This window comes from Glycine soja, chromosome 15 (assembly GCF_004193775.1).
Source record: "Glycine soja cultivar W05 chromosome 15, ASM419377v2, whole genome shotgun sequence".
NCBI classification, from domain to species: Eukaryota; Viridiplantae; Streptophyta; class Magnoliopsida; order Fabales; family Fabaceae; genus Glycine; species Glycine soja.
In genome coordinates this window covers 13,170,238-13,241,641 of record NC_041016.1, presented here as the reverse complement: position 1 = coordinate 13,241,641, position 71,404 = coordinate 13,170,238, and the positions used below count along the sequence as shown (strand labels likewise).

Below are 71,404 nucleotides of genomic sequence, written 5' to 3'. Positions count from 1 at the left end.
TTTAGATCCCTAGTCCCTAACCCCACTAGCTAGTACTCTACCTCCTTAGGGAATAGTCACATAATAATAACATTATTTCTAGTAATTTTACATCGTAAAAAAATTATAATGCCTTAGAATCATCAAAAAATGTTTTGAAGCAACATATCACTTAATAATTATATTTGATGAGAAGGACTAAAATTTATCCAAAAAAATTGTCTAGGGACTAAGAAAGATAAAAAAAAAACATTTGAGAAACTGAGACTAGTAAAAAAATGTTAAGGAATTAAAAATAATTTTTGTAAAAAGTTGTAGGACTAAAAGTAATTTTTGTAAAAAGATAAATTACTAAAAATAAAATTTACCTTAGAATTTGACATGTGACTGTCACATCATCACTTAATAATGATACTTAATAGAAGAGATGAATAATATAAACAAAAACATAAAAATTAAGATCGGTCAATTTTTTGTTTGAAGACTTGTACCTTTTGGTCTTCATTGGATTGAGTCCAATGAAAGGACTTCATGTTTTAGACTCTTCGTATTAATGTATTCAAGCCTGAAGTTTGTTTATCTTCCGATCTCTATTGGGCTAAACCTAATGAAACTCAATGACAACCCCATCAGATAGGTCACAGGCCAATAAATGAACCCGACAAATATATCTATTGATCAACTCACAACTTTATATTTATAATATTAGAAAATCTAATTATATCTTATCACATCTTAAGTTATATCCTAATCATATCGTAATTGTATCTCGTGGTTTTTTCTGTAAATACATATTCTCTCTCTTACTTTTTTCCAATCTACACTACTTTGCAATCTAATTCCCAATATACACTACTTGTGACTTTATCTCTCATTTTTGTTTTTTTTTTAAATTTAAAATATTATAAAATATAAATATTATACTATATAATTTTTTTAATTGGTTTTAAAATTACTTATTTATTAAATTAAATTTTATAATTTTGTTTTATATTTTTTAAAAGAAAAAATATACAAATAAAAAAATGGGATAAAATTAGAGTATAATTTTTGGTTACTTTGTATGTACTTTTAGTAGTTATTTTTGACTTAAGTGATAAGAATTGATATTTTTATTATTTATGGCTTACAAATATGAAAAGAAAAGATTAAAGTATCCAAAGGATAGTGATAAATGCTAAATATGAGTTATTTTTTATAATAAAAATATACTAAAAATATCTTTAAAGATATTTAATTAGCAATTGTTTTTTGCTTGCCAACCGAATCAGTGACAAGAATATGAACGAGATCATTGGGGGTCATGATCCAAGGAGAAAGAGGACGAAAAATGTCACGTTTCAACTCGCATTCCCATCGAGATGGACGAAGAAAAAAATGAACGAAAAAATAGAAAAAAATATGAAATTTTCCGACAACATGATCATAACAGAAACAATTGTCCCAACATATCTCCATCTTAAATTTTTTCTTTGTCAAGTATAATTGTTTAAGTATTTTATTGATGATACAATATGATGTTCTTCTGTAAATAAGTTGTTAAACAAAAAGTCCTCTCATTTTTAATCAAATCTAATGACATAAACAAATTAATTATATTTAGTAATATAATTATATTGAAAATAATTATATTAGAAAATTCAGATTTTAAATAAAAATATTCATCTAAAAAATATGCTAAGTAAATTAAATAATAAAACAAAAATAATTATATTTAATAATATCATTTTCTTTAAAAAAATTAAATTTTTTTATAAAATTTAATCTAATAAATAAGTAATTTTAAAACCAATTAAAAAAATTATATATTATAATATTTTAAATTAAAATAAAACAAAAAAGAAAAAAAAAGCCCTAAGTAGTGTATATTGAGAATTAAATTGCAAAGTAGTATAAATTGAGAAAAAAGAGATGTATTTACTGAAAAAAACAGTATCTAGATGTAATCATATTTTACTTGATTATATCTCCATGAATCTTGGAGATAAAATATAATTATATCTTATCATAGTTAGAAAATATTATAATATGCTTTGGAGTATGAAATTTCTAACTGAAGAATCCTATTTCGAAATGACTAAAAATGAAAGTCACCTAAGAAAGAAAAAAATGTTTTAATAAATTTTAACTAAAATAGAAAACGTGTTAAAATGTATCACTATAATTTTTAACAAATTTTAACTAAAGTAGAAAAATGTGTGAGAGCTCTAGTGAAGTAGTAATTGATGCATATAATGTGGTAATTACCTTGAAGTGAATAGTAGAGGTTGAAAAAGGGGAGTTACGTGAGGAGAATTGCAGCTGCAAAACATGGAAATGGAAAAGCAAAAGCAATACTAAACACTTATAAGGGAGGGTGTGTGAGGGTCCCACCACAATGCAACATCACTCGTGCATGTCACGGGCTCGTTGGTGAGCCGCCACCACACTTCCACCACAAATTCATATTATTCCCTGTGCTTCATTCAGTCCCTTGAGATTGGGAAGCATTGGTGGCTAGCTAAGCGAAGCTAAAACCAAACTCTTCAGCAGTTTGTTTTTGCTTAGCTTCTTCTTCTGTTTTTGCTTTCTCCACCACCACAACCACCATGTATTCTGCCACTGCCTCCAACACTTTCTTCCTTCTCTCTTGTTTCCTTCTCTTCTGTCTCCTCTCAGCTCCTTCCTGTGTTTCCATGTTCTCTGGTAATTGTTTTTCTCTCTTCTTTTTTATTGCTTTTTTGGTTTTTCTTTTTTCTCTTTCATTGTTGTCTGTCTCAGAAACATAAAAGAAAAGCAAAGGTTTTTGAGTTTTTGGGTGGCGTGCAAAGACACCCTTTTAAAGATTCAGATTCCGTTTTCATGATGTTAGCACAAGATCTCCTTTTTTTCTTCTCTCTCTCAGATTTCGATGCAACAGCACCTCAACTGAACCCAGAAAAGGCACACTTAACCGAACAAAACGCCATCTCAGCGTGGTGACGGTTGAGATTCTCCCGTTTCTGGCGTCACCTTGAATCTCTCCGAGTCACCAAACGCAAAAAAAAAAAAAAGTTTTTTTTTTTTTTATAAAATATTCATGTGGGTCCTTGGATTGTGATTCTTCCTTTGACCCTCTCTCGGGGTGTGCCTTTCTGGGCTTGTGGATGAGTTGACACCTGATTCAAATGAGATTGTGTTTTGCGTGAGGACAGAGAAGAAAGAGAGATCAGAAAAAAATTGTGCTTTTGTGTGATTCTTATATATCTAGTGGTGCTAATGGGTCAATTCATGACACTTGTTAGTTCACTGGAGATGCTTGTTTGACAAGATGATTAATAATAATAATTTAATACTCTGACTGGGACATCTGAGTTTTTTGGAATGGGTAGGGTGGTGGTAGGAGGGTATATATGCTACTGCTTTATGAGGACCAGATTTTGAAATTAAATTAGTTAGCAAAAGGGAAAGAGGATGATGTAAGTAAGTATATTGTTTTTGATGGTGACAATTGTTTTTTTTTTCTTCTTCTAAATTGTGTGTATGGCTTGATTAAAGTTAGAAATAAAGGGGGGAAAGAAAACGGGAAGAACAAGTTAGCTTTGTTTGTTCTTGTTGATGGATGTGATTGATTGCGTGAATGTGCTAAGTACCTATTTGAAATGAAATGATTAGGTATTGAGACAGGAGATTTAGAAAAAAGAGATGATTTGTTTCCACAGATTCTAAGAGACGAGGCAGTTGCAAGGCTTTATGAGCTTGGGAAGGTACCAAATCTAAACTCAGCTTTACTTTGTCTGATAATTTTCATTTATATTTCTAATTTATAGTCAAAATAGTGCATATGAATTTCTGTTCTTGACCTCAATGATCCAGACCCTTACAGGAAAATGCTGATAACTTCAATGTCTGCCAGTTTTAAAGCATAACATTGAAAGAATATGCAACATTCTGTAATCTAAATTGTTTATTTTATTGCATACACTGTGCTGATTATTCTCATTCAGTGGCTGGTGGACCATGAATTGTTTATTCTTCTTGGAAGTTAATGTTGCTTTTTGGATATACAGGTGAGTGATGCTAGTGGTTATTTGGAGAGGACATTCTTGAGTCCTGCATCCATGAAGGCAATTGATCTTATTCGTAAATGGATGGAGGATGCTGGTTTGAGAACGTTAGCCTTCTAACTTGTTCAACTCTGAATAATTTTTCTGAAGAATTGACTGATGCTTTTGTTATTTCCAGTTGGGTGGACCAAATGGGAAATGTACATGGTCGAGTTGATGGTGCAAATGAAAATGCTGAAGCTTTATTGATTGGATCTCACATGGTGAGGCATTTATTCCTGCAATTTATTTTAAACAAAATTGATACTTTCCTTGACAGTAGTGATAATCCATTTTAATGATGGATACTAGGACACTGTTGTTGATGCTGGGATGTTTGATGGATCACTAGGAATTGTCTCTGCAATATCTGCCGTGAAGGCTATGCATGTCAATGGAAAGCTGCAAAAGCTAAAGCGCCCCGTTGAGGTTAGTCAAGTAACTGATACAAGTTTGCAATAAAAGTACTGGTTTGTGCTCATTGCTCATTGATTTATTGTATCCTTTTGTAATAATGTTGTGCATTGAGAGAAATATGTATATGGAAATGTTGAACCTATGCTACTGTTTTATTGATGACATTTTATCTTTCTAATGCTGCAGGTGATTGCATTTAGTGATGAAGAGGGTGTCAGATTTCAAACTACTTTCTTGGGAAGTGGTGCTATAGCTGGTATTTTACCTGGTACAACATTGGAGATATCTGATAAGAGGTTTCACCTAGGAACTTTCTGGTTACATTTATGGGAAAATTTTGTATGATCAATATATTTATTCATAGACCTCTTTCAGGGAGGTGATGATTAAAGATTTTCTCAAGGAGAACTCAATGGACATTACAGAAGAAAGTCTTTTAAAGCTCAAGTATGACCCAAAGTCTATTTGGGGTTATGTTGAGGTATAATAAAAATTTGCATTCTTCATCTAGTGCTGTTTTGCTCAACAATTTCACCAATAAGCTCATGAAAATTTGCTTGTGTGTTTATTACGTGCTGCAGGTTCACATTGAGCAGGGTCCTGTGCTAGAACAAGTTGGTTTCCCACTTGGTGTGGTTAAAGGCATAGCTGGGCAGACACGATTGAAGGTATACAAATAAGTTTTGCTAATATGATGTGTTCTAATGCTCACAGTTGCTCGGATCAGTTATGGTTGTTCCCTATGATGGAACAACAAGATATAACTGACTATTCAAATGGTCTTGCAACCAAACAAGGCTTTTTAATCTTTTCATGCATGACATATGATGTGAACTTGTCACCAAAGGATCTGACTCCTTTAAAGTAACTCACTTTAGAGGGTAAAGTAAGTTGTCTCAGTTGTAAATGAGAAAATCAATGGTCGATATTATATGCACATGCATAACAAATTACGAATGTGTTGGAATATCAACTATTGATTTTTTTGTCAACAACTAAGATTATTACTTTAATCCTTACTCATTTTTCAGGAGCCAAATCCGTCGTCACCAAACTACCTTTTGTTATTTGGTAAAATTTTCAACATCAATGTTTGTAAAAGACATTTGTAATAAAATAGATCTATCTACACACTGTTCTTGGTTGGTTTACTAGTATTTCTTGCTATATGTATATGTGCTCTTTGCATGTGTATGTGTTGGTTTGCAATTCACACATAAACAACCATGCAGGTTACAGTTAGAGGTTCACAAGGTCATGCTGGAACTGTTCCAATGTCCATGCGCCAGGATCCTATGGCTGCTGCTGCGGAACAAATTGTAGTCTTGGAAAGCCTCTGTAAACACCCTGAAGAATATCTTTCTTATGATGGTCATTGCAGTGATTCAACAGTGAAATCACTGTCAAGCTCACTTGTTTGTACTGTTGGGGAGATATCAACATGGCCAAGTGCCAGTAATGTCATTCCAGGCCAGGCAAGCAATGAATTTCTAAAATGCTACTGACCCTGCAATCTCAAAGTGGCCATGCTTCATCATTTCTTATTTTTGATAGTTTATGCCCATGATGACAGTGTGTGCCTTGACTTGTTGTAGGTTACATATACCGTGGATATACGAGCGATAGATGACCTTGGACGTGAAGCTGTTATCTATGATTTATCGAAACAAATTTACCAAATATGTGACAAGCGTTCAGTTTCCTGCATTATTGAGCACAAGGTATTATGGTTGGCCTTCTTTTAGTTTTTTCAGTTGTTTTCTGAATTGTACTTACAATCAATGACTTTGTTCTGTTCACCTCAGCATGATGCAGGTGCTGTGATTTGTGATTCGGATCTAAGTTCACAGCTCAAGTCAGCAGCTTATTCTGCACTCAAGAAGATGGAGGGTGACATTCAGGATGAAGTGCCAACATTAATGAGCGGAGCAGGGCATGATGCAATGGCAATATCTCACTTAACAAAGGTAACATATCTTTGTTTTCTGTTTGTAGTTTTTGAGATGTAATTTACTCTGCAGAATCTGACAATGAATGAGGATTTGAACAGGTGGGAATGCTGTTTGTGCGTTGTCGCGGAGGCATAAGTCACTCTCCACAAGAGCATGTGCTAGATAATGATGTCTGGGCAGCTGGTTTAGCAACCTTGTCATTTCTGGAAAACCTATCATAAGTGATACGGTAACTGTGTAAAGCAATAAATAGATATTATAGCTTGTAATTATAGGTTAATTTATTGAGTTAATTCATGAGTTAACTCTTTTCTTTTAGTTGCTTGTGTCTTATAGTTTTGTAATTGAATTTTTGGTTTTAGTTATCCTGTTATCAGGAAACGGCTCCAAGTTGTTATGCATGTTCTTTGCCACTGTCAGATTAAAACTTATGACTGATTTTATTTTTGAATTTAATAGGTATATACTATTTAGTGTAAATGTCATCAAGTCATTTTAGGACAGTAGAAATCAATCTTGGTATGACTTGTAAGGTAGTTAGTATAAAAGTAAATAAACTTGTTATGCATAACGGTTTATGATTAAATTACAATTTAAAATATGATGCATGCATGCAGTATTTATTCCCACCCAAATGCTTAGCTCTCTGTATTGGAAGTTAAAAAAAGTTACCTAATACATGTTGCTTTACGAATTCAAATTTGTTTGTCAAATCATTAAGAAAATCTCTTTTTGGACAATGTTTTCTTAATTGTTAATTCATTTTTGTGATTGATTCTTTAATTGGAATGACATGAAAAGTGACAAGAAGAAAGGACACCATATTGGATTCCATACTTACACGAACATTGAGTATTTTATAGGGAGAGTATTGGTACGTAGAGTTGCAATGCATGGGACGCGTAAACTTAATAATAATTAGAAAATGATTGTTCTTCCCACTTTGACTCTGGAATCCTAGCTCTAAAACTTAATAAAAAATTCTTGCCGAATAATTTTATTTGGTACAAAAATAATTTCCACCATTGTATTATGTCCAATCAGGTGTTAGATGATTGAACATAAAGAAAGAAAGGAATATGACTTGATATTGGTGGTCAAAGTATCAAATGCAACCGTCAAAATAAAGAAGGGAACATGAATGCAATCATATTCGGATTCACATTAGCCAAAGCCTAAAAGTAATTCGTATAAACTTTGGATATCCTCTCATGTTGTTTAGGAGCATGATATAATTATGTTCAAGAGAGAAAGAAATCTTTATTAAATAAGAAAGCACTATGGTTGATTGTAAGACTCATTAACTATTTGTCATCATGTTAGTTCAAATCCATTCGACTTTCAACATTATTGATTGTTGCCATGGAGAGATATTGTTAACTTGCAAACTGGAATAGGTGAGTGAGGCTGAGGTAGAAGACTGCATTCATGGACTGCACAAGTGTACGAGAAACGAAGCCAATTTTGTCTGGTCAATTCGATTTGAGAGGTGGATTAAATAGATGCATGAAAGACGAAGGAGTTGGTTGAGTGGAGGAAGACAAAATCTCTATCTAATTAGTCGTAGGTTTGAACTTACACTCTTCTCTTTGAAGTAAAATATATGTTAGTTCTTAAAATATACACTTTTTTTGAGTTTGAAGGTTTTTTCTGTCTTAAATAAAAAGATGATTGCATGAGTGAAGTAAGATAGAATCTACATCTTGTAGGTTCGAACCGACACTTGTTTCTTTGAAGTAAGATAAATGTTAATTCTTCTTAAAATGCTTTTTGGGTTTGAAGGATTTTCCATCTTAAACAAAGAGATGATTGAATGAAATGATTCATGGCAAGCATGGAGCATGGCACATTGGTCTTGTCAATGCTTTTATCAACCTTATTAAATTTAAGAAATTCAATAACAATATATTGGTTATAATATATATATATATTAACAGTATGTTAATAACAATCCTTTTACACTCAATGATAGTCAAAGTTAACAATATATGTCATCTCATATACCTTTAGTTTCTGCAGCACAAGAACTTTTTGATTTGGAGATGCTATATGACTTGACATCATCGGGTGAAAAGAGAAGCGTGGGTAAATTAAGAAAAAAAATCTGCTTATAATGTCCAAGAAAAGGATAACTGTAATCACAACATAATAAAGAAAAAGAATACCACTTCAATTGTTTATAGGATTCATATCCTAATTCATAAAGGATTCATTTCCTGATGCAAATAAAAGTCACTCATTTAATTCAAAATTCAATTAAAGAGATTGATAATTTAATTGAAGAATTTAAGTTCTTTTCATTCATGGGATTAAAGTTTGAATATTTTTATGATTTGATAATAATAATTGAATTTTGAATTAAATGAGTGACCTTTGTTTGTACAATGAGATGATTTAATGAAATCAATCTCAAAGAAACAATAAATTGTTGCACTTTCCACGACTGAAGCATGATATATATTGCAGCAACTAATTGTGTCACATAAAATTGAGAAGAATTTTAGAAGTGATATAAGTAGAATAATCCCACAAAAATATTTTGTGACAACAAGCCAGTCATTGCATTGAGTAAAAATTCAATTTTTCATGGGTGATTCAAGCATAATGATATTCAATTTTGCAAGATACGAGAGCTGATAACTAAGAAAGAAGTGGAAATTAATTATTGTCTGAGTAAAGAGCAAAGAGCAAGTAACAAATATTTTAATGAAATTATTAAAGATCAAGTTATTTTACAAGTTGAAAAAAATGCTGGAGATGATACAAACTTGATTTAAGGGAGACAATATTAGTTATAAAAAAAATTAAATCAAGTTTAAAAATTATCACTGCCTAACTGGAAGAGTTTAGAAGTTTTGAATTCTAAGATTGTAGCTCAAATAATTACTATTGCATGGCGACACCGTCTTTGTTTTGGCACAATCATTTGCTTAGACTTTAAGTAGTACAACTAGTGCCACCGTCATTAGTTAGTCTTAGGCATTAAGTTTATAATATTTTATTATAATTATTTGCCTATAAGAGGCACCTCCCTGTACCACATTAGTAATACAAATGAGATTAAAAGTGAATTAGAGTGAATGAACTTGTGAGAATTCTCTTCCTCTAGTACTAAGTGGGAGAGTGTGTTTGCCAAAATTCTTCTTTCTCTCTCGTTATTTCTTCCACTGCGCGTGTGTTTGTATGATTGTGGGTTTAATTTATCCCACTGTTAACATTCACGAGTAATTTAGTAGAAAAACCTTTTAATATAAACGTAATTGAAATACAGAAAAAAAAACAAATTATTTTAAAAAAATTGACGCTCATTTCTCTATTAATACATTTTTTATTTATTGAAAGGGGTGCAAAAACATTGCCATGGAGATGAAGATCCCACCTATGTTGAAACCTACAATTCTATTTTTTTTTTTTTACTGAACAACAACCCGTCATTGATATGCACCATACTTAAGTTTATTGCAATCCAAAAAAGAAAAAAAAAACCAAAAACATGGGGGACCAATTAAAATACCCATGGGAAAAAGATAATCTAAATCTATAGCTATTAATACATTAAATACGAGTTTTTTTCCCCATTGTAATGCAAGTAATAAGACAAATACATATCAACTATCTAACATTAAAATCACTCTCAAATCCCAATTTAGAAGAAAAAAAAGTGAAATTAACTTTTCTTTATATACAACTCACTAGAAAATGTAAGCCGTATGCTTTCTATGCTACATTGGTAGCTTCAAAACTAAAGGTGTTGAAGTGTGTCAAGATGAACACAAGTGACATGATGTATAGAGGGTGATTGTTATTGACACAACCCTTTTTTACAAAGTGCACACCCAACTTTAAAAAAAGTTTGGAACTACTCTTTTATCCCTCACCCCTCCTTATTTTGTCTTCATTTCCCTCACACACACACACACACCCATTTTCTTTCTCTTCCTTTCTAACTCCTCTTTCATTCCCTACTCCTTCCTCCTCTTCCTCTTCGGGCCACCAATCGCTATGCACGCCATCGTCTAGCCGACCACTATTGAGTAACCCACCTTTGCGGTATTTTATGGTAGCCAAATCATAGGTAAGTTTCTTTGACCTTTTTCGTCCATTTTCTTCACTATTAACTGTATGTTTGGTTTGCAGTTGAAAATACTGCGATGCACATTCCAATGGATAGAAGCAAAGTGAACACAAAAGCAAGGGTCTTGATTTGTCGAAAAAATTACTTTTGTCTCAAATGTAATTTTACAACATATTCCCAAACATGCTCTAAATGATGCAACAATAATGCATTTTTGTTTTGGCAGCCAAATCAGAGGTGAGTTCCTTTGACCCCCTTTGTCCTTTTTCTTCACTATTAATACATTTTCGTTTTGATTTTTGAAGAATTTCAAAATGAAAATGTATTTTGTTTTAAAAATTTACAAATTCCAAATTTATTTTTTTATAATTTTTTTTTCAATCAGTGCAGTTACTCTTTTTATTTTATATGGTGAGGAATGAGCCCCAATAAACAGGTATTAAAGCTATAATTGTAAACCACAATATAAAAGCATTGGTTTATAATTAATTATTTTATTTTCTAATAAGATTTATGTGTGTTAAGGGTTTTTTCGTTTGGTTAAGTGTACTCATGTTTTGAAGTAATAATTGGACTTGTGTTCAAGTCGTCTCTTAAAGGACTAATGTATATTAGGATAATTAAGAATTAAAAATCAAAGTTTGTAAGAAGTATTTATTAATTGGTTGTGTTGAATACCTACAATATAAAGACTTAAGATTAAGAACAAATAAAAGAAATAATTACAAAAATGTTGTAAAATTTAATGCTTTTAGACAAGGTTGAACTTGGTTTTTACCTTTATCAATGCAATGATTCTCAATATAAATTAGTTAGTCATACATTTTATCTTTTACAGTTGCATTCTAACCCTAATATTATAGGTGAAGAGTTTAGGTTATTTAGATTAATTCTTAATCTCTTGGTAAACCAATCAAAATAATCAGCCTTAACGTTTAAAAATTAAAAGCAATCTAATTAGTATTGACCTATGTTTAAAATTAATTCCAATAAGGTATTCTTCGTCAATTTTAGAATAAAAGAGGTGTTTATCGACTACGCTTGTGACAATAAAGATGTAGTATATTTTTTTTTTCTCTTCGCCCAATATGCTACCCTTGGGCATATTAAGTTATATGTTATGCTAGCAAGATATAACGATGAGATCTTAGTGTGCTTGCATGAATCAGATTCATCAACCAACTCTTCTAATGATGAGATTGTCATTGGTTTGCCTCAACCATAACAATTAACAAAAATTAAACACAAAAATATTACATGTGCTTTTATGAGTGCCACTATATTGGGCTTGTCTTATTGGTACTATATTTTCCTACCTATGTCCCTCTTATTCATCACACGAGGAAGAATTGAAAATATTATTGAATCTTTCTCTTATTGGTATATTGCAAGTGGCCGTTATCTTTTTGTTCCATGCATATTATTCACTTCGAGTAATTTCCCAGTCTATTTACACCCTTTTAATGAATTTAATTAAAATATGCTACTGTTTTTTTTTTTTTGCAATGTCATCTAATAATAGATTATCATATATAATAATCGATTTCATAATAAGTATTTTAAAAATTATACTTGTAACAATTTCTAATTAGTTAATGACAATTTTTTTTACATTGACAATCATTTTTAATTTATATTCAATGTAATGTTTTATATAAAAAATTGTCATTTAATTTCTTGATTAATATTATCTCTAGTCCTTTATATAAAAAATATTTTTTTATCCTAATTATAAGAAATATAAATATATTTTAAATGTACTAATTTCTAGTTTTTTTTTTTTTAAATTTTTAATCCATTATAAAGTCTATCTCGTTCATTAGTTATACAAGTGAATTCATTCATTCATTGACTTATTAATAATATAAATCATTGATTTTTTTTTAAATTTATGAATAGTATCAATTAATATAGCCACTTGAATCATTTAAGTTTATGAATATTTTTAAAATAAAATTTAAATTTATGATATTATTAATTAAAATTAACTAATTTAATTATTTTTATTAGGTTTGATGAATTATTTATTTCTTATATAAACAACTGTGTAACTGCTTATCATATTGGTTAACTACTCTTGTTTCGTTTTAATTGTTAAATTTCTAAAGAAAAAATTATTTCTATTTATTTGTTATATATAAGTTTCAAGTTCACATTAATTATTTTTTTCAACCATTATACTCTAGTTTGTGTCTCAATCTTTAATTAATTTACAATGCATCTATTTGGAATGAAAAGAAAAAAATAAAAATAAAATAGGAAACTATGTGACTATTTTATTAGGTTCAAGAAAATTGATTACATTTCTTAATTTATATTTAACAACCTTAAATGTCCGTTCAATAGAATAAAAAAATGAAAAAAAAAAGTTAAATTAAAATAGAGTATAAAAATATAAATTTTAGGTTATTTTATGATTTTTTTTCATCCTCTCAGAAGTATTTGGAAAGCAAATCCAAGAATCTAATGTGTTATGAAAATAGTTAAAATGGCATAGATTTGAGAGCAATCAAAACGTGATTTGGAGGGCAGTTCAAGTTCCAGGCCATGGTTTTGGGTCTTGGCAAACGGTATTTTTCATTGATTCTTGTTCAGCGAATACCGCAGAAAACGCGACCACAGTTTTGGAACATTTGCAAGCAAAGCATGATACCAACTCACTTGGCCTTGTATTAATCAATGTTGTGAATTGCTTTAACCTAAGGATGTGTAAAAAAGAAAAAAAACAAATTGACAAAAATCCAACAATTCTTTTAGAAAAATTGAACCAAAACTCTTTATGAATATGCAACTTTAACAGTAATGGTAATAAAGAAAATTTAACTATATTTTTATCCTGATATTTAATATTTCTTTTTATTTGATTATTATAAAAAATTATTTTAATATTTATCTTAATTTTAATTTGTCTTTATCCTTTTGTTCTTGTTAACTGATATATCTTAATTATTTTTTAATTTTTTCCATATACTTCACTATAATTTATAATATTACAAGCACAACCATTAATAAGCTGTAATAAATGAAAAATATATATCGAATTATATTTTTGTTCTTATATTTATTATTTATATTTTATTTCATTTTATTAAAAATTTAAGTTTATTTTAATATTATAATTATTTTAAATCATCCTTATCGTTTGTTGGTTTTAACTGAATATTTGAGTCAAAATATAATATATTTAGGAATTAAATTACTGATAATTATTATTTAGAAAATAAATTATTAAATTCGATATAGTATATGCACAACCAATAATAACTAATAAGAACGACGTTTGTTTTTTAGGGAATAATAAGAACGACGTTGAAAATGGTTTTAAATAGATAAATTAAATTAAAGCTTCATTTTATACAAATAATAAACTAAAAATGATTTTTTTTACCTTCTAAAAATGAATTTTAATATAAGGAAAAAAAAATAAGAAAATAATACGGGAATGAATAGGTTATTTCTTTTTAGAGAATAAATGGTAAAGTGAAAAGTTTAAACCAAAACTAATCAGAGCAATAACATCAATGCCTTTAAGAAAAATAAATTAAAATTTTGCTCAAAACATAAAATCTCATTAAATAAATTTCTTTATCGGTGTCTAATAAGAAAAGGGTCAGTGATGAAAATTGCAGCTAGTGCGAGGAGTAGAAACTAAATAGGTGGCAGCTGCAGACAAAATAACACGAAAAAACACACCACCGCGAATGGATTCTTACGTTAAAGTTTCATGTTGTCGTGTAAGAATTTTATATTTATTGTTTAACAAATATTTCATAGAAATAATTTAGACTAAATAAAAAATTATTTCTATGAAGGATTAAAAACATTAACATTGACATGTAATTCTAAATTTTAAATATATAGTGAGTTTATTAATTTTATCATAAATACTTTATAAATTGTATCATGAATGATTCTTGACTGATTGATGATAATATATAAATTTTTTTACAACAACAACTGTTAAATTCATTTAACAGCTATAGAAAATATCTAAATATTTTCTGGTAATTTTGACATGACAGTTTCTGTTAAATATTTATATGAAAAACTTCGTTACTCATAATATTTTATTCTAACAGAGTTACCTCATGTGAAAGAGAATTGTAAACAGGAAAAGTAGTCAAGTAAAGTATCAAAAAAGTCTGAGAAGAGGGAAAAAAAGAGAAAAGAGAAATTTTATTAAATATAACAAATCTGGGGTTTCGATGATTTCCATTTATACACACAAAACCATCCTTGGGTTGGAGAAGAAGGAAACAACATAACCGTCCAAAGCTTCTCTCTCTTCCATTTCCCACCTATAAAACTAGATGGAAAAAATACACACTGTGCTTCTCATGATGATAGTGTAGCTGACGCTCCTTCTGCAGCAGCATTTATGATTTGGACACAAAAAAGTTTCAAACTTTTCAGTTCTCTGAGTTTCTGGTAAGAACTGGATTCGTTTCCATGTGTGATCGTCAGAATTTGAATATACTATTTTGTGTATGATAATTATAAAATACAATGTTTTTGTTGATATGTTTTGTGGGTGTTGACCTAACCACACTCTAGTTGTGCTTGTGCATGTGTGTGTGTCTGTGCTTTCTGGGAATCTTATTTTAATGATGGATGTTGGTTGAATCGATCTTGCCTATGTTGTTGCTCTAGTGTTTTGTTTTCAATCCCATGTCTTATTGGGCATTTTCACAAATGACAAATCTAATAGTTGTGACTGGTGAGTACTCATTTCTTGTTCTGATTTCTGAGCTGGTTTAGCCACATTGTTCACCCCAAGTTCAATTTGACTCAATGTCAGTTATGATTTTACTTTTACTTTTGAAAAGCATGCCTGGAACTGGAATTAAGAATGTGGGTTTTATTGTATCCATGGGTTTAGATTCAAAAGTGAACATCTTTGTGGTGTGTGTGTTTTTTAATATGCTATGGTGGGTTGATTTCGGATTCAGGACTGTGGTCAGGATATTATAAAATATGCTGTGGAAATGGTTGCTCCTGCTTTTTCCTTTTTGTTAAGTAATTGGTAATTTGCTATGGCAATCTTGTATATGCATTGTTATGTTTTTCAATTCACCTTATCAATCTTCGGTAATTAGAGGGTCTGTTAGGGAGGAACTATTCCTGATCTGAATGAGATATCGTGTGCTTAGGCTAAATAATGATTTATTTTTTGACTTGGGATCGATGATTGTAAATTTTAACAGGAAAGTTTTAGCTGACAATGTGTTTTTGTGAATCTGTGAAACAATTATTTTCATCATGGGAGTTGTGTGTCAAAATGAGACTGCACTTAGATAGCCAACCAAACAAAAAGTTCATGTGAGATTTGTCAAATAATTTCTCAAAATGAACCAGTTAACTTCCTAAAAGCCGTGTTTGATTACCATTTTTCAGAACTTTAATGTATTGCTATCATTTGGCATAAAATTATTACCAAATGTAGGTCACTGCTAGGAATGTCTAATCTGAAGATCTTGTTTAGGTTGGTACTTGTGGTTGTTGCTTGACTATCGAACATCGAGGCTATATGATAATTTCACCATCTAAGTGTAAATTCAGTTCTTTGTTATGGTTTTACCGCATTAGCAGATTATTGTTTGTCCTAAATCTTTGTCGCCTACCAAAAGATTTCAATTCAAGATCTTTTTAATATCCCTGAATCTGTAAGTTCATTCTGAACTATGTTACAGTTCTGGTTTAGTGATTTCCTTACATTTTTGTCATGTATAATAGTCTTTGTAGCTGAGGTATGGAAATAATTTCATCTGGCTTCATAAACACAGCATCTTTCAAGGACAGTATGGTGTAAGTTTGAAACTTTCATGTTTATTAAAATGCTCACTGTAATTTAAATTGTTTTTTCCTTTCTGAGCAAGTGCATATCACTATGTGCACTTTTATAATCACTTGTAGCCTACTGAATAAATTACTTTATGTTTTCTGGTTGCAATGTATGTACCCATGACTACGATCATATTTAATATCAGACCCAGGTTTTATCTAGTAGATCACATGTTTAATAGTTATTTAAAATTTTCTATTTGTGCTATAATATCATTTACAGTACCAAATTTTCCTATTGCTCTTGCCCTCTCCCTTTTACAAACAGCCAAACAATTTACAAAGCCTTATCATCATGTAAGCTCTTTCATAAGTGAATTTTCTTTTGAATTTAACTAGCTAATTTTGGAATCACATATGCAGACTTATCAATTTTGAAGGAGTTCAATACTTTGCCCTATTAGTTGGTTCTGTGAAATTTGTATTGGCATTGCTACATCAGAAATTCTTCCGAACAATCCCATAATCAACCATGTCATTATTGGCTAAACTACGTTGTGTCACTATAGATGTCACTGGTACCCTAATGGCTTACAAAGGGGAGCTCGGTGACTATTATTGCATGGCAGCCAAAGCTGCAGGCAAACCATGCCCAGACTACCAACGTATGCACGAGGGCTTTAAGCTTGCATATAAGGAAATGGCAAAGAATTATCCATGTTTTGGGCATGCAGCCAAAATGCCAAACATTGTGTGGTGGAAAACCTGTGTGCGAGATTCTTTTGTCAGGGTAAGCTATATGTAAAGTCATTATTGTGGTTGTATAATGTATTATATGTCGTGATAGCCAAGTTTTTGTTTTACCTGGGCACACAAGGAAAGGTAGCATATTTAGTTTGGTTCTAAATTTGTCTTCAGCAACAATGAATGCACTGAACTAACAGGTTTAACTCCCTCCTTTATTGATGTGTTCAGCTGCATTATAAGCTACCAAAATCGAGCATTGAATTACAAGTTCATGATATTTGCAATCTCACCTGTTAAAATCATCGAGAAATTTTGTTCTTCTGGCAGGCTGGATATGAATATGATGAAGAGACATTTGAGAAAATCTTCAGACGTATATATGCATCCTTTGGTTCATCTGCTCCGTATACTGTATTTCCAGACTCCCAACCATTTCTTAGATGGCTTCGTGGAGAGGGTCTCAAAGTTGGTATTGTGAGCAATGCTGAGTATCGATATCAAGATGTAATTCTTCCAGCTTTGGGTTTAAACGAGGTAAATTTCATTTGTTTTTCTAATAGTTTACTATATTACATTGTTTCAAAGACTAATCAAATACTTAACCACGGGGTGGCATAGTATCTCATTCTTGAACATCTCAGTGCACCTGTTGGAAACGTTACTAGAGGTCCGCGCACTTCCATTTTGAAATGCAATGCAATCATTAAAGATTTAAAGTAAATTATATTGAACTGCAATCTATTCAGTACTAGAACTTACTAATCACTACAAGTGTTTTTGTTCTTCTTTACTGCACTTAACGATGTGATTATATTGAGTCATGACTCTACGCATACCCCAGAAACAAGAATGTCTAATTGTTATGTATGATGTTCGACGATGCAGGGATCTGAGTGGGATTTTGGCGTGTTTTCCGGCCTTGAAGGTGTCGAGAAACCAAACCCGAAAATTTACGAGATTGCACTTGAGAGGGCTGGAAACATTGCACCTGAAGAAGCTTTGCACATTGGGGACAGCATGCGCAAAGACTATGAGCCAGCTAAGAGCATAGGGATGCATGCACTATTGTTGGATAGGTTTAAGACCCCAGATGCTGTGGAATGGAGGAAATCTGGGGCAGTTGTTCTTCCTGATTTATTGGCAGCAAAAGAATGGCTGTCTTCAGATAAGTCAAATTGCTAGAGATCAGATAATGGCTCTATCTTTGCTCAAATGTATTTAAGTATCATCTTCACCCCTCAAATAGTATTACCGTGGCTTGTGATATTCTACCATTACATATGTGGCTGAATATTTCTCTCTAGAGCCATACTTGAGAATCAGATGGCTAAGAGTTAGATGTAGCTCAAATCCAACTTTGCAATACAAATATATTCGAAAGTTACTCTCTTTTCCATAGGGTTCTGTGATTTTGCCCGGTTACAAGCATATCAAATTTGGATACTTTTATAATGGGGTTGTAGATGTTGGGTTACTTGGTAGCACCTAGCTCAAAATTTGACTCAGTTCCTTTTATTTTCCATCATTTTAATATTTTTTTTTGCTAAAATTAATAATTTTGTTAAAAGAATTTTTCTTTTTTTTTTTTACTAGTGAATCAAATTGAACCATGAATCAAATTGAGCCAAGACTAAAAAAACTAAACCATTTTTAATAGTGCATCGAACCAGAGAAATGAACCGGTTCGGTTCTATTTTTAATTTTGTTTCAGTTTCGTTTTCTCGTCAAAGGTAAAGAGGTTTTCTTCTAATGTCCTTTAACGTAAAAAGCTTCCAAAATCAGAAAAGATGTGTAGCCCATACACTGCAGAGTGAAAAGTAGAAAGATGCTCTGAAAAATATTACCAAGTTAAATTTTTTAAAACAAAAATAAAATACTTTTTAATATATTATATTAAATCTTATAATAAATAAGATCAGTAGTATGACAGTTCGATACTAAGATTGATGATGTAACGGAGACAATTTTCATATTTTGCACTTATAGTTGTTGATTGATATATAATATAATTTTGTTTACTTATAAAAAATATATTATTTTATGTTGTAGAAATTAAATATTATGTTATATTTGATTTAGTTTAATGTGTAATTTTGTATATGATGTTAATCATAATATTTTCTTCAAGTAAAGTTATGAATATTACTATTTTTATAGAAAACTATGTAACTTATAGTATTTAAATTTAAAAAATATTATATAATTATTACTGATTTAATTATAATTGAACCATTAAACCCTGAATGAATAATGTTAAGGCCTCACTAATCAGATCAATTTGAAAAACATTACACATCTATATGAGTTGGATCACTAACCATCTGAATAAAAATTCTTGTTTTATTCGTTGAATTCATGATATTAGGTCATTTTTTAAGTTTATTTTTTCTTAAAACAATTTTTTTAATAAAATATTTTTTTTCTGCTTTTAAGGTGATTGTTTAAACTGTTTTTTCTTTTTAAAAAGTAAATTCTATATGTTTTTTAAACTGACTTTTTTCAAAAAAAAAATAATTTTTAAGAATTTAAACAAACTCATTATTTTTCGTATAACGCATTAATTACTATGTGTCTCCTTGTTCTTTATTATTAAGGCTGAATTCTCCCAACTGTGTTACTACTAATCGTATCTAAAATAATGTATAATATATAATATTTTTTCTTGCATCCTTTACTCCACAATTTTTTGACATGGCTATTAGTTAAATTTTCCAAGAAGTGCTAAAACATGCTTTTGAACATATTTCTTTTTATCTATGAGAATCAAAGATATATACTAAAAATTTATTAACAACTCATGTTTAACGAAATGAATTAAGTAACCTTGGTGCTCTTGAACACATCCATTCATTTATTGTAACATATTCTCTGTTAATGATTAAAATATATTGTAAGTAAAAAAATCATGAATGAGACTCTAAACTAAAAACTGAAACGTAAATAATTATAAATAAATTGAACCAATAATAATGTATGTATTTAAATAAGTACAACAGTGTGTGTTGTAAACTATAATCCAATATGATAAAGAATATATGACTATTTTCTCTCTCTCCCACTTTATTTAGCATTTTTACTCTATTATACTAATTATCGGTTATTTAGTAACTAATTAAGTAGCAATTGTGTGAAATTTCAGATATTTTGTGTAGAGGAACAAAGAGAAAGATAAATAAATAGAAGATAAAGTTTCCACAAAAAGAAAAAGAAGTTAATTTAAAGAGTTGGTCGAAAATGCATTCCTTTCTTAGCCTTACCCAACCGCCACTCCCTTATCCTTCTTCCCTCCAAACCCATCCCCTAACTCTCACTCTCCCCACTCCTCCTCCGACCACCGTAGAACGCCGTTCTCCGTCGCAATGGATCGACCTCCTCCGCTCCCAAACCCACTCCTCCTCCTTCCGCGACGCCATCTCCACCTACGCCGCCATGCTCGCCGCCCCCGCACCCCCCGACAACTTCGCCTTCCCCGCCGTCCTCAAGGCCGCCGCCGCCGTCCACGATCTCTGCTTGGGAAAACAAATCCACGCGCACGTCTTCAAGTTCGGCCACGCGCCACCCTCCTCCGTCGCCGTGGCCAACTCCCTCGTCAACATGTACGGCAAGTGCGGTGACCTAACCGCCGCGCGCCAAGTGTTCGACGAAATCCCGGACCGAGACCACGTGTCGTGGAACTCCATGATCGCGACGCTGTGTCGCTTCGAGGAGTGGGAACTGTCACTACATTTGTTCCGGTTAATGCTGTCGGAAAATGTGGACCCCACTTCGTTCACGCTGGTCAGCGTGGCACACGCGTGCTCGCACGTGCGTGGTGGGGTGCGGCTCGGGAAGCAAGTGCATGCTTATACTCTGAGGAATGGCGATTTGAGAACTTACACGAACAATGCGTTGGTAACGATGTATGCGAGATTGGGCAGAGTTAATGATGCTAAGGCATTGTTTGGTGTTTTTGATGGTAAAGACTTGGTGTCATGGAACACTGTTATTAGTTCGCTTTCTCAGAATGATAGGTTTGAGGAAGCGTTGATGTATGTGTACCTTATGATTGTTGATGGGGTTAGGCCGGATGGGGTTACATTGGCGAGTGTTTTGCCGGCTTGTTCGCAACTTGAGAGGTTGAGAATTGGGAGGGAAATTCATTGCTATGCGTTGAGGAATGGGGATTTGATTGAGAATTCATTTGTTGGGACTGCATTGGTTGACATGTATTGTAATTGCAAGCAGCCTAAGAAGGGTAGGTTGGTGTTTGACGGGGTGGTGAGGAGGACGGTGGCGGTTTGGAATGCTTTGCTTGCTGGTTATGCAAGGAATGAGTTTGATGATCAAGCATTAAGGTTGTTTGTTGAGATGATTTCTGAGTCTGAGTTTTGTCCCAATGCTACCACTTTTGCGAGTGTTTTGCCTGCTTGTGTGCGTTGCAAGGTGTTTTCGGACAAAGAAGGGATCCATGGTTACATAGTGAAGAGGGGATTTGGGAAGGATAAGTATGTGCAGAATGCACTGATGGATATGTATTCGAGGATGGGAAGGGTTGAAATTTCAAAGACGATATTTGGTAGGATGAATAAAAGAGATATAGTGTCTTGGAACACGATGATCACTGGCTGCATTGTTTGTGGGCGATATGATGATGCGCTTAATCTTCTGCATGAGATGCAGAGAAGGCAAGGAGAAGATGGGAGTGATACATTTGTTGATTATGAGGATGATGGGGGAGTTCCATTCAAGCCGAATTCAGTGACCCTAATGACGGTGCTTCCTGGTTGTGCTGCCTTGGCAGCATTGGGTAAGGGAAAGGAAATTCATGCTTATGCTGTTAAACAAAAGCTGGCAATGGATGTTGCCGTGGGAAGCGCATTAGTTGACATGTATGCAAAATGTGGTTGTTTAAACTTGGCTAGCAGAGTCTTTGATCAAATGCCTATAAGAAATGTTATAACTTGGAATGTTCTTATCATGGCTTACGGGATGCATGGGAAAGGGGAAGAAGCTTTGGAGCTTTTTAGAATAATGACAGCAGGAGGAGGCAGTAATAGGGAAGTAATAAGGCCCAATGAAGTGACTTATATTGCTATTTTTGCTGCTTGTAGTCACTCTGGGATGGTGGATGAAGGCCTGCATTTGTTCCATACAATGAAAGCTAGCCATGGGGTTGAACCTAGAGGTGACCATTATGCTTGTCTTGTGGACTTGCTTGGCAGATCTGGTCGAGTCAAAGAGGCCTATGAACTGATCAATACAATGCCATCCAATTTGAACAAAGTAGATGCATGGAGTAGCTTGCTTGGTGCCTGTAGGATTCACCAGAGTGTAGAATTTGGTGAAATTGCAGCAAAGCACCTGTTTGTCTTGGAGCCAAATGTAGCTAGCCATTATGTTCTAATGTCCAACATATACTCCTCAGCTGGACTATGGGACCAGGCATTGGGAGTACGTAAGAAAATGAAGGAAATGGGAGTAAGAAAAGAACCTGGTTGTAGTTGGATTGAGCATGGTGACGAGGTTCATAAGTTTTTGTCAGGGGATGCTTCACACCCACAAAGTAAAGAACTCCATGAATATCTTGAAACTCTGTCCCAAAGAATGAGAAAGGAGGGCTACGTGCCTGATATTTCATGTGTCCTTCACAATGTTGATGATGAAGAGAAAGAAACTATGCTCTGTGGGCACAGTGAGAGACTGGCAATAGCCTTTGGTCTTTTGAATACCCCTCCAGGAACTACCATCAGAGTTGCCAAAAACCTTCGGGTTTGCAATGACTGCCATGTTGCCACTAAAATCATATCTAAGATTGTGGACAGGGAAATCATTCTTAGAGATGTTAGAAGGTTCCATCATTTCGCAAATGGAACTTGCTCTTGTGGGGATTATTGGTAAAAGAAAGTGAATAGTAAAATATTTTTTTTTTCTAATTTATTCATCTCAACTTTTTCCTTCTTTCATGGGCAAGAAGTTCAGTTGAGATCATGTATTATTGCAAATGCATAGTTACATAATTTGGATAACTAAAATTCCTGTATATTCTGAATCCTTGACTGCAGAATCTCCCAGTTCTGTTACTCTACAATTTCTTACGAGGCTTATGCAGTACATTAACGCGTTAGGTATATACTTTTTTGAAAGCCGCTACTAATTTCTTGAGTTAGACATGACAGGTTGACAACCTGGCCACCAATAGAGATAATTCTTGAGCAATTAAGATTTCTGTAGCGTGTATCGATCTAATATATAATTTTAGAGTTCCTAATTTCATGCACGTTTGAATTTTATGTTTACATTTGGTGTTAGAGCTGTGTTTAGATGAAGAATTTCCAAATGACAAATTCAATTCCAATCAATTACAAAATAACTTGTTTGTATTATAAAATTTTGCAAATAATTAAATTTCAGAACAAATGTTTCTTGTGTTTGTTTGTTTCTCTCTCCTCGCATGCTTTGTCTCTCTAGCACACATTTCAACCATCAATTCCAGCATAGCAGCACAAATCTAACCACAGAAATCAAATCTTGAAAACTTCAACAGATTTCAAGTTATCTTATGTTAAGGAAGTGGATTCATTCGTAGTCACTTCTAGTCATCAATGGAGGTGTTGACATGGTCAAGGATCTTGCGAAATTTGATGGCATTGACGATGGTGACGATGCACTAAAAGTTCTTCACAATGTTTATGACTACGTGGTGAATGAGACATTTGTAGAGTGGAGGCACAACAACGGAACTCAAGCTTGAATGGCTCAGCCTTGTCAACCACCGTTGCACCAATCTTCCACTAAGTCACGGAGAGTGAAGAATTTTTTAAGTCCCACCTATAAGGGGAGAATTTCAAATTCCTTATCTTAACAAAGGATAAAAAATTTGTAGAATTCTTCAAATTGTCTCATTAAACATCCAAACGGAACAATTTAATTGACAACAATTAAAATACCCAAAAAAATACATTACTCTCTCTTTAAATGCTTCATCCAAACATAGGGTAAATGAATTAAGAACTTAACTGAATATATTTATGTTTGATAACGTTAATTCCTTTATGCTGTAAAAAAACCTTAATTCCTTTATTTAGCGTTGTTTTAACATAGTTCATTTTGATATTTGGACTCGAAATATGAAACTTTTTTCGGTTGGCGTGTTTTCCTTCGCATGATTCTAAATTTTATTTTTTATCACGTGTCTTTAAGAACTTGCCATTATTTTCGTATGAACTTTAGGGCTTCACAATTTACAATTTTGTTTTCATGGAAGGGAAACTGGTTTATGTTTGGTCTACGATGCATGGATACGATACTATATGTATCTGATATGACAATACAATTATTCTAAAAATATATAAGATACAATATGTGTAAGATAAATGTTTAAAAATATATAAAAATTCATAAAAAATGATAAATATATAATTGTAATTTTGCAAATCTAAATTAAAAACATACTTCTTGAATATTACTAAAAATAAAATTATAAATCATTGTCATCATAAATTACTTTATATTATATACATATAAGAACAATATATCAATTCTATTTCTACCTGAAAATCATTCATAAAGGGAATAATTTTCATTTTTGGTTCATTAAGGGAAAATGCTTCTATATTATATATGTTTACATGTTTCTTGTAGTTGTATTGAACTTTCATAAAATGCTTTAAAAGCTTGGACACTTCACCAAGTATCAATGAAATATCCAAAGAATACCAGTATTAGATACGCGAAACAAATTAAATTATTGGTGCTTCATGGATTTGGATACTTCATTGGTATGTATGGGTGAAGTATCCAAGAGTATTAGTATCGGATACAGATATGTGAAGCAAATTGAAATATCCGTGCTTCATAGTTTCAAGTAGAACTGTTTGACTCATGGTTAAACAAGTGAATTGATAACTCAGTCCACTGATTGATTTGATTTCCAGTCTGAATTACATAAATATAACTATGATTTTACACTATTTTTCTTTTTTAAATTTGCTTAGAACTTGATCAAGGAACGGCACAAAAAAAAGAAGGTAAGGCACAACAGAGTGAAGAACCTGCAATTAATGGATAAAGAGCATTGTTTTTAGTGACACAGAATTACAGGTATATACGACAGTGTTACAAAATTTTCCTGACTATTCTCATGTTAGTAGATTGGGATCAGAACAGTATTTGCTCTTGATACATCTCCAATGCTTGGAAAACTTTCTCCATGAACAATTTCCTGTGCAATCTATACCTGCATATGTGGCATCCACAGTGAAACTATAATTAGAGGGTTTAGGGCTTAAGATCTCAAGGAAAATAAAATTTAAAAAGCTAGTGAAACTGCTAGATGATGTAAGTATGGCATACTTTATTGCAGCTTCAAGTGTCCTCGTAGCATCTGCCATTGAATCTGCAATCATGATGTGTAAGCTAAGAATTAGCTTTTTGTCATGAATCTCAGCTAAAGTCGAAATAGTCACACAATCCTGAAGCTTTCGGTAAATTTTGATCTTATAATTTCACAAGGTTGAGTCAATCCTTGAGGATGGATCGCATGATTATTTTATAAACCTTAGGTGATAATTTTAAGAGCTTCACTACACAAGTGGTTGAGCTTTTTACCCAATTGGATTTGTGTAATTGACTAAAATCCTAGACAAAAGTACTACTTAGTGGATTGCAGGTGTCAATTGGAGCTCAAGGGATTCAGCTCTCCATAGAACTGATGAAGCTTATGCAGAAGATATAATTGTAATCATGTAGAGTTGTAGCCTCAACTCGATGTAACTTGTTTTGGCAATGTTGACAAGACTGACTCAAGGTCAACCAGAATATCCCCCAAACATTTTCTAGCCCATGTGTATTACTGATATAAAAGAAAAGTCAACAGGTTTATGTATACATATTCTCAGAAAGCAATCATATTGCATAATAAAATTATTATGACAATCAGTTCTGTGACTCTACTTTCTAGTGTAAGGATATGAATGCCAAATTTACCTAGCAATTTCTGGTCTTGCTTAGAGGTTGTAGCAAATTCTGCAAGCATCTTTTGACATTCATCTTGCAACTCCTTCGCAGCCTTTCTTTCCATGCTAGGGATTGGAGGCACATCCCCATCTGACCAAGTTGGCAATGTTCGTGCTGCAGCTATGACTGCTCCATCAACAAAACTATCTCCGGCTTTTGACAGACAATCTGCCATAAATTTCATATTGATATCCTAAATAATGCCAATTTGAATAGACAAAACTGTAACATAGAAGATTCCAGAAAGAAAATTCATATTGCCCATACTATTATGGTAATACTCTTCAGGAAGGCCAGATATATTGAAGATTGACAAGAAGGAATCCAAATGAATACGCGCATTGCCTGAGAATTTGATCTTGTCCCAAGGATTCTGCAATTGTAAGCAACTCTGAGAACTACATTTCAAAATTCAGTAGATCTTAAAACCAAACACGTATAAGTTTACATGAATTGTTCATTACAAAAGCAATCAAATAACAAAATCATGATATAATAATATAAATACTTCAATGCATATGGCATACTTTATAGTGACCATGGACAAGTCTTACAGCATAATGAACAGATTTTCTTATGTGAATTGGGTTGGATCTCTGGTGAATTTAGAAAAAGCACACAAAGTAGCATGTTGCAAATGGAAGTACATATCAAATGATTATAAATATCAAACTAAAATCGTTCAATAGGATTTTCCTAGAGTTATATGGAAAACTACTATCTCTGTCAACATTGAGAGTCTAAGGTTAAAGTTAGAGTGAAAGATGGAGTTAAGACTTAAGAGTATTGAATGAATGCTTAAAGTGCAGCAAATAACTATGGTGAGAGGAGTTAGAAATACAATGAAGGAGAAGCTACACATTGTTGATGTTGCTTAAAAGAGTTGAGAAAAGCTGACATGGTGGTTCCACAGCCAACACTTGAGAATGGTTGACAGTGGCACCTATAATGGGCTTTCAGTGTGTGAGTTTTCTTCACCCCGCCCCCCTTTAATTTAATGCGTATTTCCGTGGGTCTCAGCCCCCAAATATGCATGATAAAGAACAAAAAGATATAGAATATTCCATTCATCAAGATTTAAATGAAAAGAAAATTACCACGGGTGATGAAAATCCATATCTTTGCATGAACATGTCATTCTTCTGAGCACTCATGTAATTAACTGTCATCTGTTACAATTTTTGACAGCATAATCAGAATAGAATGTCCATGTCTCAGTGAATATTACTAGGGTAATTAACTGAACATGTTTTTCACAGAAAAATCAAATGGTTTACCTCATCTCCCTTCCTAATCTGCTGTCCAGCATTTATAAGAACCTCAAGCATCCTGTCCTTAAAACGCCAATGGAAAAAACAATTTGGCTCAAATGAATGGTTCAGCATATCTGAAAAGTAAGACCAAATTAGCAATGACCTTAGTTGAAAAGACATCTTAAGTAGGAAAAGTAAACACTGCCACCACATGTAATATATACAAATAAACTTTTACACATTTTTGCCCACTTCTTTTCCTCAACCATATTGTTTTTTTTTATTTGTTTCCTTCTAGTAATGTTTGTTTACTTGTTTTCTAATTTGTTGCATAAAAATGTGAAAACTGTTGAAATTCTAACAAAACAATAAACAAATTAAGCAATGACAATGAATGGATAAAGATTTCTTTTTTTCTTTTGAGAACTGGAAATCAAATCAAATTTAATACAAAAGAAAGTCAATGATGAAATTAAGAGTTAAGAGATTTGTTTGATTATAAGAGTACATAAAAAGTATCATATTTAGTCAGAGTAACTAAGGTGAACTGAGCTCACCAGCATAAGGAATCAGCATATTTGCTTCTTGATTTAGAGCACCAATTCTCGTTTGCATGTTAATACATCGTGACTGTGCAATACCTACTGCCCAAGCAAACCTTTGAGGATCACGCGCAAGACGCTTTATTTTAAGGGGTACATCACTGTGCTAAATGAGATTAACACAATTTGTTAATCCATTGTAAGTTTATGTACAATGGGAGACTAACAAATTTGAGAAAGAATTTGCTCCTTACCCAGTTATTCTCCCAGAATTCTAAGGATCGTTGTTGCTGTTTTCTAATAGTGGAAGCAAGATCAGGATCCTGCAGCTCCAAAAGTTCCTCCTGGTGATACAGATCAACATATGAGATGTCATAAAACTATTATTAAAACTGTATTGTACGTTTCAAAATATAGCAATTCTAAAATGCATGTGAGTGAATACAACAAAATCTTAAAATTGCAAAGGATTAATCCAGGCCAACTCAAGAAAGTTGATATGTATGTTGTGGCTGTCAACCAAAATTTATGAGTTATCTTTGACATTTCCATAAAAAATACAAAATATAAAAACCTACAATGACTTGAGTTACAACTTACATATTGGCAAAGGAAAGCTATTAAAATTAGTCAAGTGCAATCTGTAAAGTAAAATTAGTTGCTAAACTACTTTGCTCCAACCTGATTTTTGTGTAGGCCAATCAAATATCTTAAGATAAGAACCAGGTAAAGCGTCTCTCAAGTCTATGTAGAACACCAGAAAGAAAATAAGCAACTAGCTCATATATTATTAAGAATAATTACTTTTCCTAGTCTTAAAACATGATCCAACTTCAACACAGAAACTGCACATCAAAATGCTTTCAAGGAAAAAACCTTGAAACAGCACATTAAGTGGGAATTGAAACATCTACTATGTACATGATCTCCATTTGATATCAAGAATTGATCAGTAATAATTTCGAAAAAGGAATACCACAATCAAAACATGGTTTAATGATGCAAAACCAGTTTGTTTTATGCACACCTCTGAAGCAAGAAGTAAGCTAGTGCACTCATCTGCACTCGGTAAGAAGTCGCCATACAATTGCCAAAAGTTGCCTTCACAGTCAAATGCATATAAGAGAAGGCATGCTAACCTTAGGTCCCAATCTGTCTGCCACAAAGATTTGCACAATTACATTAAGCAGATAACCAGAACATTTTTTACTTTTGTAGCAGGTACAACACAGTTAAAACAAAGGGTGACACATTGGTAACGTATGTATTTATCATGAAAAGCGAAAACAACCAATTGGTTATATCTTATTATGAACAAATGAACTTAGAAGAGAATAGTAATTACCTCTGGATTTGTTGAGTTGATAATATCAAATATTGGATGATCCAAGGGAATTATATCAGGGAAAAACATCCACGGGAGCTTCTTGCTTATGGTTAACATCAATTCAAGAGGAATTTCCATTATAACCTGCCCAAGTACAACATTAGGGAAATCATCCATGGACAGCTATTAAGAATTAAGAATATAATAAAACATAGGCTTAATTATACTTTTTACCCCTTACATTTTGGCGAATTTTACCTCAACAAATTAATTTGGTGTATTTTACCCTCAACATTTTAAAAAACTTGCAAATTTTACCTTTCGTCACTGAATTGACGTGCCATGCTAAAATAATTGCACTTTTTACCCCAACTTTTTACTTTTTAGCAAATTATCCCCAACTTTTTCACTTTTAGGCAAATTTTATCCCTAACTTCATACTTTTCAGTGAATTTCACTTTTACGCTTATTTAGCATGTCACATCATCTCAACAACGGATGGTAAAATTTGTAAGTTTTTAAAATGTTGAGGGTAAAATGCGCCAAATTAATTTGTTTGGGGCAAAATTCGACAAAAAGTAAAAAGTTGGGGTAAAAAGTGAAATTAAGCCTTAAAACATATTATACAAATAACTAATTGTGCAAAAATTCTAGAAGTTGACTTTATGTGCAATCATTTTCACTTGTGCCACAACTAGCAGTTGGAAAGACTTATATCTCTGGTAGAAAGTAAGTAGAGTAACATCACTTATAGCAACTAACAATATTAAATGAAGCTACTTACCCTTGCTCGGCGAAGAGGCTCTACATCTTTGGAAGCATACACTCCAAAACCATCTGGCCCTTCTTTAAACTGAACTCCATAAGCTCGCATACTTCGGACATAACCAATCTTGTAGAAATCAGGATCAGCGGGCTCCAACTAGAGGAACAAATAAATTAACAAAATAGAAAATAAAGAAAAATCACAATAAACATCTCATTTAAACAGAAACCCCTTGAAGAATTCATCCAAATGTTGGTCGTTCAAGAAAGAATGTACTGAATCCAATATCTAGAATTATGAGCATAAAAGCAGATCAAATTAGAAACAACACTCATTCTACCACATTATGTGGTATAAACATAAAAACACGTCAAATTACAGAAACAGCATTCACTGTAACATATTAAGTGTTAATATCATGAACATAAAAGTACATCAAATCTATTTACTTGCTATATATTAAAACCATGTGCCAGTTCCCTATCACCTTTGTTTCCCGCCCATGCCCCCTACTTTGTTGTTGTTGTTATTAAAATTATTATTATCAATTAGTTAATCAATTAATTAAGACTTCCGATAGTCATAGCTATCTGTAATCTCTCCATTCCTAACTTCTTTCCTCTGAGTTCCATATTTTGCCAGCATCTCTTTTAGAGTTCTCCTGCTTTTGGTGTAAGCCTTATTTTCGCTCATTTTTTTCTGCTTCTCACTATAAGCTCTCTTTTATTGCCACATTTTCCTACTTCTCACTTTAAAACCTGTCATGTTCCCACTTTTTTCTACTTTTCTTAATCCCAATATGCACATGTATCTATATCAACTTCTTAGTATATAACAGTCATGAACTATATGGATGGATTTGGCGCATACATTGTCACTGTATATTGACAAGCCATTTTGTTAAATGCATAAAGACAAACGCAAAAGTACTAGTCATTGAAAAAGCACTATATTGATTCAGTTAGGATAAACTTCTCCTTAAACACTTATAGGAGAAAAAAATAAGAAAGTAAAATGAATTAAGCTACTTACGCAAGCTAAAATCAACTTATACACCTTAGCTCCTAGATAAGATAGATGAGAAAGTTTCAATAAAAGATAAGTACACAAGTTTTTTTTATTAGCAAATGTTAGTTTGTTAGCAGAGGAGATCAAACCCACGACCTTTCCCCTCTTCCCTTCTCCCTTAACCATCCAACCCACATTATATCTCCAAGTTAAGTACATAAGTTGATTTTAGCTTAAAGTTCAATTCAATTTCTTTCTTATTTTCTTTCCCTCTAAGTACTTATGGAGAAACTCATCCAAACATGGCCTAAGTGTTGTGAACATGAAACCACATCAAATTATGGAAACTGCACTCACTCTAACTGCTCCTAGATGTCAATTACTACCAAACCATCAAAACAACAACCAACAAGCAAATAAGCGAGGGACAAATAGGAAAAAAACCAAAAAAGTGGAATTTACCTCAGACGATGTTGTCTCTTCAACTTGGGGAGGCTGAAACAGGGGAAATGGGGGAGCACCAACCGAAGCTCTGATGGGTCGTGCTCTGTTTTCAGCACGAGAGCCGAACGAGTAACTGGGTTTCCACAAGAAGCCACGGCGCGAGCCCTTGAACTGTTCAGAAAGAAAACAATGTTGGTAAGAGGTGCAGATTGAAGAGACACAAAAAGGGTGCGAAAAAAGGAAAGAAATTGGAACCTGGGTTTTGGAGAATAAGGTGTTGGTTGGTTGATAAAGATGAATAGAAGAAGCCATTGGATATTGAAAATGGAAAGAAGCGCAAAGTTAAAGCATGTGTGCGAAGTAGTAGTGAATGGTGCGATGCAGCATATGCTAGTGACAAGGTAGAGTAAACAGAGGAATATGTATAGAGAAAACGTTATCCAGTCTTCGGTTCCAGCAGCATAAGTCAAGCGACTCCGTGCACAGCTCACTTCCATTTGGGTTGGCATTAAGTTTTACCCTTAAGAAATTTTTAATTTGGGCAAATGACAAATTTCGTCCATGTATTTTACACCCGCTATGATTTAATCTTCATATTACGGAAATGATCAACAATTTATTTAAAAATTATGTAAATGTATTGCCGTTACTAATTTTGTTAATATTAATCTTTATTTTCATTAATATTTTGTCTGAGAAGTAATATGATAATTCTTCTCGCAACTTAGGGATTCGGGGTCTTGCGGTCGGAGAAAAATTCTCCGCGGGGATAGGGATGAAAAATCCCCCGAGCTCATTCTGGGACGGAGACTATGCTCCCCGCCCCACAGGATCCCCGTATCATCGCTATATAAAATTTTACTTATATATCCTCGTAACTTATAATATGTATAACATAAATATAAGGGTTAATATAGTATTTTACTAGTAAAAAAATACAAAATAAAATTATCATATATATATAAGTATTATCTCAAAGTCACAAAGACACAAATATTATCCAAATCCTAAAACGTCGCATCAAACATTCAGACTTTGTTCCTTAACTTTCTTCTTCACCTTTGTTTCTTATTCACTACTTCACCTTCGTTCCTTCTTTACTTTTTCACCTACTTGGATATTTTTTGGATGTTTTTATGCTTGTGTGATTTTATTACTATTATTATTGATTTATTTTAGTATTTTTAGTCATGTTTTAAACTTAGAATTAAACCTAAAATTTATTATTGTTGAAAAATTGAAATAAAACAAAAAAAATTATATTTTTTTGACATTTTTTAATGTAAAACGGAGTCCCCGCATGTCCTGCGGGAAGCCGAGAAACGGGGACGGGGCAAAAAATACCCCCACCACGGGCAGCAAGGACGGGACGGGGAGCGGGGGAGTACTACCCACCCCCACCCCACGCAGGTGCCATGCCTAGACACACGACAAACTTAAGTGGCAAAAGTGGCAACATTGGGCCAAGGATCTATGGACCACATTGTCGATTTTATCTTAGGCACACAATAGTACCATGTGACCTCCACACCAGATTTCTTCCTAAATTCCCTCTACAACCCTTTTCGTCAATCCGTCACCATGTGTTGACATCGAAGACGATTTTTGGTTGTGACATCTCTTTTTGTTTTTTTAGCCCATTTCTTCTCCCACTCCTTTCTCTTCTCTTTGGCACCATCGATATCCTTCGCATTATAAGCTCCCTGGGAATTTATGAAATGATGATATCAAGGACTCATTTCATCAAGGCATTCCATAATCTTTATTATCTATTTTATGCAAATAATGTTGTTGTCTATGACTACAATAATGTTGCGTATAAGATCCTTGGGGAGCATGCATGTTTGAATTTCCCCAATCTCAAGGACCCACGAGGCTAGAATTTGGGAGCCATGAGGTGATGATGGTTTGCGATGGTAGGAGAAGGAGAATGAAGGGTAAACAATAAACTTGTTGTTTGGTTCTCCATGTCAACGTTTATCATTGTGATGTCGGTGATGATATTAGTGGTGGTGATTCGCAACAAGATGATCTGTTAGAGTATCGCTTGAAGTTTTGCACAGAGCCTTTGATGGCAAAGAGAAGAAGGAGAAGTGAAACAGACGATAGAGAGAATAAGTTTTCACTAACATTTTAGTCCAAAACATTGTGTGTTGATGTGGAATGTCCCATACACATGTGGATTTGACATGTTAGCAAGGACGTGCTACGTATGCACTCAACATTAACAGAAATAGAAATCACTTGATGATAGGACTAAATTGTCATCATATTTACACAATTGATTATTTTCATACTACAAGAAAAAATTGACAACGAATGTAAAATAAAGGGACTAAATTAGTCATTTACCCTTTTAATTTTTATTTTTTTAGGGTAGATATCTATTTTAGTCCCTGAAAGTGTGAGGTGGTAACAAATTAGTCTCTGAAAGATGAAAAATTCACATTTAGTCCTCGTATGTGCAAAAAGTGTAAAAAATTGGTTCTGTTGTTAAATTTGTGAGACTATTTTGTTATTAAGATATAATGTTCAAGGACCTATTTGATAATAAGTTACATTTTCTAAGGACCACTTTGACATCCAGTTGCAAAGTTTAGGAACTAAATTATCTGGAGGACTAACCTATTATACTTTTTTGCACAATCAGGACAAAATGCTTTCAAGGAGACAATATTGGATAAATGATGTATTTAGTCCTTGAAGTATGCATTTGTTGATAATTTAGTCCCTATATTTTTTAAATTATCAATTTAGTTCACAAATGTACAAATATTGCAACAAAACATGAAGAAAGATAAGAAAGAAAGGAAAAAAAATGATGTGATAAATAACATAAGATTGAGAAAAATATATAAAAATGTGTAAAAATTATGATGAAAAAGAAAATTTTATTAATAAAAAGTTTACATTTCTCAATATATTTAATAATGCAAATTAACTATAGTAAGCTTTCAGTGACGATATCATCTGCTTTAATTTGTTCAAGGTTATTTGGGCTGAGCACGTGGAAGTGAATGATAGGATTGCAACAAGCTCAAAGAGGTCTTATTCGTAACAATATTGCATATGGAGCTGAAAGGTGGCTTCGGGCACTTAATAGAATGTGAGAGTTTTGCTTGGACTTCAATTAACAACATGCCCCCTCAAGCATCTCAAGAAGGTTATGATATATATATATATATATATATATATATATATATATATATATATTCGTTTTAATTAATTAGCCTCTTTGGTCTATTTTGTGTTATACTGTATATAGGTAAGTCTATGTCATCCATTTTGTTCAGTGGTGAAGGGATTCAATGCAAGGATGAGGGCCACGAGGCTTTCTAATCGAATGGTTCAGGGTTTTAAATTTTAGTGATTTATATAAGTTACGTGATGCTGGTTTTGCACCACCTTTGAAGGAAAACAACAATGAGATTAAGATCTCTTTCCGGAAGAACACAACACAAATTAAGTGCTTTAAAATGAATAGTAAAACAAATATAATTAAGCAATATCTAATAAAATTTCTAAGATTTTATTTTAAAATTTACTTTTCACGTATTATTAATGTAAAAAAAAATCTATATGTCATATCTAGTAAAAAAAAATCTATTGATGTAATTTTTCAACCTACCAATTTATTAAAAATCAATATAGATATGATTTTTAAAATATCAATTATAAAAGCTAATATTCTTATATTATACACGACAATCTATTATTAGATAACATTATGCAAAAATAAATTTAGATTATTAAGTACATTTACAGTCTTTTTTTTTTTTGTTATTGCATCAAATAAACTCTAATGAATTTTGTTCTTATATCTTCATGTAGCAGACTTATAACCGAATAGAGGGCGATGTGATGATGTTTCAAGATAGTTATATTGATCCTATGGGATCGTATATGGTTTATGCTCTAATTTCTGCGAAAAACGTGAGCATGATTATGAATAGGGGAGATTCAATGGTGCCAATTTTCCCTTCAGGATTTCTGATATCTGAAGATCACAGTCGGGCAGTTGCTGAATCATCTAATAGTAGACCAGGAGGCTCAGTGTTAACTATGTCTTACCAATTATTGATTTGTAGCAACAATAACGCATCGATTCAAGACCAAAACAGGGAAACTGTGGTTAGAATTGTCGCCTCAACACTCCAAAACATTATAACCTCTTTGAACATTTCCAAGGATTAGTCTTTTGGTGTTTATTTGTTGTTTTTGTGATTGTTAGTTATTGGATTCACTTCTTTGTCATCATGAAGACTCATTGCATAATAATATGCGACTAGAGATTGTGCTTATTATATGATGAGCTTGCATATGGTGTTTAATTTGTTTGGTGTTTGATCTTTAGATTAGCTTTTTTTTGGTCAAATTGTGATTCTATGTCAACAAATTAATAGAAATTATAAGATTGATATGATACTTGAGCCCAACTAAAACTATGTTTATTTGTTTCTACCATATTCTCTCCTCTCGTATCATGCTAGATTTCATCTTAAAACCAATATATAATCTACACTCCAAGGATTGAGGCTGCCCATATGAGACTTGAATATTTTTCAATACATAAATTAATTTTTTTTTTCTTCACTTTTTTATAACACAAATATTTACATTTTACCTTGGACCCTCGCAAAATTTTTTGTCCCCCTAAAAATAATTTCTGGTTCCGCTCCTGTAGCTAACATTTGCCGATGTCAGCTAATTAATATTAATTAATAATTAATTGATTCATTCAATCTTAACGATAATAGAATCTTAGTAGAAGAAATATTTTCCTGAAAATGAAGTTATAGTCACGCTCAATCGATCACTGAGAATAAGAAAATTCTAAAAGGAATAAACTTTAAAAATTTGTTTCTACCTTCTATAAAATTTTGCATGGAACAGAATCTATCAAATTTGTTAAACAGATTGATCCTTTCTCTAATCTTTTATTTAGTTGTTCTTAGGACACGTGGATTGCAAATTTCAAAGAATTTTAAAAGATTTTTTAATATAAAAAATCTTGTAGTATTCAATCGATATTCTCTTATCCGTGATTCAAATATAAGACTGAAATACATTAAATTTTGGAAAACGGTTTCCACTTCCACAAATTGAAGCTGATCAATCAATATTTAGTTGATCGGATTTCAAGCTAATCACCTGATTTTCAAAGGAATTTTGGATTTTTTTTTATTCTTAAAGATAAAATCTAAGTCTAACTCCGGGTAAAAAAGTGATACATTAAAGGTAGAAACAAATTGAAAGTTTATTCCCTATACTATTTTCTTATCTCCGTGATTGAGCGTGACTATAATTTCATTTTATAAAGGAAAGGAAAAGATTTCTTCTACTATTGTTAAGAGGAATTAATTAATTATTAGTTGGTATTAGTTGACGCTTTGTATCAATTGATAATCAAAATACTTAAGAAACTACTCTCAGCTTATCAAATGGTCATTCCTATTTCAATAATACCAATAATGACCAGATTTTTAACAGAGGTATGGGTGTAAAATCTTGAGCGTAAGACTAACAAGTGTTCTATAAAACTATTAAATATGTGTTTTATAAAACCTTGATATATTGGCTGCAACATGGCACCAAAGATAAAACGTTGAAAACTACTTGATAGATTCAAGATAACTTCGAGAAGATTTGATTGGTAACCACAGATTATATTGTAGGCCACAAAGAAGAACCAGAATGACATACTTGTGTTGCCAAATTTTGGTATCAATGTCGTCATATGCTGTACTCCAACATCACACGGATCCTTATTCTCAATCTAAGGTGTACATGTACATCTCAATTCTCAAAAACTCTATTTACAAACTGTGGAAAATAGAAATTATTCCTTGTAGAAAATTTCTGTTATGTATTGCAATGTTCACATAATTATCCTACAGTAAAATACTGATCTTCCTTCGCTGTCAAATGGATTCAAATCCATATAGCCAGTTCTATTTATAATCCTTCTCTCAAGTGGATTATGCAGTGCAACGGGTTCCTTTGACTATTTTTAGCTCATTATGTATGTCTGCAGGTAGAATACAGATAATGGCAAAATAAGAAGATTGTTCCCCATAAAAGCTGTCTCAAATGCAGCTGATTAGTTGAAGGACAAATTGTGGATGTAGTTCCATAGATGTTTTTGATATTATTCTCTAATCAGAATTGGAGTTTCACCTTAACAACTTTTGCGAATCTTTAATACAAAACTTTTATTATGCTAATAACCAAAGTGAAACTCCAATTCTGATTGAAAAACAATACCAAAAACACTTAAATGAATACCTTACACGGCGCCTTGTTGTCGTAAAGGCTGAGCTTCAGCATGAACTACATTATTTTGCTGGTCCAGTGGCATGTATTGTGACATGATAGCCATGATCTCAGAGTCCATGTAAGACTACAAAAAACAGACAAAGGCAATTTAATATGGTAATCTTCAATTTAACATGAACGATGCATAACATTATCTGTAGCTGAGAATGAATTAGGCTTACCCGGAGCCTATATTTGTAGAACACGTAACCGGCTAGACCAGCACCAACAACAACTGCTATGACCACAAAGGCAAGGAACCGTCCAAATTTTGATCCACTTCTTTCTGCATGATACAGAGCAAAACTCTAATCATGAACAAATTGAATTGTCTCTAGAAAAATTCAGTTACACAGGAAGAGTAGTTCAAAATCTCTTATTATCCATCTAGGATGTAAGCAACTTGTTGTAGTGGTGGGATCACAAATTGACAATAGTAATAAACTAATAATAGCAACAGATTGACTTTAATATCTTACCAATACAAACATCTTGCTCCTTTATATATAGAAGATTTCCCTTGCATTTACAATCGTAACTACCCCAAGTGTTCTTGCAGCTGCAGCCATCACACTGACAAGCACTTCGTTCCTTACATTCATCAACGTCTGAATAAGATCAAAAGATAAGTTTTTAAATTGATCTATACTTATACAAAATTGATCATACATAGAAAATATTAAAAGGTTTTTAATTGCCACAGCAAAAACAAATGTTACCTTCGCATTTATTAGTGCCATCCCCACGAAACCCAACCGGGCACTGACAGCCATTTACCTTGGAGTCCTTTATACAGAAGGGAATTCAGTTAGCCTTGAGGGATGTCAAGTAAAGTGGTAGCATAAATCTTTTGCAATAACCAGAAGTAAAATGAAGGTTAGGTTATGCAGTACTGAACTGAGCAAGCTGAGAAAGTTAGTCCCTTTTTAGTTTCAGACCAACAACCACCATTGTTTATAGAACACCTTGCAGGTCCAAAAGCTGTCAAATAAGGAAAATTATATGAACATCAGCAACATCATGGAAAGGAACATATTAAAATTGCCTCTTATTGTGGACCATGAAAGACTTTTACAATATCTTGTTCAATCTAAATATACATTAGCCCATCTATAATGTTTTATTAATTTATTCCCAAGTAGCAATAGGTAATCCTGACATACAAGACTTTTCAAGGAGAAACAGGCGACTAGCTTGAATAACTCAATTCTAGCAATGCTGAAATGGGGCTTTCTATCTTTCAAAAGTTTTCTGTCTAACAGTCTAAGTTATCCCATAGCAGCCCAATACTGAATTGTCATTATTTACAAGAAATTAGTAGTATCCCCGGAATGAATAGATCTTTTGCTTATAACTTGAAAACAGATCTTTTCATTATGAAGGCAGTGCTTATAAAGTTAAAATTAACCATATAATAATTAACAAATAAATAGTAATAGTAATTCTCATACAATGCTCAACTTGTGTTCATATTTCACTTACATTTTTTTTAAGTAAATCAATCTAGACCATAAATAAGAAAGGATAGGGGGAGAGGCTCTACTGATCTTCATCCACATTTATCAGTGAAAATGCACTTGTATGGATTTCGATTACATATGAAATGAATTTTCTCAATCGTTTGACACGCATATAGGATGACTTGCAAATCATAGAGGAAATATTTTAATCTCTGGCTCCCATAGCCAACTTGTTTTATGAGAATAGAGAATAATATTTTGATATTCTAAAATAACAAGAGGGAACTTTTTAAATTGGAAAATGCATACCTTCACATGTTGTATAACCATCACCCTTATACTGAACACCGTTCACAACAGGGCACTCGCAAACTCTTCCCCTGAAAGTATCCTGAACAAAACTATAAAGGCTTAATTTGCAGCCAATCATAAGCAGACACACATGGACCGCGATGCATCATGTCCAGTGATTTTAACTTTGGGGACAAGGGATGGTAATAGATATTCCTTATTTTATACCTTGCAAGCAGTTATGTTAGCATGTTTGTCTTGCCAACATCCTCCATTTCTTTCAAGACACTCATTAGTCTCAACATCTGGTAAATCAAACCAGGATGTATAGTTTAGAATATTACACAGTAGGTTTTTAGAACTAGAAGAAACAATCACCAGTGAAATTCATATATCAAGCATACTAACCTCCACTTAAACAAACTGAAGGTTCAGTAGTCTCCTTAAATCCAGAACATACAGCCTTGAGTACAGCAGTTCTCTCCAATTTTCCTTTAGACAAGATAAATTAAATCTTCAGAATTCTGATAGACTAGATATATGCTTACAAAGGGTAGTTGAATTTGACATGTAACATATATACCTCATTACATCAATAACAGATTTAGAAATTCAGTTAACCAATAAGCTAAAAAGAATAAAGTCAAGGCTTAAATATGTTTATGATCCCCGATAAATATTTAATTTTTGTGTTTACTCTCTAATAAATTTTTATTTTGCGTTGAGTATCTAATAAAACAATAATTTTATTTTTTGTCCTTGACACTTTTTTCAATTCTCGATAAATTAGCAAATTTTGTATTTACTCTCTCATAAATTTTTTTCATTTGTAATTAGTTGAGACTAAAACAAAATATTAAGAATCAAAAACAAAATTTTGTTTTATTAGGGATTCAACATAAAGCAAAAATTTATTAGAGAACAAAATGTAAAAATTAAGTATTTATTAGAGATTAAAAACATATTTAAGGCTAAAGTCAATAATATACGGACAATAGATTAAATTCATTAATAAGAATTAGGGTGAGGCCTAAACTTCCGTGAGTCTTAACTTGTTTACTGACAATGAGACAAGTCCTTATACATCAAGAGAAAAATGTTCTCCGTTACATGTGGGGAAGGTGATCATGATGGTTGATGCTCTAGTTATAAGACAGAAGCATCACATAGTTGAAACTTGAAAGTAAATTCACGGATATTTTCAGTTGCCAAGCCAGTGAAACATGAAGAACCAAAAGCCATAATAGGAATAGAGTAAGAGCATTTTTTTCTTGGCCCTTAAGCTCTAAACTCAGCAACTATGACTACTGGATTTTGATTGCCAAATTCAGCAATAGAATGCATAGGTCACTCATATACATAACTGAAGATCAGTAAAAGCATGATGTGTTCAATATACTTGACTTCATGTAGGTATTTAAGTAACCAACCTCTATACTGGACATTGTTTATAACCAACGTTGGCAAGATGGTGACATCACCGCGAGATCCTCTACCGATCTGAGTATCACAAATGAAACAAGTACATAAATTATTGAGTTACATTGTTTGCTAACAGTTGACAATTCTCTTAATTTTTCTAAAGAGATAACTATAAATATTAAATATTTGACCTGGACTTGTTGCTCATTCTTTAGCACTTCATTCTCCACATCTGCTTCAGGATCACCCATGCATTTCTTAATTTTATCCATAGGCAGATCTGTAGAATTAAGATTAAACATTAACAAAAGAAGAGGAAACAGCAGAATTCACTCACAGCAACATCAAAAGAGTAGTATTTACCTAATGATTTCATGACTTCCTCAGCACAATCCTTGCTGTATCTTTTCTCCTTCATAGAACATCTGACATGGAAATCTGTCACATAATCCCACCAGACCCATGAACGGTTGCTCTCATTGGCAACTCTATGAACACACAACTGCCTCAAATTTTCATACACCACATCCTTCCCTTCATATCCTTCTCCAAAATCCTTCTCCGGATCCGGAGCACAATATCTCCCACGGTTTATACATTGAGACTTGCACTGACTGCTAAGAATGAAGGGTGGTGGACAAAACCATGTTATGTAGTGTGGAGTGAACAAGGTGTAACCACCCCTCTCAAGAATCTGAGCATGACCCTTAAAATTCTTCACAAAATTCATCTGTTCGTCGCAACGAGCTCCACATTCGTCATTGCTGTTGGTCCAGAACTCATACTCAACCCTGCTGTCAGGGTGAGGTACTGACTCTCTCCAATCAATTCTTAGCAAAACTTCATCTTTGTTATTCAAAGCGTCTTTCAGCGTATCACCAAAGGATTTCTCTATCAGAGCCGATGGAATTGTGATCTTCTCTATGTAGCCATCTGCATCAGAGCTCTCCTCAGGAGAATCCATGGTTATCAGAGACTCCTCAATGCTGTCTGTCACCAAAACTGCCGCAGCTCCGGCCAGTTGGGCGTGCCAAACCTTCAAGGCAAAGTAACACTCTACAAGTGCAAATAACTTTCCCAGTAAGCATCACAAAACCTGGATTTGTAGAATTATAATACAAAAGGATGCTTGAAGATCCTGTGAAAATGCTTCTAATACTAGTCCTTTTGTAGCCTTTAGGATTCATTAAAAGGATCATATAACAACCCGTTTGAAAGAGCTTATTTAGACTTATCTCTGACATACATAGACTATTCTCAGCTTATTTCAAATAAGTTTTAAGGATAGTTTATAAAAATAGCTTACAACATATATGAAAATATTTTAAATTTATTTCTTCTTTGATTATAAAAACAACTTATACATAAATACTTACATGGTAAGTATTAAGTACTAATTTAATAAGTCCTTAATAAACTGATTGTTATTCAGTAAACACTCAATTAAGCTGTTTACTCAAACGGAAAAAGAAAACACAGAGCCAAATTATGAAGAAATGAGGACTAACAGTCAAAAAAGGAAAGGGTAAAGACTTTATTTTTCTTCCTTGTGTTTGCGGATGGTTATAGTACCCTATATATTTCACTTAAAAAAATATAAGAAATTCAAGAGAAATAGAAAAATTAATAACGAAAAAAAATAAAAAGAATCAATCAATGGATGAACCTATTCTATAATAGAATATCAACGTACCAACGAACATAACAAGACTAATTTCAGAACATACCATAAAAACAGGATCAGGTAACATTAAATTAAGATCAATGAAAGGATCAAAGTCAACGAAGACAGAACCGAAAGACAGACAGATACCTCCACGATCAAGGAGAACAATAGTGGGACGATAAGACTGAATTTTGAAGGGCTTATCGCCCTCGAAGTTCTCACATCCGTGTGAGCCTTTAGCGGGATACACCACAGAGCCAACGATGAATCCTCCGTAGTCCGGAAGACCGAAGTTACCGATGGCGCCATCGCGCTTCGCCTTCAGCTTATGCGGGGACAGAACAGTTATACTGCTCTTCTCCACCACAAACCTGGCATCAACAACCACCACCACCACCACCAACAACAACAACAAAACAGCCGCAGCCACGAAAGGTTTCATGGTTTGTTTGTATGTGCTGTTGTTGTTGGCAGTGAAAAACACAAGAAAAAACAGGGGAAGCAAGAGTAAGAAGAAGGACGCGTGTGAAGGAAGACTTTGCAAGTTACCGGTGGAAAGTTTTTTGCTTAAAGAGAGTGTTGTTGTGTTGGTTTATGGTGTGGAGGGTTGCGTTTCGCAATCAAACGGTGACGTAAAGGGAGGGTAAGCAAACGACAGGTGAAAGGAAGAGGAGAGGTGGTGGTGGACGGAGTCAGGGGAGCTAACTTCCACATAAACAGAGACGCGCGCAGACAGAGTCCTTTTTGGTTTTATGTTTCTTCTGTCTATTTATTTTATATCTTTTCACGCCAGGGAGAGAATTTTTCTCACAACATTTTTTTATATTAATTAATTAATAATAATAATATGATTTTTTTGGTAAATTAAAATTTTAGGTAGATAGGATTTGAGAGGCTCATTAGGATTAATCGGTCATGACAGAACTCAAGACTCAACTAGCCTTCAAATGTATCGAACATGATGCGCCCATCAACCATGACAAGAATTGAATTCGTCATGATGAAATATGAGTATATTTTCTTTTACCTTTTGATCTTTGTTAGTAATATAATATGATTGGTAAAACATAAAATGATACAGGTGAATTGTGTTTGCTCATGGAAATAGGAACTCATCAAAATATAGTCTTGCTTAGCTTGAAAAAGATTGAAAATAGAATAGGTTATGTTACTCTTTATTATGTCTTCCTATTTTATGTTATTTTAGAAAATTGAGGGATTGTTAGTTTTTTTTAAAATTTTTTACTGTAGTGTGAATAAAGGAAAGAAACTTTTTTTTTAAGGAAAAGGAAAGAAACTTAACAAGTTGTTGGAAATATTTTGAATATTTTACCCATAGCTCGCAAGTTCGTGTGCAATTGCTTGTATAAATAAGAAGGGGTTGACTAGTTTCTTAAGTCTTGGACAACTATGCATGAAGTTTGAAGTATATTACTATTGGATGATGAGTTTGCACATGTAAGTTGGGGCCTGTTGATTATTTAAAAATGTAGAGTGATTTAGGGGGAATGAATAACCATAATATTTTAATTTTTAAAAAGTTACTAAAAGGTATTTGATGTTTTTTATGAATAATTAGGAGAAAGTGTTAGAAAGGTTCATTAAGAGGGTATCTAACTATCCTTGTGAAAGTATTACTTTTTTCCAACTATAATGCCTAACTTATTTTCGGCTTTTTATATGTAACATTAGCTTAATTTTTCTCGTTAAGTTTAATTCATGGAATATTAAAAGCAAAGTAGCAGAAGTTCCTATTGATGAATTTAACGATAGGTTTATTAATCTATATTTCTAGATTGATCTAAGGCAAAAAGTCTCCGGATGATAACTATTTTTTTTAATTGACTTAGTCTACCGTGACAATGAAGTATCATAAATATTACCACTTAGTTTAATGAAGACACGCCGATGAAAATTCCCATTAGGTTTCCTCTTTTTTTTTTTTTTTTTTTTGTCTTTTCAATTTGAGGGAATCTTTTAACTAGATAAGTTGGGCATGTCAGCTTATTGCCCTAAATATTACGAAAATGAAATATATTTTCTGACTGAAAAACGATAACAAAAAATTAAAGCACCATACTTTTCTTTTCTTTTTCTTTTTCGTGTGGTCCATTTCTATCCGATATTTAGTTTTTCTTATTTTGTAATTGCAATTTTTCATTTTGTTGAGAATCTGATTTAAATGTACTGACAACATAAAATTCTTCCATATTGTCATCTAATTACATATTATTATGAAAAATTATTAATTTTTATAATAATCATCTTAAAATTAATTTTTTTATTAGTTATCAGTGGAAAAAAATTATATTGGGTGTATAAAACTTAAACTATTTTACCCAAATATTCGACAAGTGTTTTATTTTATTAGGACTCATAAAGTTTAATGGGTACCCTTTCTTGGACTGAAGAAAGCATACTTGAAAGTTCAAAATGAGAAAATTTTACTTTTGTCGGTTATAAAATTGCAAGGAACGTGACACCATTTGTGTTGCTTGGGCCAAGTCTAGTCAATGAAAAGAAAAATAGAAAACAGAGGTACCTTTGTTTGGTTTTTATGGGTCTATTTTCAAGTCCTCTAAAAGAGTCAATGGAAGACGATGATGCTGAAAAGCCCACCTTACAAGGCACGTTAAATGCTTCGAGGGCTAATGATATTATTCATCACCTACGACTTACAATCTTGAAAATTATTTATAACCAATATGTTTGTATGACATGAAGTGTGCTTTTAGATTTATGCAAAATATAAAAATATAAATTGAAAATATTTGGAAGGTTTAAATATATTTTTGGTCCTTAATAAATACTTATTTTTTATGTTTGGTCTTTAATAAATTTTTGCTTTGTGATGGGTCTCTAATATTAGAAAAGTTTTGTTCGAGATCCCTACCGTTAATCGGTATTCGTTATTTGCTTATGTGGTCATTAATTAGCCACACAGACATGCTACGTGTGGTGTCATGTGTGATTTTTGTCTGACTGGGATTACACATAAGATTTTTTTTTTTTAAAAAAAGTAAAAAACGACGTCGCTACTGCGTGTGGTTTCAATATTTTTGTTTCTCTGTTTTTCTAGGTCCCTTAAGCATCACAGAATCATTGTTCGACATCTCTCTGCATTTTCACACAACCCACTATAGTTTCTTCTATATCTTTCTTGTGGATCTATTACTATGACTTCCTCACTCGTGAATATCCAAGACGAATAGGACCTCAACAACGATTTTTAGGACATTTCAATCAATTTTACATTTCCAAATCAAACCAAGCCAACTCACAACTCAAGAAATTCACAAAGATAAGGTTTCTAAGAGAACACATCAAAACAGTTTCATAGCAAGAATAGGGTCAACATAATCTTAACCCAAAATGCGATTCCACTCGATCCATTGCATAAAGCACAAAAAAATAAGTAGGGTAGCGATGTTGGGACTTGTCGTCGACATTTCATAGTCACGAGCTCTTTCCACAAACCCATGCTTCCATGGTTGTCTCCTTTTGTTCTCATTTCTCAAGGGTCACCACCAACCTAGCCACCAGCTGCCCCTGGCACCTCCAGTCGTGCTGACACCAGCCACTATTCGCGCCATCGCCTACTTACTCCAACTCTCAAACCTCACTTCTCTCTTAGTCTCTTTCTTTCTCAAACTTGGCCCTCAAACCCACTTATGTGTCGTAGGTGAAGAGAAAAGAAGGAAAACATGAAAACAAAGATGAGGGTTTTCTTTGGGGAAGTGGGGTCTGTGAGTGAATTTTTAGAGAAGGAGATTTGTTGTCGCCATGGGGGGTCACAGCTCAAGAGAAGGAAAAAGAAGTAAATGGGTTAGTGTTAATTGTTGTGTTGCTGTCATGGGGTTTCAAGGAAGGAATAAGGTGGGTCCATTTGATCCGAGGGGCAGTGCCGACTTCGCGACTGCCGTGATCTGTAACAATTGCTTGATCGAGAGATCCAAATCGATCTTATTTTGGGGTTTTGGAGAAGCAACAACGACGGGGGAGGGGTGGCAACAACGGCGGTGTGGAGCTGGTGGGGACTGGTGGGGGTGGTTTAGGGGGTTTTGGAGAAGCAGTAGTAGCAACATCGTTTTTTACTTTTTTTTAATAAAAAATCCTACGTGTAATCCCAGTTAGACAAAAATCATGCGTGGCATGCCTATGTGGCCGGTTAATGGCCATGTAAGCAGATAATAGATTCCGACTAATGGCAGGAACATCGGACAAAACTTTTCAAATATTAGGAACCCATCACGAAGTAAAAATTTATTAGAGACCAAATGCATAAAACAAGTATTTATCAGGGACCAAAAACTTATTTAAGCCTATTTTGAAATGATGAAATTTGTAAAAGAATTATGTACAATTCATTTAAGTAAAAACTAAAAATTGTTGTAATAAGTAATTTGATACTTAGGTTCCTTAATCAAGGTCCAAGATTTGATTTCCAATTTGAATATGGAGTCACAATTAGAGGTTCGAGATTAGTTTACCAATTTGGATCCACAACACCAGTGGCCCAGTCGTCAAATTATTATGAGGATACTACTATTAACTCCTACCAATTTTGCTTTTGGTCCCTACATTAGAGTAAAAATCAAATTTTGTCCCCTATTTCAAAAACTTCACCTTTCTCTCTTCCCTCCCCCCTTCTTGACACCCCTCTCTCTTCTCTCTTCCTCCTCTTTTTTCCTCTTCTCCTCCCAACCTATTCTCTCTTCCTTTTCTTCCCTTCCCTAACTCTTCTCCTTCTTAACCCTTCTCCTTCACCTCCCAATCGTGCCTAACCCTACTCCCTCTCCTTCCCTAACTCCTCTGAAGTGCCTTTTTTTTTGGCAAACTTGCCTTCAACGAAATCACGATTACATTTATATTTTATTTCTAGGAAAAATAGGTAAAAAATTCCATTAAGTTTTTTGACATAATCCTGCTGCCTATGTTTTTGGATTTGGAAAACCGCAACGAAATTATGATTCCATTGTGGCTCTGTTAAACAACACAACGAAATCACGATTTCGTTGTATTTTTTATTACTTTAAGACAAATGTAATGTTTTTATTTTATTTTATTGTCTTAGCTAAATATAATTGTTTATTATGAAGGATTTTTTACTTATTTTTTTCATTGCTTTTCAAATGGCTCACACGAAGTAGACGTTGTATGTTATTGGAGACAACCCCTCCAATGAAGCCCCCCCCCCCCCTCCCCCACAGGAAGGGGAAGATGATCCAAAGAGACATCACAGAGTAACAACATCAGTGCTCTAATGCCATGACGATGAGCAACAGTAGCAACAACAAGCAGAGGCAGAGCCACAGCCAGAGCCAGTTGCTAGTAGGATCGTTGGACTTCCTTTTGGAGGAGGTCTTGTTGATTTGTCCCTTCTTCAATCTTATAGGGACCATTGTGTTAGTCACATTTGGATCCATCAGGAGCGGCTAGAGGTGAAACTTGTCAACCACAATGCTTAAGTGCTATTGTACTCTACTCATCCACAAGTCTGGGCTTACGTGGACAAGTCAAGGTTAGGAGCCCTTATTACGACGTAGTATCCTACTGTAATCAAAGGCTTGATGAGTACCTTTTTGGTGAGGTAGCACCAGGAGATGTCTTAATTCCACTTGCCTATCGAAGAGATGACCATCACCTTAGATGATGTGTCTTGTCTGCTACACTTACTTGTGACAGGTAGGCTCATTGATCATGTCCACTCATTCATTGATAGAGAGGCAGTGAAAATCCTACTGATGAGTCATTTGGGTATTTTGACAAAGATAAAGGCTTCTGTGGTGACAAACACAGGCGTCAAGGTGAGGTTGGTGTAACTGGAAAACAATGATCAAGCAAACTTTTCTTAAAACATGAACATCACACATTAATAATATAGACTTTTCTTAAAAAAACCAGCATATGATTTTTATAAAGTAAAAACATGACTACACACATTTATCATGCATTAGAGCAATGATTTCATCAGCAGATCTTGGTTTCCTTGGTTTGAGTAACATGGTAAGGACTTCATCTAGAGATCAACTAAAAGTTGCATTCAAATTAATTAGACCTTTGCTTACATTTCGGAAAGATGAAAAATATTTTTCCCACACCATTGTCGTGTTTAACTCTATACACTCGTATTCAACATAACCATCACCTATGTAAACAGGTTGACGGTAAAAAAGATCGAGTAAAATTATGCAACCTTCGATAACGTCCATAATTATTTTTCTTAAAGAATAAAGTGACATCTCCTCACTTATTATGACGACTTTAGGGTCATTAGGACATTCAAACAATATCCTTTCAGATGATGAAATTGTGTGACCATCACAATACTCAAAAGCAGATACACTCTTCATGCTTTAAGTAATATTGTGAATATCAAACAAAGGAGTTGAATTGCATCAAACCCCTATTACTATTTTTATTAGACGATCTACGATTTTCTTGTAAGTCATACCAACAATTGAGATCGCACAGACAATATAGACGATTTAGATTGTGTTTATATTTAATACGATTGATATGCATATAAGAAAAAAGTAGTATTTAGTCAATATGTCTTAGGAAAAGTAGTGATCAATCAGTAAAAAACACAAAATGTATTTTTTTTTCTTTTTATTTTTTTTTAAAAAATAGTACAATGGAATCTCAATTTTCTTGTTTAACATTTTTCAATCACAATGGAATCATGATTTCATTGTGATGTGAAAAAAAAGTAACAACAGAATCGAGATTCCATTGCGATAAGAAGGTTGCCAAAAAAATAACAATGAAATCATGATTGCGTTGTATATTGTATAACTGAATCATGGTTTCATTGTAATAAGGGGTGTGGATTTGGTTATGTAACAAAATCATGATTTCGTTATGTATTTTATTCAACAGAATCATAATTCTATGGAAAGTGCATTCTTGGAATAAAAAATATGTTAGCCCCTTGAAAGGGGCCAAAAGCAATTGTAATGGGACCAATAACAACTCCCTTATTGTGAATGGTTTGAAGTTCATAGCAAGCCTATTGTCACATCAAACCCAAAAGTTGGGGCATCATTTTGGCTAACCAACTTTTTATCCCGACATGAACCGAAAAAGACTTAGTGACAAAATACATATATGAGTTACTATTGCTACTACCACTATGGTTATTAGCAATACCCACATGGGTAGAATTTTTTGTTATTCCAACAATGTCCTCCCATGAAAACATGATTTTGTAATAGATCATATATAGCGGAATCATGTTTGTGTTGCATTGTTTAGAGTGCAATTTTTTTTTACTATGGAATGGTGTTTCTGTTGTTGAAATAAAGAGGGTGTAAAACAACATATAAGGAAACACAATTGTGTTATTGAATATACACAATATTGTATTTTTAGTGTTGCAATATAGGGTGTAAAATAATAATGAAAAGTTTTATAATATATACACAATCATATTTTCATTACTTTTAATTTTTATGTCCCTATATTTCAACAACGGAAACACGATTTGGTGTATATTTAATAAATGAAATCACATTTCAATTAAGAGCATTGTTCGACCATACACACCCATAACACTCTCTTTGTTGCATGATCCACCCTTCACACCCACAGTAGCCTTTGCCTGCATCAACAACATCAAAATCTTGTCGGAAACCATCTTCCTCGACCACCTTGCAAATATACAAAAATCCAGCCAACACTATAAGCTAAATCCTCCAACCCATTGCCACATGTCATCACGAGCCAACACCTAAACCCCAAACCGAGCCAAATAGGAATGAACAAAAATTAAAAGAAAGTTAAATCCTCCTCGTTTTCCTTTTTTTTAGTGAAGACGATTTTTGTGACCTTCCTCCTTCCTTAACAAACCATAATCACATGGATTCTTGGGCTTTGTCTGCAAACTACCTCGACCTTCCTCGCCGTCACCCCCATGCAAAGGACCTTGCAGGTTGAGCTTGCATGTGAATCTAGCCTGAGTGATGGTGTTTGGGTCGCGATTGTTGTGGTTGTTTCCATTGCTGACAAGATTGGGGCTAATTAGGTCAAATCTAGGTGGGGTAGCAATAATGCTGGTGGTGGCGGTGGTGCTTCTTGGAACATGAATGCAGGCGGGGCGATGCGACTTGGATTTGGATGGGGTGGGGTGGCACATTGCAACATGAAAGGGAGTGAAAGTCATAAGGGAAGGGGTGTAGGGATTTGGTGGGTGGGAAAATGAGAAATTTCACAAAATTTGATGGTCTAAATAGCAAATTGGGTAATGACTATAGAGTTCTCCGTGCATATTTTGAAACGCAGCATTATAAGGCCCATTATTTGTATTTGGTCCAAATGATTATAGTTGTTGCAGCAAAAACCCTAAATCATTATTAAAAAAACAAAAATCCTAAATTTATCGGGCAACAAGTGACAAGTCAATGAATCGCTAACATCATTATTACATTATTTGAAAATAGAGATTAAAATAAAAACAAAAATCTTTAAAACACTAAAATAAAAACAAAAATCTTTAAAAGACCAAAATCAAATCTCCCTATTTTATAGGGACCAAAATCAAAATTCCTTAATATTATTAACTACAACCACCACTTAAATCATTTAAATCTATGGTTATTTATGAAATAAAATTTAATTTGATCATATTTTTAATTAATAATTAATTAAATAAATTATTTTTTATTAATCTTGATAAATTAAATATTTATTTCTTATATACATAGGAATAGAGGTAATATTTAACTCTAGAATACTCAAATGCCTTAAAATTGAAAGCGCACATTTATATATCATCACAGCACTACAATTAGACAAAGATACTAGTTAATTACTTCAAAATGTTATTGAAGGGTAGTGCTTTACACATTGCCTGTAGTGGAATTAGCTTCGGCATGGTGATCCCTCCATTGTCCTCCATCATGTCAAGTTTTTTCTCACTTTCTCGTTTCCATTCAAAGCATTGGATCAACAATGCCATTGTGAGGCCCACCGTACGTTGGGCCAGGCCCGATCCAGGGCAAGCCCTTCTCCCTAGCCCGAAGGCAATTAACTTGTTCACCTCACCTTCTTTTTCAAATCTCTAGGGCTTAAAACTTGAAGGATCACTCCAAAGTTTAGGGTCTCTATGAATGAGCCATACATTGGTTAACACTATAGTGTCTTGTGGAATGTGGTACCCTCCAATAGTAAAATCCTTTGAAGATTCGTGTGGCAATAGTAATGGAGTAGGAGGATGCAAACCAAATGTCTCACTAATGATGTCTTTAAGGTATTGAAGTTTTGACAGATCTTGCTCATTTACCAAACGGTCCTTTCCTATTTCTTCCTTTGCCTTCTTTAGTACCTCTGGGTTGTTTAGTAATTCAGCCATTCCCCACTCTATGGTCACAGCTCATGTGTCTGTTCCAGCTAGAAGCATAGCCTACAAATCAAATAGCATTTAGTTTAACAAGATTCATTGAGTTTAGTAAATTCTTGCATATAAATACAAAAATAAAAAGATATAATTAAATTATTGATTGATTTATAGAACAAAATAAAATAACATTCAATGTTCAGTTCATCGGATGAGTCGAATAATTAACCTGATTGTAGCGTGTCTATTTTTTTTTTCCGTTAAGCTACTAAAATTAATTCCAAAATTGTAGCTTAAATTAAAGTTATGCTACACGGTTTTTACTTAAGTTGTGCTATATAAAAACATATTAAAAGCTATATTCTATACATTTTACCATTTTTATAGGTTGGTTAAAAAAGAAAAACATCTTATTATATTTTTAAAAGCACTTTTTTTCTCTTATAAATAAAATTTACCATTAAAATTATGTGAGCCATCGATTATGACGAAAACACCGTTTATTTATTGATTTAAACTCTTAAGATTTTCTATCTGGAGCGGATAACACATGGAAGAAAATTCCTAGGTTGATTTTTCAACAAAAGAAAATCCATAGGTTGATAAGGATGCGTTCCTAATTTTCTCGGGAACTGTAAACAAAGTCATGATCTTATGTTGCCTCTACAGCCAAACAAGTAACTTGAGAAGTAAAAAACTGTGAGAGGCTATAGACAAGTTTTGCAGCAGAAAATCCGGATGTTAAAAGGAAGTGAAATTTGTGACGACTGTTAAATTTGTCTTTAATTATGTTTTTTAGTTCATTAAATTTGTGATTCGGTAATTGTTTTTATAGTCTTTCAAAAAAGAATTTGTTTTTATCTGTCTTTTAAATTTTTGAAAAATTACTTTTAATTTTTCTTATTCTTTGAGTTAATAGTATAATAATTTGTACCCATTTTTTTACCATCAAACATGTTTTTCGTTAGTTTAATTTCTTTAAAAATAGTTTAAACAATTTAAAATTAAACCATCAAAATAGGTAAGAAATCACGATAATTCCACATTTATGTTTTATTTTTCTTCTTTAAAACGGTCAAAAGATATATAATAAACAACTATCAAATCATACCAATCAAATATTTCTTACCATTTAAAATAGTTAGAAATCATTTTTAAAAAAATCAATTTAAAAATAAATTTTTGTGGTTAATAAGGACCATCACTAATTATGAAAATATGAACACATTGAATAAAGAAGAACCAAAAATAAATTTTCAAAAATTTGAGGGACTAATAAAAATAAAAAATTTTAAGGATTAAAAAAATAATTATCCAAATTTAAAGCAGCATAATTAAACTTTATTTTTAATAAACAATATGTTTACGGGTTTATTTAATATTTGTATAGAATGATAAATATAAAATATGAATATTATGTAACGCATTTATCTTTTAGAATGATAATATTATCAAATTTCATTTTTTTTATTGGTAAGAAATCGAATTCAGGTAAAGGAAGATTTACAATTTACAAAAACTTATGCTCATTGCTTAACCAATTCATCTGGACTCTCATAATAAACATATTACTATTTGAACATATTTAAAAATAATTATAACTAATTACAACATTAACGTATGTTTAAGTATAATTATGTAGTGTTAATTAGTGAATCAATTATCAGTTACCTGAATAAGACCTTTGATCATATGGTTGGAATAGTACTCGGGTTGCTTCCCACTGCGGTTCTCCTTAATAAGATTCTGCAAAAACGTATCAGCTCTCTTCCCAATCATCTTCATTCTCTTCTCCAAATCCTCAAAATCAAAAAACCTAAATTGAATCATATATTTGATTCAAATAATTTTTTAGTCAAAAAATTAAATCAAACAGTATCATGAACACCCCTACTAATAATCATTTAATCAAAATTAAATCAAACAGTATCATGAACACCCCTACTTATAGTTGAAAGATTTCACAGTGATGTATTTGAGATTCTTCATAAGTTTAAAACTATGGCCGAAAGACAAAGTGAGAAGTAATTGAAGATCCTCAGGACAGATGGTGGAGGAGAATACACATCCAGAGAAGTTGAAAGTTTTTGTGAGAAAATGGACAATTAACATGCAGTGGTTGCACCCTATACTTCTCAACATAATGGACTTGCAGAGAGGAGAAATAAGACAATCCTCAACATGTGCAAAAGTATACTGAAACAGAAGCAATTGCCAAAGTCCTTTTGAGGTGAGACTATTGCTACTGCAACCTATCTTTTAAATAGATGCCCTACTAAAAGATTACATAAGAAGGTCCCTGAGGAGGTCAGGAGTGGAAGAAATAAGTGATCAACCATCTTAAGGTGTTTGGTTGCCTATGCTACAAGCATATTCCAGGTGCTAAGAGGAAGAAACTACATGATAAGATTGAATGCATGATTTTGATTGGATATCATGGTACAAGTGCTTACAGGTTATTCAATCCAATCAAAAGGAAGGTTGAAATCAACACAGATATGCTTGTATGTGAAAATGAATTATGGGGCTGGGAGAAACAAAAGGGTCAATTGAGATTGGTAATTTTTGAAGTTGACTCACACCAAGAAGTTAAAACTAGAAATGAAGAACATAATGACTCAGACATTGAGGGAACAGATGATGCTAACCTAATGCCTAAGAGTAATGAAGTCATTGAGCGAACTAGACCATAGAGAGATAGGCACATGCCAACCAGATTTGATCAGTTTGAAATGATTCATGATAATTCACTTTGCTTTACTTGCTGATACTGAATCTGTAGACTTCAAAGAAGTTGCTAGAGAACAAACCTGGAAACAAGCTATGATTGAAAAGCTGCAATCAATAGAGAAGAATCACATATGGGAACCGACAGAATTACCTCCAACGAAGAAACCAATTGAGGTGAAATGGATCTTCAAGCTCAAACTAAACTCGGATGGATCAGTGGCTAGACACAAAGCCAGGTTAGTGGCTAAAGGATTTATGCAAAAAGCTGAAGTAGATTACAAAGAAATCTTTGCACCAATGACCATAATTGAAACAATCAGACTAGCTATGGCTCTAGCTAGCAAAAGAAATTGGCTTGTGTATCACTATGTGAAATATGCTTTCCTGAATGGATCTCTCAATGAAGATGTATATGTTACTCAACCACCTAGGTTTGAGATAAAAGGAAAAAAAGAAACTAGTCTACAAGCTGAATAAGCCTCTATATGGCCTAAAGCAAGCCCCTAGATGCTGGAATAAAAAAATCAATTCATTTATGATCAAGCATGGATTCAAACAGTGCATAGTTGAATATGGAGTGTACTACAAGGAAGGGTTTGAATCAATTCAAGTACCGATTTGCTGTTATGTAGATGACTATTGGTGACTGGAAGTGACTCCAGTGAGGTTGGAAGATTCAAGGAGTTGATGAAAAATGAGTTTGAAATGTATGACCTTGGTATATTGACATATTTCCTTGGCTTGGAATTTTTGGATAGTGATAAGGGACGCCTTATGCATCAAAGGAAGTATACCACTGATATGCTAAAGTGGTTCAAAATGATGGATTGTAATCATGCAATCATTCCTTCTGAATTAAACTCTGGGAAGGAAGACACTAAAGATGAAGAAAGGGTGGATCCTACTCACTAATGAAATATTTCTTTTTCTTTATGAAAATAAGATTTCTAATTTTTCTAGTACCAACTTCAATGGCTACTAACTAGATTAACTTCTTTTGTATCTCTATTGGTCTATGAGTGTGAGTATCACTTTTTTTTTTTTTTTACTACCATACTATCCAATGTCCATGTTGGGAAAAAAAATTAGGTTACTACCACAAAGGCATAGACCTAGAAAACAGTGAAATTATTCTAATGCTTTAATGAAATTTGAATCTTCAAATAGTTGAAAAGTTGAAATGAGATTAAGTCATTAATTAGGAGTTAAATATGATAAGTTGGAGAAACAAAAGGTGGCACAAGTAGATTTTTCCGAAAATATCAAAGTTGGATTTTTTTGAGATATTCTTCCTATACCCAACAAATTTCTTTTACATCCAACATATTTTTAAAAATTTTAACTTTATCCTTTTTTTACTTCTTCTTCGTTTTTTTCTTTTGTCAATCCCTAAAACAATATTATTTAAAATGTAAACTTATATGTAAAATAATATGATTTTTATTTAAAATTTATATATATAAAACAATATTATTAGATCAAAATATTAATTACAAAAGTTATTTAAAATTTATATAAGTTTAGCATGTGGCACCCAAAAAGTTAGTTTGAAATTGAAAAATATTAATTACAAAACATATAATATGATTTTGTGACTTATGACTTATTTTATGGATAGAAATGAAAGATATTGTCAGAATTTACAATTATTCATGTATTATATTTAATCAATTGGGATAAATCTCTTTGACATGTCAAGGGAATAAATTAAGGGATAAAATGGTAGTTGATTTTTTTTTTATCAATTTTAAATTTTGTGAATGTTTTTTGAGAAAAAAATTTGTGAAATTGAAACAATATTAATTTTAAGTAATGATGTTTAAAAAGAATAATTTTTATGGGAAAAAGGATTTATCCACTAATGGTATAAAATCTTATATAGTTATCCAATCACAATGCATCATGTATAATAAATTTATTAAATTTTAAAATAATTATCTTAAAATAATTCTATCGGTAATATGTGATTGCATGACAATATAAATTATTTCTCGGATAGTGCTTAAACTCTTTTTTATATACTCTTATTTGATACATTTTGTAGATATCTTGATTCTGAGAATATTTTATAAGAGTTTTTTCTTTGACCCAAGTAAGTTAATTTGAAATTAAAAATTAATAAAAAATAAATATATGTCTAGTTGTTAAAGAAAACAAATTGCTAAGAGATAAGATCAATAAGGCACTTACAATAAATTGCATGCTTTATCAATTTTAAGGTTAAAAATTAGCAAAACATAAATAATGCGTTAGTTAAAATTAATTTAAAATTCTATAAAATAAATTATTTTTAAATTTTAAATTAATGGTGATTAATTTTTTTATACTTGGAGATAATTCAAAATCTTTGTCTTTTATAAGAGCAAAGAAGCAAACACTTAGAAAGAAGCATTTTGAAATTGTTAACACGGTGAGAACATAAGTTGAAAGGATGAAATGAGTGAATAAAGGTTCAAATAAAAAAACAAGCGAAAAATAAAAATAAAAAACGAAACAGGAAAGTGAAAGATTATTGTATGAGAAAGAAGAGTAAAAGAGAAGATAGTAGAAGAATAAGAGAGCAGAAAAAAGATGACAGGAAGAGAATTTAATAATTTTTTTGAAATATTTGAAATTTGAATCCAACTAACTAATAAGGCCTGGGAAAGAGAAAACAGGATAGAAAAAATGGAAAGCAATACTAAATTACATAATTAGTGCAAACATTTATAACTCTTAAAGACTAATTTTGCAATTTTAATTTAATTAAATAATAGTACTTATTGACTAATTTAATACTACATCTAAAAATTTCCCTCCCAATTGATTTTGCCTATTCGCGAAACTTGTGGATCAGAATTTGTAAGACTAAATAATAATTAATTTTTTATGAGCAGAAATAATACGTTTCAAGGAATTTAGGGACCTATCTTGTTCAGTGTTCACTGTATCTGGTATACTATGAATAGTTAATTTTCTACGAACGGAAATATTTCGATTTAAATTGGGAGCGGTGATAGGGGAAATTTCCTTTAAACTGTGTGAATGTTCATTTATAGGCATAGAGAAAAAGGGGTGAATTATTTTAAATTGGTAATTTAAATAAAAATATAGTTAAAATATTGTTGTGAACTAAATTGTCCCGCTTCTAAATTTAATGATTTTCGTTTTTGAATTTACAAAGGTATCGTAGACTCGTGGTTGACTTCTTTTTTTAACAGCGGTGTCATGGCTGACTTAAAAAGTTTATAATTACCAACTCATTAAAATACATTAATCTGTTTGTATTTTCATTTTTTTTTTATTTTTTGAAAAATTTTATTTTTAAAAGATTAAAATTCTAAAAACATATTTGGTTTCATTTCTTGTTTACTACTTTTAAGAAATAAAACACTAAAAATGCGTTTTTAAAAGAAAATGTATTTTTAAATTTGCTTAAAATTACATTCCTTCCCTCGCATTTTTATTTTATTTAAAATGAGGTTAGTTGTTTCAACTGAAAACACAATCAAAAATAGAAATTTTATTGTTTTTCAGTTTTTATTCGTTCGAGAAAATAAAAATAAAAATAAAAATTCAACCAAATATATCTCCATCACTATTTTCTATTTCAATAAAATTGAAAATAGAAAATAATCAAACTAAACAAGCCGTTATGTATTATGTGAAAAGGTGTACCTCTAATTCCTATCGTATTTAAAAATTGAAAATGTAATTTATCATTTCCCACTAAGACGCGATTATGATTGGAATGACAAAATTATCAAAGAAAATTGGTCATTATTGATACATAAAAAATACGGAGTTAGCTTCATCATTTGAATTGGGGAAAATATTAGTTTCACCAAAACTTGTTTTTAATTGATGAAAAATATTTCAGCTCCGTAATTAATCAATTACCCACATTCTTTCCATCAAGCATTTAGTTTTTGAAAATTATTTCAGTAAAGATCTTGTTTAACTTACCCAAAATTTTCAATTATTCCGTTTTAAATCCAAGTAATAATTACGCACACTGTTTTAATAAAAAAAATTCAATATTGGACGTTTTAATTTTTCAATCCATAAATTTGGAATTTATATGTAACGTAAATTTAAAATTATTATGTCATTATATGTTGAGGATATGATCCTCCAATTTTTTAAAATTAATTTTCAGGAAACTTTTATGCACCCTCCCCCCTAAAAAAAAAAAATACAATGAAGATAGACAAGTGGTCTATGATTACTCGAAAATGAAACATGTAATTAAAAGTGGTGGAACCCTTCGCATTTGCGAGTGCTATAAGTCACAGCCATCGGCACACATTTTTCCACAAATTCAAACAACATGGCACCATCATCAACGTTAACACTCTCCAAAGTCTCTTTGTTGCTCTTCTTTTTGTCACTTTCTTCTTCCTATGCAACTTCTCGCCTCAGCCATGACCATGTCAACCCACCAAAATCACGAGCAGAAAAGCTCATTAGAAGCCTTAACCTATTTCCAAAGAACCCAATAAACATTGTTAAAGGTGATGGCCTTGCTAATGCTTTTGTCTCAGGGAATATCGTGGAGAAGAAGTTCTCGTTTCTTGGTGATTCTGGACCTTCAATTGAAGACCTTGGTCACCATGCAGGTTACTTTTCACTTCCTAATTCCAAAGCTGCAAGGTAAATACATATTATATCCTTCTCATGCATATGGTTAATTCATGGTTTTAAATTGATTAAGGTCAATAATTGTTGCACTGCTTTATTCCTTTCTCCATGTAGCTGGCAACTATTATATATATTGGGTTAGTCACCATTATTTTTTTGGGGCTTGTTAATTTATTTGATATATCGTGATTAGGGGTGAAAATTAGCCAAACCAAACTTTACTAGGCTTGAGCTCGGCCTGAGTTGAATACGTAAGGCTTGAGTTTGACTCATGTCATGGGCTTTTTTTATAAGGCTCGGCTCGACTTATATAAAAGCCTAGCTTGACCCACGAGCCTATTTAAAAGTCTATTTAAAGACGTTTTGATTAATTAATTATTTTAAAACCTAATGAAATATTAACTAAAAAAAACTTATAAAATTTCGCACATCCAAAAATAATTGATAAACAAAATCATATTGAATTCAAGTCGTTAAAGCATAAAGTATATCAAAAGAAAATAAAAAGAGCATAATATTAAAAAATGTATGGATTAGAGATGATTTGCAGAAAATGAATTTTATTCTACGTGAACAGTGTGCATGAACAGTAATAAAAACTGGAATTCTAAAATCCTAGAATTATTCTCCTCTCCGAAAAAACTCCCTAAACTAAAACCTTGGTGCTGTTATATAGGTTCTCAACCCCAAAGCTTACAAATCTATTTTAAGTCCAAGCTCATAAACGAAATAAAATAAAATCTGGATAAGATAAGATAAGATGGGATGAAATAAAATCTGGACGAAATAAAATCTAGATAGAATAAAATCTGAATAAAATAAAATCTAGATAGAATAAAATCTGGATAAGATAAGATTTGATAAAATAAAGTTATTATTATTATTATTATTATTATTCTTAGTTAAACAAGTCGGCTTGTTAAGCTTAACAAGCTTTTTTTATGGTTTGAGCTTGGTCTTTTTATCTAAAAAGACTTTTTAAAAAGTTTGAGCTTGACCTTTTATAGTAAACAAGCCAAGCCGAGTCGAGCCTTACATAGGACAAGCCGAAGACCCTCGACAAGCTGTTCAGCTCATTTCCACCCCTAATCTTGATAGATTCAAAGTGAGTAAAAATCTTAAGGAATCTTTAAATTGTCCTACAAGCAAATATACTTTGGATAAAATTTAATTTCGCGTCATATTCATGTAATATCATTATTCTATACCAGTGCATTCATCACATAGAAAAAAAATATTGTATCACATCATTTGATAAGGCTTAGTTATATCGTATTTATCCGTGAATTTGGATAATTCTAAGTCTAATTATGACCCCACATCCTTTATTGGCTTGATTTATGAAATTGGTTAATAATATTTTGTAATTTTATATATGTGTGAATTTGGATAATTCCAAGTTTAATAATGATCACACATCCATCATTGACTAATTGGTTTGAAATTAGTTATTTAATTCAAGTGCTGTATTGTCATTTTATTTAGTTAGTTAATTTAAATTTTGTGTCCTTTTAATTACTCTCTAATATGAATGTAATCCTGATCGAAATTTCTTTGACATGCATGCAGGATGTTCTACTTTTTCTTTGAATCACGAAATAACAAGGATGATCCAGTTGTCATATGGTTGACTGGAGGACCAGGGTGTGGTGGTGAATTGGCTTTGTTTTACGAAAATGGCCCTTTTCATATTGGCAACAACTTGTCTCTTATATGGAATGATTATGGTTGGGACCAGGTAAAGAGTAATTTCCATGTTTCTTTTTTCCTTTATGGAGATAATGTATCACTGGTGGTTCAATCCTAAAGCATACATAGTCATACCATTGGTTAAATTAGAGAATCTACTTGTTGCACCAATTTTTTTTCTTACTCGCACAACAAGTTTTTTTTCTTTTCCTTCATTTTCAGGCATCAAATATTTTATTTGTTGACCAACCTACGGGGACAGGTTTTAGTTACTCTTTTGATGCTAGTGACATTCGTCATGATGAAGCATGCATTAGCAATGATTTATATGACTTCTTGCAGGTAATAAATATAAAGTCCATTTTTTTTTATTCACAGTTATGTATTTGGATGGATAAAACTTATATGCAATTTTATAGGCATTTTAAATATTTTTTTTAGCAATGATATTGTTACGAATAAAACACGATGCGAAACACACGAATTGATACGTGGAACATTATTTGTCAAAATACAAAGAATTCGTGCATCTTAACGAAACACATTTCATACAAATCAGCATTTTCCTATTAATTTTCAGGTCGACTCACTTTTTAAAAAAAATTGTTTTTCACTATATTAAGAAAATATAACGAAGATAAAATATGATTTTGTTTTATAGAAATTGTTATTAATTGTTGTAATAAACGTGAATGGTGATTGAATTTTTGATAAAATAGGATCCTAGTTAGAATTGAATTTGGGTCTGAACAATTTGAGTACAGATTATCCAAGTGAAATTTTAATTCTGATTAGAACTGTATTTAAATTTTGTCTATTTTTTTTGTTTTCTTTCTACAATGATCTATATGATGTTTGAATCTATAACTTTATATATGTATTCTACCCCAATTGTTGCCACTGGGCTCATCCTAGTGGGTTTTCTGAATACAATATAATTTTGTTGTCTATAAGTAACATGCACTAAATTAATTTACTATAATGACAGGAGTTTTTCAAGGCACATCCTCAATTCGTTAAGAATGACTTTTATATCACTGGAGAATCATACGCTGGACATTATGCTCCAGCTCTTGCATCCCGTGTTAACCAAGGAAACAAAGAAAATCAAGGAATTCATATCAACCTCAAGGTCTTACACTATTTCTAATAGGATAATTTATATTTTGAACGATCAAAGAAGGTTAATATTTTGGTTAAGAGGGTCAAACTCAGTTGGCTAAACAAAATTCATGAATTATTGTAAATTTCTTAACACTGTTTGATTTCCACAAATAACAACAGGGTTTTGCAATTGGTAATGGTTTAACAAATCCTGCAATTCAGTACCCAGCATACCCAGATTATGCATTAGAGAACGGAGTAATTACAAAGGCTGAACACGATCAAATCAGCAAGTCAATCCCAGATTGTGAACAAGCTGCTAAAACTTGCGGTACAAACCAATTGAGTTCTTTTCCCTTTATCACTGATGCACACACCCCTTTATAATGTTTCACTTTGTGATCCTGTTTGGGTTTTGATAATTCAGATAATAAAGGTGGACAGAGTTGTGAGATTGCATTTAATATTTGTGATGGCATATTCAATAGTATCATGTCCATTGCTGGTGACATTAATGTAAGTAATCATGAAAGAACAGGGTATTTTTTTTCTCTTATTATTTTTTCACTACTTAGTTCAGTTTGCTTACTGCATTTTGCTGATATGCAAATTGCAGTACTATGACATCAGAAAAAAATGTGTGGGAGAATTGTGCTATGACTTCAAGAGCGTGGACACGTTGTTAAACCTGCAGAAAGTGAAGAGTGCTTTAGGTGTGGCGGCAGACTTGCAGTTTGTTTCATGCAGTTCAACCGTGTATGATGCTATGGCGCAAGATTTGATGAAAAACTTGGATGTGGGGATTCCTGCACTTCTTGAGGATGGAATCAAGTTGCTTGTGTATGCAGGGGAAGAAGATCTCAGATGCAATTGGCTTGGTGAGACTACTTGATTCATTTCCAACAAATTTGTGTTAGGGGAGTCAATAACATACTCTTTCTAACACATTATCACATTATTTACTCTTAGTTAAAATTTATTGAAAATTACAAATATAATGAGTGAGACTCTTATATTTTTTTTTTTATTTTCAATAAAATTTTGACAACAATTGAGTGTATTTATAAAAGTGATTAGAGAGTGCATTGTTGACACTTAGCAATTTGTTTTTTGTGTTGAAAAGCTATGTGTATGTTAGATTGAGTTCTGGATGTGGTTCTCTTTTGGCAGGGAATTCAAGGTGGGTTTATGCCATGGAGTGGTCAGGCCAAAAGGCCTTTGGAACATCTCCTACCGTGAAATTTGTTGTTGATGGCGCAGAAGCAGGGTCTCTGAATAGCTATGGACCTCTCTCTTTCCTTAAGGTTTGTGGTCAGGGTTGTATTTTTGATTGTGACAGTGTGGCACTGTTAATTTACCATTTGGTAACTTTTTTTTATGTGATACTATACAACAGGTATATGAGGCTGGACACCTTGTCCCTATGGATCAACCAAAAGCTGCACTTCAGATGTTGAAAAACTGGATGGGAGGGAGTTTGACCTAACAAAAGGAGTTTAGAGATAATTAATTTCTCTCATAATTTATACATTCATCTTAAAACCAAAACCATAATCAAAATACATGAATAGTGATCACTATTATTTTGTGTACCTGCCATTGGGGATAATATTTGGAGGGTGGATTTTATATTTTTTCTGAACCTTTCTGAAATTTCTGACCTTCATAGTCATTATTCGTGTTAACTATTTGTACAATATGTCCCGTGATTTGAAATATATATATTTTTCTCTGTGTGTATAAATTAGTCCCTTTGTCCAAATATCATAATTAGTTGAACACAAGATAGACTAATTTATTTCTTTATACTTAAGAAGACAGGATAAATGAGACCAATATTCAATATTGAATCATTTAGCAAGATCATGTACCACTGTCTTACTGTATCAAGAAAACCCACAAACATTATTCTTGCTACGAAGGAGGAACAAATTTCATCTAAATCACTCACATGTCTCTTCACAATTTGGTATGTCCAATAAATAGCTTTATAATCAGTTGATCACAAGTAACTTTTGATGGTATTAAAACTTACAACACTTCATGGAGGAATCATATAGACTTTAGGTCTAAAGACTATATACACCAATCACTTTGAGATTGCTTATGACATTTTTATAACTCTCTTATGTAGAAATTTTCTCATAGTAAGTCAATTTTGTACATCGTTACTCTTAATCATGTTATGATGTGAAGACATCATATCTCATATTCATAATCCATGATTCACAATCATTAGTTCATTCACATACTAGTATCAATGTATTATAATAATTATTATTATTATCATTATTCATTTTGACAATAAATAAAATGTCTTATATCATTAATAATTAAACAAAACAAGATAGAAATGTAAATAAGAAATGATTGGCCTCTAGGGCTTACAAATCACCACCCTAACTAGGCCTCTAGTAAATACTTGGCACCCATTGTTGAGTCTATAGCTTATACGTTCTTATTAGGTTGGTAATAATGTTAAATCATATTTAATATTATAAACAGTCAGCAATATCTGATAACACATGTTTGTTATGCAAGTAATATGAATGTCCCATGATTTACACACATATATATATGTTTTTGTGTTGTGTATAAATTAGTCCCTTTGTCCAAACATCATAATTGAACACAAGATATAGATCAATTATTCATGATACTCAAGAAGACAGAATTAATGAGACCAATATCTCATATTGAATAATTTAGCAAGACTATGCATAACTGTCTTACTCTATCAAAAGGCGCTACAAATATTACTCTTGTTATGAAAGAGGGACAAATCCCATCTAAATCACTCACATTACTCTTCACAATTTGGTATATGCTGCATAAATAGCTTTATAATCACCTGATCACAAGCAACTTTTGATGTTATTAAAACTTAAAATTCTTCATGCAAGAAACATATAAACTTTTAGGTCTAAAGACTATATACACTAGTCACTTTGAGAATGCTTATGACATTTTTATAACTCTCCTATGTAGAAATTTTCTGATAGTGGGTCAATTTTTTTACATCATTACACTTAATCATGCCCTGATGTGAAAACATGACCCATGATTCACAATCATATACTAGTATCAATCTATCATCATCATCATTATTATTATTATTATTATTATTATTATTATTATTTATTTTGACAATAATAAATGAAATGCCTTATATCATTAATAATTAAATCAAACAAGATAGAAGTGTAAATAATAAATAATTAGCCTATAGGGTTTACAAATCACCACCCTAACTAGGTCTCTATAGTAAATCCTTCACACCCGTGATCGAGTCTATATATCTTTGAATTGTTAACAGCTCTCGTCAAGTCCTTAACCATTGTCATCACTTGTTACACTAACTTACTTTCATTATCATCCTAGGTTTTATTCTTATCATCAATAACTCATTTTCACAATTCTCTCTAATTGACTAAATCCTCCTTATTTAGACTTTGTCATTCTTCCCTCCAATACTTAGAACACACACTATACTCAAGTCTAAGGCTGCCAAAATGAATAAACAACCGATTCATAAGTCAGGATCTTTAGATGTGGTCTAATGTCTCCATGGCTAAGAACCTGTGGCCTATTCTATGTCGAACAGTTTTAAAACTACGATCTCATCTAAATAGACCACACCTATTATCTGCGGAAAAAAAACACCATGGCCTATTTCAAGTTCTGACCACAGTTTTACCGTGGAAATGAAAGTGTGGCCTAAAGCTCAAAATGTTGTAATGTTTGGGTTGCAATTTAATTGTAAAAACAATAGGAAATAAAAGCAAGTGAACATTACTTAAGGTTGGACAAATTAAAAGACTTACGATCGTGATTTTAGACTTATCTTTATGTTTTCCCTAATTCTATATTTCAATTAAAACACCAATCGTCGTTCCAATTGCTGATCATGCACAAGAGGTTAATTAACAATTCTTAATTAGATTAGAAATTCCAAGATGAATTGATTCATGTAAATTCCAAAAATCCAACTATTACATATGTCAATTAATTAAAAGTAGTTGATTATAACAATTAATTAATTTAGGTTTTGGGGTGTGGTTAGTCCTAAATAACAATCAGAACAACACAATAATATAATTAAGAAACAATTAAGAGTTTTATCGCAATAGAAGAATTAGGGTTTACTGAAGGGTCATACACCATAACCCTAGCTTAGGGGTTTAGCTAGTCATACACATTGGATGACGTAAAAAATACAAATAAAGCAATAAGAACATTAAAAGGAAAGAATCTTTACAAGAGTTGACCAAATTGTGTTCCTTTAACCGTTCCCAATCTGTAGCTCCTCAGAAGTTCCCAATTGCTTAAAGAAAAAGTAAATTTTGAAAGTGCAAAAAAAAAGTCCTCAAAAACTAAAACCAAACCTATTTATAGGTCTATTGAGCCCGCTGAGTCACAAGCACAAGTTGGGCATAGAATATGCACGGGGACATGCATATTTTCTAAAGCGAAGTTTGGTCTGCACGACTTGTGTATATTCATGCACGAGGTCATGATTACTTTCTGAAGTGGAGTCTGATTTGCATGCCCTGTGCATAATTATGAATGGGGTTGTGCTTACTTGGTTGGTCATGCATGGGGCCATGCATATTATGCACGGGGCACTTCTTCCTTGCTTGGAGTCAAATTTGATGCTTTGAAGCTCTTTTTATGCTACTTTAGTTTGAAGTTTTCTAGGTCTTGTACCAATTCAACACATATTAAGATGAAACAAATAAATTATAGTGAAGAGAAAATGAGTAAAACTGTGTGAGAAACCCCATAAAAATAAAGACAAAAATGGAGGTTATCACACATTAAAAACACCTTTAAGTTTAAGTTTTATTTTTTTATTTATTATTATTTTTATTATCGCAACACAGAAATAGAGACAACGAAAACTCTTGAAATTGATATCAACATCGATCTTTAAATTAAAGGCAGCTGAAGGAGCTCTTCAACTTTTTTAGAAGACAAACCCAATGAGCTTTTCTATTTGTTGCCATGGTCGAAGCATGAATTTATTCGTTCAAACTTAGACAACTTTTATATATATATATCATCACAATCGGTTCATAATTACCCAAGCTTTACTTGAATAATCACAAGAAGCATGTTGGTATTCTTACTATAAATGATGGTTTATTTCATTCATCCAAGCGGCAACAATAATGAGAAAGCAAAGGAAAACTCTCTTTATCATAAGTATATAATGAATAAAAAGTAAAGAAATTTATTCAAAAAATTGGGGATGCATACAATATTGATATATCCTAATGCACACCAATTCTAAAATTGGCTTTGTAAACATACAAACATATATTATTAAGTTTAATATGTACACAACCACCACTTGGACACTAAAACTATAAGTTTTAGATACTCACCCTACTTTAACAAATAAAAATACTATTAATAATTCCAATGGAATCAACCTTGACAAGGTGATCCAATTATTCTCTGTCATATCAAGCTTCTCCTCACTTAATTACTCGTTTCTAATCAAAACATTGAATCCATAATTCCAAAGTAAAACTGACGCTTTCTTTGCATAGCCATGGGTTCTCCTGGGCAAGCCCTTCTTCCCATACCAACTTTTTCTCTTCTCCTTCCCCATCAAACTTCCCAGGTTTAAAGCATGTTGCATCATTGCACAACTGAGGATCTCTCTGCATGGCCCAACCATTAATGATCACAATTGTGTCTTGCCCTACTTGTGTGTCCAATTCGTCTTTTGCCTTCTTCAACACCTCTCATAATTTATTTTCTATTATCTTTATTTCTAAATTGAAATCCAACAATTTCTTTTTTATAAAAAAAATCTATATTAAAAATAACTTTAGATCACAATTCAAATTATTTATTGTAAATCGATCAAACTATATTTTATATATTTAAATATATTATTATTATGGATTTTAATAATATAAAAATAAATAATGTACTGACCAGTGAGTAAAATAGTACTTTAAGTACATGGAGTTACCGAAATTTGAAAGCAAATCCACGTATTTTACGCCGTTTATTTTTTTTATTTACAAAATTAAATGGATTTGTTTTTTCTGATTCCACGCGCATGCACGTGCATTGAGTTCCCATGATATACAAAAACAAATTATGAAAAGAGGTGTTCTAGCTGAACGAACATGACAATCTGTTATGTGTTTTGCAATTGGTTTAAAGAGTCTAATAGATCAATGACATTTTTTTTTCTCTTGTATATTTGCATATTGTATTTTACAGCTAGGGTTTTTTGTGAAAGTGGAAAAAATTATTTTCTCACGCCTTCTGTTACTGGCGAAGAATAACAAATATAGGAAGATCTGGAACTTGAATACGCTGGGTACGTGAGATTTCAGAATATGGATTATTTGACTAAGCAAGAAAGGTGCACTTAATTTTTAGTTAAAGTGATTGATAAAAGGATTAGGTATAATATCCTTGAAATGCCAGATACGGAACTTGGGGACCACTAGTGAGACTGGCTTCATTGGAATGAAAAACACAAGAACTAGGGGAACTAATTAAAATGCAAGTAGTTCAGTTCGAAATTTGGAGTCAAATGAACCAGATTAGGTATTAAAATTAAACATTAAAAATTTCATGTACTAAAATAAATAAAATTTTAGGTAGTAAAATCAAAATGAACTTATATTATATGTATGAAAAACATATTTCTAATAAAAAAATGTAACTTTTTTAACTCCATCCATTACAAGGTGTCAATATAATTTTATATATAACAAATGATATATTGTTAATTCTTAAATATAAGAAAAATAATCAAACAAAAAATAATTGTTTTAATAAGTTGTTGATGAACTTAAAAAATTTCAATTTGATGTTTCCTCAAATTTATTTGATCCTGGAGCAACACGTATTGTATTATATTATATTGCATAAAAAAAGTGTAACTATAAGGAAAAGATAATGGATGGTCTTTTTTTTTTTACCAAAGTAGTATAATTTTTTTAATTAATTATCAAAATGGGTAGATTTTGAAGCCAGCTCGTAGGAGTATAATTCATTCCAAGATCGGTTAGGGCCTCCAGAGGCATCACGTTGATGAAGGCCCCAGGGTTGATCTCTACCCACAATTGCCTTCTTTCTTTCATTGATATCATCAGTGAGAAAAAGAGACCCCTTAAATTAAAAAAAAAAATATCATCTTTTGAAAGACAATTATATATATGAATTGAAATCATGTTTAAAACACGAATTTTCTTTTTAGGATTTGTTTTTTGAAAAAATTGTAACAGCTGAAAGTGTAACAAATTATTTCTTTAGTCATCACAAATTGTTTCATTAAGAAAAAAGATAAACCTCTTATTTTGTCGCGCATGACTTTAAGCATTCACAATCTTAAGAAAATAAATGAAAAAGCTAAAGTGAAATAAAACACGATTTAAGTACATTAAAATCATTTTTCAAAAAATTACAAAAATGTAATTTTTTTAAAAATCTACCCATTTCGATAATTATTAATTGAAAAAGTTATACCACTTTTGTAAAAATGTCATAATCAGTGTATCTTGAAGACTATATAGGATATGAAAATTCTTAGCCAAAAGGTCCAAAAGCAAGAAAAGATTATGTCATTATTTTGTAGATATTAATTATTCGAAGAGCTTTTTTTTTTTACTTGTCTTCAAGGACGCAATCCAACCTCTCCTCTGATTATCTTGCGTCTCAAAGTGGGTATTTGACTGTTGGTAACGGTCCAAGACGAGAATTGCCAAATTATAAAACTTCTATTTTTGAGTCTGGGGTTACAGTATGAACTTTTCAATTTTTTGGTCCAAGACGAGAATTGTCAAATTATAAAACTTCTATTTTTGAGTCTGGGGTTACAGTATGAACTTTTCAATTTTTTGGTCCAAGGGTTTATTTACATCGACCATGATGCTGATTTCTTCAGTGCTGGGCCAACTGTTTCAAGAAAAATATTAGTTACCACTCTAGATCTGTATCATCTTTATAAGATGTACACTGATTATAAATTTAATTTGAAAATAATATGTTAAAAAAAGTAGAGAATAATTTTTTAAGAAAATCCGAAATGCTTCTATTAGACTCTGAAATTTGTGTTGCATTTTATTCTTGTCTATTTTCCTAACATATCTGAAGTATGCTTATTAATTAGTCCGTTTCTTTTAACGTGATTTCACGGCTCAACCGCTTAATCTTTATTTCCTTGTTTTTCTTTTTGGTATACATGTACCACTAAAGTAAAAGATTTTCATTTTTCTTTGTCAATGAACCAAATTCATGTTCTGCAAAAACTGTTGATAAGTGATTATACACACACACACATTTAATTTAGGCAACAGTTAAAAGATTGTATTTTTGTCCTTTCTGTTATTTTAGTTTCTTGCACCCGAAACAAAATACCTTAGACTTTTCAACTTTGGTAAATTTGCTTTTCTTTTACTCAATTATAATTTTAATTCTTTGAGAAAAAAAATAAAGATATAAGATGTTATGTAAAAACAAGAATGACAAAAAAAATCTTGATTTTAATACGTACAAAATTAAGATACTAAATCTTAACAAATTAATAGAACAAAATCGCACATTAAAAACATTATTAAGTCCCGATTATATTGAGGCATAAAAATGGAGACAACAAAACTAATAGAATGGATCATCTTTAAACACAACTCAGGGAGCTTCTTCTTTTGATGACACCTTATAAGAAGCTCTTCTATTTGTTCCCAAAGGCGAAGAATGCATTTATTTGATCGAACTTAGACAACTTTACTATGAGAATTTCTAAGGTATTTTTGAAAATTTAATGTTTTGGTAATGTTATTAATAAGAAATTTGCTCCCTATCTCTTTGTCTCTCTCTTTTTTTCCCCTTACTATACCCAAAATCATTCAATTATTGACCCCAAAATGCAACTGTACGAAAACCTTTAGATTTCCTTAGATACGATAGCAACTCTCGTCTTTTACAGCATCATGATCAGTTCTTACCCATTCTTTTTCTATAATAACACAAGGACTATATATGTTGACAATCTTACTATATACCAGAGTTGTTTTATTCATTCAAACGACAACAATAATGAGAAAGCAAGGGAATTTTTTTTCCATTCGTATTGTGAAAAAAAAAACTAATTGAAAGTAAAGAAATTTATTTGAGAAAACTGGGCGGTATACAATATTGATATATGTTAATGCTCACCCAATTCTACAATGAGCCTTGACACATAAGATAAAGAAGAGTAATAAAATATAAATATTCTTATATCTATATTTCTCTCTAGATGTCAATTGACATATAGTTGTCCATGGATGATTTTTGGACAAAGATTATTAATTTTGAAATGTATATATGATCACCACTCTTACACACTAAAATTATAAGTATTAGATTCTGAATCACCCAAGTTTACCAAATAAAAATACTATTAATA

At 32.2% G+C, this 71,404-nt stretch overlaps 7 protein-coding genes and 1 pseudogene across 10 annotated transcripts in view; 4 read left to right on the top strand and 4 right to left on the bottom strand.

Moving 5' to 3' along the window:
• The first annotated feature begins 2,422 nt into the window (after positions 1-2,422).
• Positions 2,423-6,892, top strand: LOC114388279 (allantoate deiminase 1). Of its 2 annotated transcripts, none has more exons than XM_028348692.1 (12): positions 2,423-2,664; positions 3,613-3,704; positions 4,008-4,111; positions 4,183-4,267; positions 4,356-4,472; positions 4,647-4,756; positions 4,836-4,941; positions 5,042-5,128; positions 5,693-5,935; positions 6,056-6,181; positions 6,266-6,427; positions 6,511-6,892. In XM_028348692.1, the coding sequence occupies exons 1-12, from the start codon at positions 2,568-2,570 to the stop codon at positions 6,631-6,633; spliced, it is 1,452 nt and encodes a 483-aa protein (XP_028204493.1). In that variant the 5' UTR covers positions 2,423-2,567; the 3' UTR covers positions 6,634-6,892. The 2 variants fall into 2 exon arrangements, with proteins under 2 accessions (XP_028204493.1, XP_028204494.1); XM_028348693.1 differs by having other exon boundaries at positions 2,431-2,664; positions 3,660-3,704.
• A 7,783-nt stretch (positions 6,893-14,675) lies between these two features.
• Positions 14,676-18,464, top strand: LOC114388744 (haloacid dehalogenase-like hydrolase domain-containing protein 3). 2 transcript variants are annotated; one of them, XM_028349399.1, is made up of 5 exons: positions 14,676-14,915; positions 16,221-16,292; positions 16,692-17,058; positions 17,343-17,549; positions 17,901-18,464. In XM_028349399.1, exons 3-5 carry the CDS (start codon positions 16,801-16,803, stop codon positions 18,195-18,197), a joined length of 762 nt encoding a protein of 253 aa, XP_028205200.1. In that variant the 5' UTR covers positions 14,676-14,915; positions 16,221-16,292; positions 16,692-16,800; the 3' UTR covers positions 18,198-18,464. The 2 variants fall into 2 exon arrangements, with proteins under 2 accessions (XP_028205200.1, XP_028205199.1); XM_028349398.1 differs by lacking the exon at positions 16,221-16,292 and having other exon boundaries at positions 14,677-14,915.
• Positions 18,465-20,221: 1,757 nt separating this feature from the next.
• Positions 20,222-23,034, top strand: LOC114386624 (pentatricopeptide repeat-containing protein At3g57430, chloroplastic). Its single transcript, XM_028346655.1, has one exon. The coding sequence runs from the start codon at positions 20,250-20,252 to the stop codon at positions 22,890-22,892; it is 2,643 nt and encodes an 880-aa protein (XP_028202456.1). The 5' UTR covers positions 20,222-20,249; the 3' UTR covers positions 22,893-23,034.
• Positions 23,035-25,017: 1,983 nt separating this feature from the next.
• On the bottom strand, positions 25,018-31,850 carry LOC114386525 (protein PLASTID TRANSCRIPTIONALLY ACTIVE 14-like). 2 transcript variants are annotated; one of them, XM_028346538.1, is made up of 13 exons: positions 31,605-31,850; positions 31,368-31,520; positions 29,916-30,053; positions 29,150-29,275; positions 28,832-28,960; positions 28,059-28,148; positions 27,820-27,970; positions 27,287-27,396; positions 27,107-27,178; positions 26,277-26,400; positions 25,980-26,177; positions 25,347-25,389; positions 25,018-25,230 (listed from the first exon to the last, which is right to left on the bottom strand). In XM_028346538.1, the coding sequence occupies exons 1-13, from the start codon at positions 31,659-31,661 to the stop codon at positions 25,152-25,154; spliced, it is 1,470 nt and encodes a 489-aa protein (XP_028202339.1). In that variant the 5' UTR covers positions 31,662-31,850; the 3' UTR covers positions 25,018-25,151. The 2 variants fall into 2 exon arrangements, with proteins under 2 accessions (XP_028202339.1, XP_028202340.1); XM_028346539.1 differs by having other exon boundaries at positions 26,277-26,382; positions 31,605-31,849.
• Positions 31,851-36,949: 5,099 nt separating this feature from the next.
• On the bottom strand, positions 36,950-43,261 carry LOC114387405 (vacuolar-sorting receptor 6-like). Its single transcript, XM_028347593.1, has 13 exons — positions 42,651-43,261; positions 41,201-41,893; positions 41,029-41,117; positions 40,846-40,915; positions 39,824-39,907; positions 39,644-39,720; positions 39,434-39,515; positions 38,563-38,645; positions 38,384-38,450; positions 38,144-38,272; positions 37,847-37,950; positions 37,635-37,749; positions 36,950-37,377 (listed from the first exon to the last, which is right to left on the bottom strand). Exons 1-12 carry the CDS (start codon positions 42,943-42,945, stop codon positions 37,636-37,638), a joined length of 1,887 nt encoding a protein of 628 aa, XP_028203394.1. The 5' UTR covers positions 42,946-43,261; the 3' UTR covers positions 36,950-37,377; position 37,635.
• An 8,051-nt stretch (positions 43,262-51,312) lies between these two features.
• Positions 51,313-54,514, bottom strand: LOC114385840 (annotated as a pseudogene).
• Positions 54,515-58,856: 4,342 nt separating this feature from the next.
• LOC114387086 (serine carboxypeptidase-like) lies at positions 58,857-63,727 on the top strand. Its single transcript, XM_028347208.1, has 9 exons — positions 58,857-59,202; positions 60,760-60,928; positions 61,102-61,221; positions 61,868-62,011; positions 62,164-62,314; positions 62,411-62,499; positions 62,600-62,861; positions 63,154-63,287; positions 63,380-63,727. Exons 1-9 carry the CDS (start codon positions 58,880-58,882, stop codon positions 63,467-63,469), a joined length of 1,482 nt encoding a protein of 493 aa, XP_028203009.1. The 5' UTR covers positions 58,857-58,879; the 3' UTR covers positions 63,470-63,727.
• Positions 63,728-71,102: 7,375 nt separating this feature from the next.
• LOC114386739 (isoflavone 2'-hydroxylase-like) overlaps positions 71,103-71,404 on the bottom strand; it is a 2,361-nt gene continuing 2,059 nt past the window's right edge. The window contains exon 2 of the mRNA XM_028346773.1: positions 71,103-71,404. This exon is cut by the window's right edge and continues 607 nt beyond it. The gene's annotated coding sequence lies outside the window, so the exon portion shown is untranslated.

Bases quoted from the DNA above. Each gene is read 5' to 3' on its own strand.
- LOC114387086 (XM_028347208.1), top strand. From the start codon at position 58,880: ATGGCACCATCATCAACGTTAACACTCTCCAAAGTCTCTTTGTTGCTC. The intron at 61,222-61,867 runs GTAATAAATATA...CTATAATGACAG, and splicing joins ATTTATATGACTTCTTGCAG to GAGTTTTTCAAGGCACATCC. The intron at 63,288-63,379 runs GTTTGTGGTCAG...ACTATACAACAG, and splicing joins GACCTCTCTCTTTCCTTAAG to GTATATGAGGCTGGACACCT.
- LOC114386525 (XM_028346538.1), bottom strand. From the start codon at position 31,661: ATGGCTTCTTCTATTCATCTTTATCAACCAACCAACACCTTATTCTCC. The intron at 26,401-27,106 runs GTAATTTTCTTT...TGTAGTTCTCAG, and splicing joins ATGGATTTTCATCACCCGTG to AGTTGCTTACAATTGCAGAA. The intron at 25,231-25,346 runs GTATGCCATACT...CCACATATGCAG, and splicing joins ACACTTGAAGCTGCAATAAA to GTATAGATTGCACAGGAAAT.
- LOC114388279 (XM_028348692.1), top strand. From the start codon at position 2,568: ATGTATTCTGCCACTGCCTCCAACACTTTCTTCCTTCTCTCTTGTTTC. The intron at 4,757-4,835 runs GTTTCACCTAGG...GACCTCTTTCAG, and splicing joins TTGGAGATATCTGATAAGAG to GGAGGTGATGATTAAAGATT. The intron at 4,942-5,041 runs GTATAATAAAAA...TACGTGCTGCAG, and splicing joins CTATTTGGGGTTATGTTGAG to GTTCACATTGAGCAGGGTCC.
- LOC114388744 (XM_028349399.1), top strand. From the start codon at position 16,801: ATGTCATTATTGGCTAAACTACGTTGTGTCACTATAGATGTCACTGGT. The intron at 17,059-17,342 runs GTAAGCTATATG...TTCTTCTGGCAG, and splicing joins TGCGAGATTCTTTTGTCAGG to GCTGGATATGAATATGATGA. The intron at 17,550-17,900 runs GTAAATTTCATT...TCGACGATGCAG, and splicing joins CAGCTTTGGGTTTAAACGAG to GGATCTGAGTGGGATTTTGG.
- LOC114386624 (XM_028346655.1), top strand. From the start codon at position 20,250: ATGCATTCCTTTCTTAGCCTTACCCAACCGCCACTCCCTTATCCTTCT.
- LOC114387405 (XM_028347593.1), bottom strand. From the start codon at position 42,945: ATGAAACCTTTCGTGGCTGCGGCTGTTTTGTTGTTGTTGTTGGTGGTG. The intron at 39,516-39,643 runs GTATAAAATAAG...AGTTTTGTTCAG, and splicing joins CTAACATAACTGCTTGCAAG to GATACTTTCAGGGGAAGAGT. The intron at 38,646-39,433 runs GTATGCATTTTC...CTTATTTGACAG, and splicing joins TGGTTATACAACATGTGAAG to CTTTTGGACCTGCAAGGTGT.